The 72,089-nt window shown below is 43.2% G+C and overlaps 1 long non-coding RNA gene across 3 annotated transcripts; it reads left to right on the top strand.

Annotated features, from left to right (window-relative positions):
- Positions 1–14,467: 14,467 nt before the first annotated feature.
- LOC148120962 (uncharacterized) lies at positions 14,468–34,463 on the top strand. Of its 3 annotated transcripts, none has more exons than XR_015738682.1 (4): positions 14,468–14,626; positions 15,719–15,851; positions 17,508–17,666; positions 33,913–34,463. It is a non-coding gene; the product is annotated as an uncharacterized LOC148120962 (long non-coding RNA). The 3 variants fall into 3 exon arrangements; XR_015738683.1 differs by lacking the exon at positions 15,719–15,851 and adding an exon at positions 15,600–15,686; XR_015738684.1 differs by lacking the exon at positions 15,719–15,851.
- The last annotated feature ends 37,626 nt before the right edge of the window (positions 34,464–72,089 follow it).

The following is a 72,089-nucleotide window of genomic DNA, read 5'->3' as shown; positions in this document are numbered from 1 at the left end:
TCACTTCTATCCACTTGTGTCTTATCAGGGAGCACCCTCCTCCCTCAACCCCACGCAGCGAAGGGAGGAACTAGCAACTTCATCCTCTTACACAGTTATCAGTTTCATTCCCTGTCAAACTACAGGGAAGATCAGACCTCCCCCCAAACCTGCGAGTTCAGAAGCACACTCTCCAGGTGACTCAAATGGGGAGAATTGAGACTTGTATTCTATGAACCCACTCCCCCACTTTGGCTTCATCGGGAGACATTAAAAATCATAAAAGAGTTTTTTTGGCACCTCAAGCCAGGGTGTCTTAGTGAATAAAGGCTTAAGGAAGAAGAGTTCCAACTACACCCAACATCAGTAAGGAGAGTCTCACCACAGCTGTGGATTAAGAATAAGTAGAAAACCTTGGTTTTCTTTCCTACCAACTTTAAGATAGCATCTCTTCACAATATTCCCTTCTTGATTGATATCAGAAAAAGCCAGCAAAAAAAGCAAACAGGCTTAAATAAAATCTGAATGCTCATAACGAATTTAAATTCTAATTGAAAATTGGCCATCAGGACCAGAAACAGGGACAGCCCAACCTTTAGTGAAAGTGCCAACATTCAGATAGCAAGGCCCCTGGAATTATTTGAAGAGCTTAACAACAGCTTAAAAATGTCTTCCTAAACCACTAAGAACGCATTTGAAACAAATGAAGAGATAGTCTTTCTTTTGAATATTTATTTTAGTCTTAAAATTTTAGTGTACGCATGTGTCTGTGTATAGGTATGTATATGTGTGTGGTCAGGTACCTAGGGTGGCCAGAAGAGGACATCAGGTCCCCTGGAACTGAAGTTACAGGCGAGCTGCCTAACCTAGGCTCTGGCAACTGCACCAGGGCTTTCCTCAAGAACAGTGCATGCCCTTCAACACTGAACCATCTCCCCATCTTGAAACAAATTCTTAATAAAGAAATAAGTATTATACTGATCCAGAGTGACAATGTAGAACTTTGTGTTCAAAGATCAGAGGGCAAAAGACACAGGAATGATTCAGAGAAAGGAGGAGAAAGAATAGAAAGACTGGGAGGAAGGATAGAAACGACACAATCTGAGCGAGAGACAGAACGCAAAATGGAAACCACAGCAGCGAAGAGAGCCTCAGGTACATGTAGCTTTCTGGGTGCTTCCCAAGAACAGTGACCTACCATAGTCAGTCATGCTTTTGGTTTGAATGAGAGAGTATATTAAATATGTAGCAAGCCAAATAAAAGGACCAGCAACTACTAATAGATGGAGAGAAACAGCTGAGAGCAAAACACCATTAAATTGGGTGCTTACAGAACCAGCCAAAGCAACATTATCATATTGGATGCCTCTCACCTCCAGGATAAGCCCTGCTGAAAGAGTAACCCTTCAGATTCTGGCCAGAAGTTGTCTTTCGATGGACGAGTGCCTGCCTACTCTTCCCAGTTGCTGGCTTTCACTTCTTCTCTTTATTTTTTAAACTAGGGATACACAATGGTAACCTATATCAGAGATGGTTTACCCGGTAGCCATTCTCAAGGATGCAATGTTTTTAAAAACCTTTGCCGTTTGATGCTCACCTTTCTCCCTTTCACAGAAGCAGGGACCAACCTGACCCAGGAACCAGTCTCAGAGGACTCATGACAAATACGCTGAGTCTGAGATAGACCCCTCCCCCATCTTCGTCTCAGAGTCCATCTCCACCAAGCACAAACAACTCAAGGCAATTTACTAATAAAATTTACATCACAATAACAAATATTCTGACGTTCATGACATAATTAGACTCTCAGCATAAACAAATGAAAATTGAAACAATTCATTTATTTCTCTGATCACAATGGAATAAAGCCACAAGTCAGCAACAAAAAGACAGCGGTCACATCTGCAAATACACTGTGCGTGCCAGCCAGTGCATCTGTGACTAATACACAAGTCTAGGAGGAAAGCTGAAAACATCTCTTTAGCCAGTGCACATCAGAAAAGAGGGATGCTGTTAGCTGTGCATGGCAGTACTGACCTGAAATCTCAGGTACTCAGGAGGCTGAGCTAGGAGCATTGTAAACTTGATGTCAGACTTGGCAGCCTGGCAGATGTGTACCTGAATTAAAATTAGAGTGGACTGAGGCTCAGTTGTTAGAGTGTCGCTTGTGTGCATATGACCCTGGATTCAGTTCCCATCATGCCCCTCAGCGGAGACAAAGCTTTTCCACTGACTGTCTCAGCCTAGTTCTGAAATCTAGAACAAAACAGAAAGAATAAAATGAAGTCAGAGCAATCCAGGTCTTCGTAAGGTATGACACGGGGAGATTGATGGTAGCCTGGGATGCATAGCAATTCCAATTACATATCTATATAAACACTTACATACACATGTGTATGTCTGCCATTGGATTAAATTACCAAACCTTTAATAATTTCCAAGCAGCGAAAGAAGAAAAACTTGCAAATAACAAGAATGTTGCAGGGGCACCATAACGTATGATATGGAATAAGAAAAGACATTGTCAACTACTCTCTAGGTATAAATGTGACAGTTCTCATGAGATAGGCAAACACCTCCAAACTAGGACAACACAAGCCAAACAGCCCCTATGCCACCACTGTTAAGGAAACTGAATCCATAGCTTTAAAAATTCCCACAAAGGAATACCAAAGCCCAGATGATTTTGGTAAAAAGAAAAATATGAAATGTTACAAAGAACTACCGCCAGTTCTATATAATCTCTTCATATTAAAGAACTTAGAAAGGGATATTTTATAATTCCTTGTGAGCTATCCCTTTGATAGCTAATCAAAGATAGTCCAGAGAAGGAAATCTGTAAACCAGCAATTATTCATAAATACACCTGTAAAAATTAGTAACATAGAATCAGCAAAGAACTCAGAAATTTATAAAAAGAATTACACATCTTCACCGATGGATGCATTCCTTGCATGAAAGATTTGTCAACGTAACACACTAGAAAATCTTCAGGAATGTTGGACAGAGACTTCCAAAAGATCATCCACAAAATTAGGGCTGGCGAGTAATTGCCATGAAAGTTTGAGGATCCAAGTTCAAATCCACAGACCTACATAAGTCTGCACAAGGTGGTGCATATCTGTAACCACCCCTAGAGAGAGACAGAGGCAGAGACAGGAGAACACCCCGATGACCAGGAGCAGCTAGAGCGCCGCCAGCAGGTCAGCAGTGGAGAGAAGAGAGTCCGTCTCCAACGAGGTAGAGAGTGAGGACTGACACCCAAGTTTGTCCTCTGGGCTCTGCACACGGTCTGTGTCACACACTTGACTCTATCCATTAACACAGAAGCCTATGCACACGTGCACATTTGTATAGATATAGAAAGGTGAAAAGAATCTCTACTGAAACCAGAAAGACAAAACACTAGGGTCACATCTGTAGTGACTGAACAAGACTGAACACTTCCTTTCCACACTCAGGACCAAGGCACAGATGCATTCTCTCATCACTCCATCAACCCAGTTCTGCAAACCCTGCAGGATGATAGACAAAGGCAGGAAATAAGGGGCACAGGAATCAGAAAACAGGAAATAAAGCCATATCCAAAATCAGTCCTAGAAAATATAAGGCTATGAGATATAAATGCAGAAAAGCCAATTAATTACCTACATCCTAGGAATGAGAAAGTAGACCCAAAACTTGAAAATATAACAATTTATAGTAATTCATTACAAATGAGATATATGTTGGTCTAATGAAAGATACATAATTTGGATGCTGAAATCTAGGTTGCCATTGAGAGAAATTAAAGTATAAATTGCTCATGCATTAGAGGACTCTATATAGTAACAAAACACATTTTCCTCCCAATTTTTGTGTGGGTTGGATGTAATTGCTGCCAAATTTTCAGAAAGATTTTCTATAGAGTAGGCAAGTTTCTTTTTTTGTGTACTGTAAGTGGAATGTAAAGGAAATAGAAGTAATATATTTGAAAGTAAATATGGAGCAATAAAATATGCTTATTTGATTTAAAGACTAAATATTTGTCCTCAGCAATCAAGTCTGCATAGAGTCAGGGAAGGTACAGACTTACAGATCAATGATGATGGAAAAAAGAACACAGGAAGATAAAATAATATCTGGGACACTGCAAAACCATCTCGCAGAGGTGCAGAGACATCTTAGCAAAGGATGATGGAACAATTGGGCTCATGTAGACAAAGAAAGACAGAGAAAAGAGACAGAAAGGGACAAAGAGAAAGAAATAAAGAGACAAAAAAAGCAGATAAAGAGAAAGAGATAGTGAAAAAACATAATTTCATGATTTAAAAAGATAATTCAAAATAGACCATACCTTAGCCAGGAACCTACTACTATAGTCTTACTAAATGGCCATGAGGTCAAGCTGTCTTCTATATAATTGTGATTATGCCCATACATCAGTGCTGCCTTTAATTGTAATCAGAGAAGCTTCCCTCTGCAGTGGTTACCAGTTAATAATACAAAGACTCATAACTGGCCAAACTGCTGAGAATAAGTGAATACTGAGAGATTCTGGGGTGTCTTTATCAACTTGTTCCCAAAGGTTCAGGGAACAACATGGAAGATGGGAAAGAAAGAATGCAAGGGTCGCAGAATGGGGAGGGGAGCTGTGAGCTGCCGTCTTCTGGACATGGCGTGGATGTGGTGCTCATGAGCTCACTGAAGCTGTGGCTGTCTACAGAAGGCAAAGTCAACAGCATCAGTCAACATCAGTTAGCATCAACTGGATCCTGTAGATTGCATGAAGAAAAAGGAGGGAGTGTGAAAGGGGTGCCAAATGTGTTGAGGGTGCCTAGAAAGAGAGTGGGGGGAGCTGAGAAACGTGATCAAGATACATTATTTACAGGTATAAAACTGTCAAGGAATAAAGAAAAGATGTTCTATCTAAGGTGGGCCATGCCATGGGAGAGGGGAGATCTGTTAGGAAGGGGAAATAGAATACAGTGTTATAAAGGAAGAAGAGGAAGGATGAGACAGGAAAGATGAAAGGGGGTGGGAAAAGCCATATAGAAAACCACCACGGCAGATGCTTTCTAAAGTATATACTCACACATGTATAAAAAAAAGTTTAGATGGAGTTACCCTATAATGGAATGATAATACGTTCTCCAAATAGACACCATATTCTATCATTAAAAGTCCCAGTAACAGCAGTGGTCTATATCTTTTTGAGCTGTTGGTCGATAGGGTCCCATAGACCCTCTAAACAGTACAGACTATTATTGCCAATGAGCTCGGTTAACCCCTAGAACCTGACTGTAAGACCCTATTGCTGAAGACACCACATACTTGAGTCATATGACACGGAGAAATCTAGGTTGTTGTCCACTGGAAGTTTCAACCCTGTTGGCCAGTTTTCGTGGTGCTGGCAAGTGTTATGCACACTGCTGGAGGGGAAAAGTAATCTTTAGTCTCACTGAACTATGAACACTACTAGTGACTAGTGACAATGGCAACCTCCCTGGTGAAATAAAGGCATGGATGTTGCAGGAGTAACCACCCACTGTCTGATTCAACTTACAGTCTGCTCCATGAGCTGAAACCCAGCTGTTACACTGTCAAAAAGTCCAAGACCCCACGGTTAGACGGGGGAGACCCGACTGTTATTCTGTTGCATGGACATGGGACTAAAATTACTCCTAATAACTTACTGAAATGTCATATTGTTCATAGCAAGACCCTTTAGGGAAGCTTCTTGTTGAAGCAGATGGTAGTTACCAGAGACCCACGACTCATCAGTCTGCAGGGAACAAGAGACTTTGAAGCACTTCACCTTGCTTTTGAGACGTGACCTCTCACTATTCACGAAGATCACAATACTAGGCTGACTGGTTGGAGAGCCCTCAGAATTCCACTTGTCTCCCCCTTCCCAGCTCCCCAGCACTGGGATTACAAGCCTGTACCTCAGAGTCCTATCCCTGTGGGTTTGGTATGCTGAAGTCTGGTCCTTATGCTTATGCGGTGTTGAAGTTACCTCCTTGTGTCCATCCCAAAAACCCAGTTTTCTGCACAGCATGAATCATTCTTTGAAATTACTTTGCTTGTTTATGTTTTTAAAAAATCCATCATCTCTGTACCCTTCAGAAAAGAAGCATCATTCTATTTCCCCACAATTCTGTTTGCATTGCCGGTAATTTTCCAAAGCTAGGAACAAATAACAAGATGAAGAGATGCATGAGAAGACAGAAAGGAGACAGAGAGGTACAAACAGGCAGCTTGCAAGGGAGTTAATCCGGCTTAACCAGTTGTGGTAGCAAACACTAGGGTCTGTTTGCACTTAACTCTTCTGCCTGCAAGTGCAAGAGAGACACATAAAGGAGCAAGAGAGTGAGATCAGTTTCTGTCGGCACAGAGCTGAAGATGCAGGGAGGAAAGTCACCATGTATCAATCTATGTGTCCACTAAAGTCACAATGTAGCCACGAATAATAGGATTGCAACTAGAATTCTTCAAAGAACGAGGCTGCAATCTGCTAGGAGAGGCTGGAGCAAGACTTGACCTTCTCACGGGAGGCTTTCTGGGGAGAGTGGCATTCCTCACAGAACTTGAAGGCAGGTACAAGGAGTGTGCCTAAGGAGAGAAAGAAAAGCACCATAGAAGGAGGAGCGGCGTCTGTACATGGGAGAGTCCCAGCTCTAGTTCTGGCATCCATGAAGCAGGCTGTCTCCCTGCAGCCTCAGGATCCTAGCCGGTCATCCATCCCGATCAGTGGAGGGAGATGGCCGGCACCAGCACGCATTACCATTCTCCACACTGGGGGTCCGGATCTCTCAGGAGTAAACACTGAATGGCTTGTGACATTTTATCTGTCTACAGAAGACGTTTAATGTGTGTGACACTAATATTTGTACGTCAGCCAGAGGACAGTCTTTAACACCAGCCTTGTCCCTTCGTTCTTTGAATGAAGTGTGGGAAGTCAGCATTTTGGGTCTGTTTTCTTTGCTTCTGTAAGAACTTTTCCACTGTCTGAGAAAGCATTTTCTGTTTGTTTTATTTCCTTTCCATGGCAGAGTCCTTTAACTTTAGCTGAGTGGTCATGGAAAGTCTGCAGACCTGAGTATGGGATGTTAGCCTTCAGAAAGTAGAGAGTCGAAGCTGAATACTCTTCTCTTTCATAGTAACAAGCATCCCTCTCTCTGCTCTCCAAACACAATGCTGGTCCAACCTTTATGCATTGGGTCTGTTATTCTCCATGCTTGGAATGACTTCTCCTTCTGCAGACCTGTCTTTAAAAATCTACTTAAATTTCATCTGCTTTGGGAAATCGCATACCTCTTAGGATTATTTTGATTGCAAATGACAGAAACCCTCATTCTAAGTAGCTTATATTTAAAGAGGAATTTCATGGCCTTATGTGGCCGATTAGTCTTGGGAGAACTTGGCTTTGAGAGCAATTGTGTTAAGGACACACCAATGTCAGGAGAGCCAGGTGGGGACTTGTTTTGTTTTATTTATATTTTGTTTCTTCTTTCACACAAATTCCATTCCCTATAATCTAGAGACATATGTACAACTTCTCGTAAAACCCCAGAGGGTTTTACACATTCTCATTGGCTTGCTTTACATTTTGTAACCAGCATTGAATTTGTTTCTTTCCTCAGAGAATAAAAGGTTCTGATGTGGGAGACCATGGTCCCATGATGATCCTGCTGCATGGTCCTTATTGAGTATTTCTTCATATCAGATGTTCCTGGTTTTTTTTTTCTGTTTATTTATTTTTACTTTAGAGACACAATTTCACACTATAGCCTAGGAAGTCCTCCAACTTCACACCCAAATACGTAGCAATCCTTCTGCCTCCACCTCTTAAGTGTTGTTTAGATCACAAGTGTGAACTGCCATGTTCAACTCTGGTTCTGGATTTGTTCAGTCCTAGATAACCTTAGAAGATGGTGCCTTAAATCAGGCTAGAAATTCACTCTAACAGATGAAACAGAGCTGGGAACAAGAGTGTGATGCCAGGGATGCCAGGCTGTGGCAGGCCTCTATGTAAAGATGCCAATCAGTAAAGATGCATTTGGTGATGCTTTTCTCCTCTCCACGAATCACATGGGGGCACAGGAAATTATAGTTTAAGGAAATGAGCTCCGGCCCACAGCCAAGAAACAGGATAGCAGTTTGTCATGTAAAATTGTAAGGAAAATAACATCGCTAACACAATTATTATATGTGCCTGGCTTTGTGAAGCATTCACTGTGTACACCGGGATCAAGTCGTGTCTTTTCACTCCAAGAAGGTACAGTGGAGTCTGTAGTGGTTCTCTACCTCCGAACGCTACAACCCTTTAATATAGTTCCTTCTGTTGTGGGGACCCCCAACTATAAAATCATATAATTGCGGCTTCATACCTCTAATTTTGCTACTGTTAGCCATAGTAATGTGACTCACCCCAAAGGGTCAAGACCCACAGGTTAAGAACCACTGCTCTAGACCATTGAGAGATGGCCGAAAGAACTTAGGTTTGAAATGTGACTTTAAACCTATGTCTGGATTAGTTGGGTATATGGGTTAAGGATACTCCAGAAAGAATACATGGGCTGGGCAAATGTTCTAAGAAAGAAGGATCGAGGAAACATGACCTATTTGAGGACATCACAGAACACAGAAGTAGAATGTGAAGAAACAGTCTGGCCAATGGAAAAATGGCTATGAGTGTGTGTCCAGACAGGGTTCATTTGAGGGAGCAGGCTCAGTCTTATATGGGAGTGGCGCCATCGTGGGGTCTGGAGCATGGACTAGATAAGGAGGGAAAAGGAAAAGGCAGCTGAGCATCTGGATTCATCTCAGCTTGCTGACCTACACATACACTGAGAAAGCAGCCTCAAGATCCTGCCTCTGCACCTCTCCTCCGTGCCTAACTCCCCCTACTCACTGACACTAAAGTAAGCCTCTCTTACCTTAGCTGCCTCTCCTAAAGTCTATGCGACCCAAGAACTGGCAAGCCACTAACACAGACACGGTGTAAAACAAAACCACAGGGGCTAACCTTGGGTTTTAGACAAGCTTTAGGGCCTGGTAAGGCTGATTTTTTTATCTTTACTAATAAGAAACAGTTTTGAACATGGAAAAGGCACCTCTGGGTTTCACTATTTATCCAGAAAAGAAGTCAGCAAAGAGACTGATTCAGGATCCGTCATGCAGAGCCACTGAGATGGTTGTGATGATAAAGCAGAGGCAGAGAGAAGCAGATCTGAGGGCTATCTATGCATTCAACCCCACAGGCTAGCATTCAGCCGTGGGTTGGTTACAGGTGGGTGGAGCAGAAAAGATAGTGAGGTGTTGGGATAAATGTCAAGGCAGTGGTGCTACCTTAGCAGAAAGCAAAAATCAAAGAGAAGAAATTAGAGAGGTGAACATTCCAAGAAACAGAGGGACACCAAAAGAACTGGAGAGGCAGGGGTTTAACTAAAAAGGAGTGATGTCCACGTGCAGAGGTCTGAACAGAGAGTCAGCAGGAACCACTGTGAGCATGAACAGGGAGACAAGCAGAAAATACAGAGTGGGGACCAGGTAGCTTGGTGTCAAGAACAAGATTTGTTTATTCCTAGACCAACAGCCAGGAAGAATTTCTGGGCCTTTGAATGAGAAATGGTGTGTGTGTGTGTGTGTGTGTGTGTGTGTGTGTGTGTGTGTGAAAGCAAGTATAAATTAAGCTGTCACTTTGGTGTGAGAGCAGATAAAAGGTGGAGTCAGGCACATTGAGGGGGTGGAGATGAGACTGCAGGATGGAGATCATAAGGAGCCTGAGCCAGATGTTCCCAGATGTTTCCAGATGGAAGGATCTCTAACAATATCATTTAAAGTGGGTAAAGGGGGACAGATAATGACATGCAAGGCTAGAGAAGGGTGAATGGCTGTCATCTTAAACATTATGCAGCCTATGAGGAATTAGATGGCTCCGCCTCCCTTAGGAGATTTACAGTCTAGGAAGGGCGAAACTTTGCTTCATTTCAGAAGCTCTGATGAGCGACAAAAGATGAGGGGGAGAAAGCGTGGAATTTCAGAAGATGGAAGTGTAATTCTCTTTGAGGGACTCACAGTAAACCTCAGAGAGAGAGAGAGAGAGAGAGAGAGAGAGAGAGAGAGAGAGAGAGAGAGAAATAGAAAATAGAAATGAGTAGAAATTGAGAGAACACGTGTTAGGGTACAAGCCCAAACTCTTGTATCTCTCGAAGAATCTGGCCATGAGATCTGCTGACCTTTCCACTCTAGCACATCTGGTCCCCTGGGTGGCTTTGTTTCTCTCTGCTGGCAGCCATCAGAGCTAAGCATCGCCTGCAAATCTCTCAAGCAGCCCCATTGCCCTCTTAGGAGTAGTTAATGAAGGCACTAATAAGATTGGCCTAACCTCTGGTCTTAGAGAGCCCTGGTGGGCACCCTGGCCTCCCGCCGTCTCTGATGCCACTCACTGCTGCCTTTTGTCAGCTTCGCTGTTATGTCCTCGGACAGTTTTCAATTCTGATGACAACACTCACATCCGATCCAATTTTGGTGAATACCACCGGCTGTCCGCCCCCCCCTCCCAAATTCTGTCATAGTTTCCTGGGATGCCATCAGATAACACAGGCTGCATTATGTATTATAATTATAATAATTATAATTCTACCCGAAAGCTGGTCAAGGATCTCTTAATGCTCCATTCTCACCGCTCGAAATAGCTCCATTTATAACAATGGCTGTGGGGTTGGTGGCTTTGACAAGAAGCTGTAATTAACCATGGTTTTCCTAGAATCCTAGGAAGGAGACATTTCAGAGTAGGAAGAGGAGCAGGAGGTCACCTGATGACTCTTCTAACTGCCACACATTAAAAAAAAATTGTGCTATGTTCTCATTGGTCTATGAGACATGCTGAGAGCCAGTTACCATAACCATTCTGGAGTTGAGGAGACTGTCTTTCAGAGAAGCCACCTGATTCCCCAGTATGACAAACCCAATAAAACAGCATGTGTGACCAAAAGTCACTCTTCTGGGTCTTAGGTGGCTTCTCTTTGCCGTGCTGATAGAAGGAATAGGAATGTTCCCACGGAGGCATCAGTGTCAGCTTAAAGGAAGAGAGCAATCATTGACGCATCCCAGAGTAGTCAGACTTGTGAAGGATGCAGCCAGAGCCAGGAGGGGAGGTATACACTAGGCTGCAGGCTGTGATGTCAAACACTGGCTAGACTACTGAGCCAGGAGGGGAGGTACAACTAGGCTATAGGCGGTAATGTCAAATACTGCCTAGACTACTGCTCAGAAGCTCGGGATATGTCCAGGTTGAACTGGAGCTATGACCTTCTGGCCCCAACACTTACTTTAACACTTCAAGTTCCTATTTCTTCCAGCTCTCAATTGTCCCCTTTGGTTGGGGATTGAACCCAGGGACTCACACAGGGCAGGCAAGTGCTCTAACATGGAGTTATACCCCCAGCCCTCCTCAAGCTCTATATTTTAATATTCTATTTTTTTGTGAAAATGCTTGATATTTTTCTTTTGACATTTCTTCATCAAGTACTCAGATACCAAGGAGTTTCTATGTATATTGGAAAGTTACAACTATGTCAGGCACTAAGACATATATCTACCCATTATGATAATTCATGCATATGTAAAACAAGACAAAGTCAAAACTACTACTGAATTTAGAGAAGGGGGAATTTTTTTTCTCCCTAATGTGACTCAGGGAGACTTTCTGAAAACTATCAGGCATCTTCTAGACACTAAAAATGTGTGGCTTTTAGCAGGTGGCAGCATTCAGTCGCTGGTCTCTGGAGTAAAGCACCTGAAGAACAGAGAATGGATGGAGAGTATGAGACCCTAGTATTGTTGTTAAATCCAATCCCTTCTTACTTATTTTATAATTTTTATGCTTACAATTCATTACCAGAAAATAATTTAAAATATTAGAACATAGTATTTATACCTATAACATGTGAAGTATAATCTATTTTTATAAACATACCTATGTAGTTATATTCTCAAAAAATATTTCTAGTAGAAGTTGATATCAGAATATCAGAAGTATACAGAAAGCAACCACTGGACAGAAAATGATGCTTGTGGGTTTTGTTAGTTTGTTTTTTGAGACAGCGTTTCTCTGTGTAACAATTCTAGCTGTCCTGGAACTAGTACTTGTGCTGGCCTCAAGATCACAGAGATCCTCCTGCCTCTGCCTCCTGAGTGCTGGGATTAAAGGTGTGTGCCACCACCACCACGTGCCCTTGTGTTATTATCTAATGGTCACTAAGGCATAGGTACTCTGTATGGTTTCAATTCGTTGTTGTCTGTGCTTTCCAGTTTCCATAATTCTGCTCCTCTTGGCATTGTTTTTTTCTGCTTTTAGTACTTTCCTAAGCCGTGCTTAGATTGCCCATTGAGCCTTTCTCTCACATATGTACATGTAAGTGGCTGGAAGAATGACTCAGCAGTTAATAGTGATCCTGACCTTCTGGGGGATGTGGGCGCAGTTCCAAGCGCACACAACAGGCGGCTCCCAAACACCTGTTACTCTAGCTCCAGGGTATATGATGCCCTTCTTCTGGTCTCTTTCAGCAACTGCACATGCACACATACAAATGCACATACAAATAAATAAATAATAAAAGAAATCAATTCATGCTTGATTTTATACATATCCCTGTTGGCTATATTTTCAGATATAACTCACAAATTTTGATACCATTTCATTTCATTTTATTCAATGGGTTTTTAAAATTTTCTTAAGGCAATTGTTTGGACTCCTGGGTTCTCTTCGCATGCTGCTTAAGGTGGTGTAGCTGCCTCTGTTGATAAGTTCAAATTGAAGTGGACTGTAGTTATTTCAATTTGTCTGAACTTGCCAAGGCTTGTTTTATGGCCCAGGATTTGGCCTCTTTTGTTCATGTTTTGGGGGTCTTGAACAGAATGTGAACTCTGCTGCTGTTGGATGGAGCATTTGGCAAATATTGACTAGATCCTACTGACGGATGCTGCTGTTGGGCAATTCTATATCCTTATTGACTTTCTGTCTTGTTGTTCTATCAGCTGTTGAGAAAGACCATAAAAGTTTTCAGCGTAATTGTAGATTTATCTATTTCTCCTTTCCTTTCCGTTTTCGTCCCAGGCGTTTGGCCACTTTGTGGTTTGGATACATCTGCAATGAATTCAAATACTTTTATCAATGTGTGTTGTCTCTTTGGTGCCTGGGTGGATTAACACTGTAATCAGTGCATGTTGTCCCTGCCTTTGTCTGGTAACTCCGTCATGAATGCATGCTTTATCTGATATTAATAGAGACTCCTCCTTGCAGCTCAGTACTGCGGGGATGATGTATTTCCTACCTCTGGCTGTCTGCTCAGATCATATCAACAATGGCTTTCTTTCAGATAAGAACTCAAGATTCATGGCTTACAGAGGACTACCTCGTGACCACCATAAAATATCTTCTTAAAATTAGCATAATCAGTTTATTTTCGTTTAACATACTTATTGATGTGATGCATTTAGTTTTATTGATTTTTTTCTCTGATTAGGTTGTTTTTATTTGTTTCTATTTTCTTTGCCAAATCCTGAACTTCTTTTATAATTTCATATTGATAATCTCTAGGGTGTGCATGTAGGTGTGTGTGTATTTGGTGCTGGGATGGGACTTGACAATGTGCACTCGATAGGCAAGAGCCTAGAGTTGCCTATCTATTTCTGTGACTTACTATTATATTTATTTGGTTGTTCTCTTAGTGGTTTCTCTGGGCTCTGTTCCTATAGTGCATGTGAATGACAGAGTGCAGCCACTAAATGCAGATTTTCTTAGCTTATGTTATAAGCCTCACCTCCTTTTCTGATCTTTCTCATTCTTCCTTTAATTCTTTGCTTCATCAAAATGCCATAGACAGTAGGCCTTTCAGCAACAGTGTTCTAATTTCTAACTCCCTCAGGAAAGGAAGTGAGGCACAGGTGTTGGCAGCATGGTTGGGCCCTGATAAGGGCACTTTCCTTGGCTTGAAGATAACTGTCTCTGTCTCTCTGTCTCTCTCTCTGTCTCTCTCTGTCTCTCCCTCTGTCTCTCTCTCTGTCTCTCTCTCTCCTGCTTGGTCTGAGAGAGAAAGAGAGCGAGGCAATGCCCTGGAGTCTCTTCTTGCAAAGATACCAACCCCATCATGAAGGCATTGTTTAAATGTAATTAACTCCAAAGGCCCCATTCCTAGACACTGTGGCTTTGTGTGTTAGGGCATCAACATACATTTGGCAGGAGACTGTAAAGTCTTTACAGATTCACAGGTCACATGGTTTACTCCATGTTCCCAGGAAGTTCAGTGAAGCCGTCTGAAGAGCCAAAAGCAGTTTTTCTCTCCTTCTTTACTTGGTTATTTATTTTAGCCATCTACATTATAAAACTTCAACACCTAGTCTACAAAGGCAGTTCTTCATCCAGAAGGAGGTGCTGAGATCTGGGGTGAGGCTAAGTATAGATTTGGATTCAGTCAGAGATGAATTCCGTAGCCAACTCCCCTTTGGAACTGCCGACTTCTGTAGAGTTAGCATTGTAAACTATGATACCTATTGCCATAAAATCTACACCGTTTTATCTGCCAGCAGCTCAGAGCTAATTAGACACTAATTGAAAGAATTTCTCAATGCCTCATTTCACTGTGTAGGCATGGGCCATGTAAGTGTTATTTTGTGTGTGAGATCCTGAGGGTGGGAACCACACATTTGAAGCCATGGGATATGTCTTAAGCTCTAAGCAGTGGTCAGAAGAATGGTTTCAGGGATTACAGAGCCCCGCATTTCCTAGCTGAGGGTGTGTGTCCCCACTCATGCACTGGAGAACACAGGGCACTATGAAGAAAGAGTGCTTGTCGTTCAGGGAACGCCATCATGAACACTACAGAATGGAAGGCAGTTTTAGAGAAAGGCAGTCATAAATGTTGTGATGGTTACTTTTGATCGTCAGTTCGATGAGTTTTAATATTGCCATAGAAACAAAGCTGATTGCGTGCCTATGAAGGACTATTTAGGCTAGGCTAGCCTCTGTGAATGTCTGTTAGGAACTGTCTAGGTCTCATCTTACATGCAGGCAATAAATCCTCTGGGATGGGGTCCCCGACAGCATACAAAGTCGAGGGTGAACTGAGCCACAGCAGCAGCGTTCCTCCCTCTCTGCTTCCTGACTGTGGATGTGATGCAGCCAGTCCCTTCATGCTCCTGCTACTGTGATGTCCCCACCATCACAGACTGTGCCCTCCAAATGTGAGCCACAGTAAATCTCCCATGAGTTGCTGTTGTCAGGTTTCTTGTTACAGGAGTGAGAAAAGTAGCTAATCCAGGTGAATTGTCAGCAAAATTAAAATGGGAGCCTGTGAAAGAAGAAAAAAAACGAAGAAGCCTCCATGGCAGAGACAAGTTTATTTCAGAATAAGCCCCATAGGAGGAGGCAAGAAAGCCAGCTTCTTTCGGGAAAGGGCTGAGTCTGCTTAGGACAACCATGGTAGTGTTTAAAGTAGGTTGTGCAGATATGATGTAGTGGTATTAGCAGTGCTGACTTTGGGAAATTGAAGCTATTCATCACAGGAGGGAGGGGCTGCTCAGATGGGGTGTAGCCACAGGAGAGTGGTCTCTGTCATTCCATTGTTTTCAAGGCTCCCTTGACAATGTAGGATGACATGTCTAAGACACCGAGATTTGGGTCATGAATTACATTGGACAGTTCTGCACATCTTACTTGGGTATGTGTTTTCATTTTCTTTGTATTCTTCAGGGGCTCCTAAACCAGTACCCATAGAAACATGATCTGTGGCGCTGGGCCAAGTTACAGTGTCCCACAAACTGGAATCTTAGTGCCTTCTGAAGAAAATATAATGACAGTCAAAATCTCTGGACAAAGAACCTAAGTGTGTGGCCTTCAATTTTATCTTTATTTATTTAATGTTATAAATTAAAGCACTCTGGCCATTTTAACATGAAGCCAGCTTGGGAAATCATTGATGTGGGAGAAGAAATTTAAGAAAGAGGGACTAATCAGATAGTGCAGTGCAGGCAAATAAATCAGCCAGCAGGTTGTGAACTTGGGATTGGCCTGGAATATACAGGAAGACTGGTGCAGAGAGAAAGGGGGGTGAGAGGAAATGTGAAAGGCTGAGAAGGGAGGAATGGAGGAGGGAGAGAGGGGAGGGGGGGAAAGAAGAAAATGAAAGGAGATGGGAGGGGGAAGCAGGAGAAGAAGTGAAGAAGTGGGGAGAAGGGAGGTGGGAGGGGATGGGAACCGGATTAAAAAAAGGTGAGAGGGAGGGAAAGACAAGGGGGTGGGGAAGAAGGGAGGAGAGCAGAGGAGAAAAGGAGAAGGGAGGGTAGAGGAGGAGCTGGGAGGGGAGGGGATGGGGAGGAAGAAGGTTAGGAAAACAAGGGCAGTCTTTTTTTTATACTACCTCCAGCTGCAGCTGCATGGCAGGAATGAGCACCCTGGGGTCCCAGAGTCTGTGGGGGCAGAAGCTTCTAAGCAGATCTCTGGATGTATGTGATGTGTCTATCGTTAAGATCTCCCACCATCACATATGTAACTGTGATATGTAATATGTATGGTCAATTCCCCATACTCTAAATCTGAATAACCCATTTGGGGGACTTGAACTCGCATCCTTTGGAAGAGCAGCCCGTGCTCTTAACCACGTTTACAGCCCCCTGCTCTATTTTCTTTCATTTCATAATTATTTTATATAGTCATGGAGCAGAGCGCATAACTAAGGTAACACCGTTGCACCAGAGGTCTTATGCACATGTAATGGCTGCACCTTCAGCAAGAACAAAGAATGATGTAGTGTGGGAAGTCTCCACGGCTTGCTCGGCATTCACTTCAGTCTATGAACAGAGGCCATCAAGTGTCCAGGACAACACAAATTTCAGTGAGATTATGGTGCCTACAGGGTTATGAGTTCATATCGTGCATGCTACACAGATCTGTGTACTGGAGAAAGTGAGAGGGGATAGGAAGCTCATCTTTCGAGAGAAAGTGAGATAAATATCTAGTCAATCTAACTTCACTGTGGAAGGTGAACAATCCAGGGCCGAATCTGTGTGACCCACAAATTGTTCTCATTTCCTCTCTGTTGCTGTGATAAAGCCCTCTTACCGAAAGCACCTTAGGGAAGGAAAGGAGCTATTCAGCTTGCACTTCCAGACCCCAGATCGTCAGTTTCAGCGAGGGAAGTTAGGCAGGAATCAGTTAGGCCTGCTTGCTGTTCTACACAATGCCACCTCTGACCCAGGAGCACACATCATGGCTAAGAAGTACAGCAGGAGCCATGGAGGATGCTTACTGGCTTGTTCACAGATTCATGCTTGGCTAGCTTTTTTTTTTTTTTTTTTTTTTTTTTTTTTTTTTTTTTTTACACAGCCTAGTGTCTTATTATCTGGGTCTTATTATCTGGGGAATGGTTCCACCCACAATGGGCTGGGTTTTTTACATCAATGAATAATCAAAAGAATCCCATAGGACATAACCATAGGCCGATTTGATCGAGACAGTCCTTCAATGCAGACTTCCTCCTCAGGTCACTCTGGGCTCCGTATGTCAGGTTGACCTAAATCGAACTAGAACACCAAGGAGCATTCAGCAGATATTTTGTGCTGTGTTTATGCCAAAGAATAAATATAGAATGTCCAGGAGGGCAGAAGATATGGACTCTACCATCAACTTGCTTCTGAAGCAGGTAAGATTCATGTGGCTCTAGGAAGACATACAATGCTGGCTACTGGGGATTTTAATTGGGGGAAGGCTTGTTCATATATGGATGAGAATGTGTGTGTGTGTGTGTTGGTGTGTGCACACGCATGCACACACACACAGGTTAACATGCCTGTGTGCAAATTTGTGAAGGACAGAGGAAACTCTGTGTATTGTTTCTCAGTGCTGCATTTTTTTAAGATCAAGTATGATTGAGTGTTGGCTAGCTAGCCCCTGGAATTCACCCATGTTAGCCTCCCCAGCACTGGGGTAATAAACACACACCACCCACCATTCCTGCCTTCTAGTTTTTTTTTTCTCACATGGGTTCACACAGAAGTCTGTAAATCAAACTCAGGTCCTCATACTTCTGTACAGCAAGCAAGCTACCAACCGAACCACTTCCCCACCCCAGCTCTTGGGGTTTCTGTTGGTATGCCAGACCTTGTTGACTACCCAAGGAAGGCCTTGACCCCTCTAAAGAATGGATGAGGAAAGGGAGTGGGGAAGGGAGTGGGGAAGGGTGTGGAAGAAGGGGAAGGAGGGGGAACTGGAGTAATGTAAAATGAAAAGTACATTTTTTGATAAAAAAAATGAAAAAAGAAAAAAGTACAAGCAGAAAAATGAAAGAGCGCATTTGGAGGCTGTAGGACAGTGTAGCGAAGGATTTAAAAGTTAGGGCAAGGAGGAAAAGGGAATAGAAAAAGACAATCCAGGACGGGTGAGGCATGTCCCCTCACTTGCTGCGGCACCTCCTGCCTGTGGGATGAGATTCCAAACTTGTCCTACTACTTAGGACCTGAGTGCAGTGGTGACATCTGCACAGCTTGGTGTGAGAGACTCAGGCTTGGTCCCTGATAGGTACTAGAGACGCTTGGAAGGAGAAGCTGGGCCTGGGCACGTGGCTCAGTTGTTGAGGTGGTTTGCATGGGAATGATCCCCAGACACTCTTGTTTGAATGCTTGGCTCCCAGGGAACAGCAGTATTAGGAGGTACGGCCTTGTTGGAGGAGGGTCGTCACTGTAGGGGTGATCTTTGTGGTCTCAGATGCTCAAGCCTGGTGTAGTGTGATGTTTACTTCCTGCTGCCTACACACCCAGATATAGAACTCTCAGCTGCCTCTTCAGCAACATGTCTGCTTGCATGCCGCCATGCTTTCTGCCAGGATGATAATGGACTAAACCTCTGGATTGTAAGTTAACCCCAATGAAATGTTTTCCTTTATAAGATTGGCTGTGGCCATGGTTTCTTCTTCACAGCAAGAGAAACCCTAATTAAGGTAGTAGAAAAGAGTGCATGCCATACAACCATGAGGGCCTGGGTTCAAATCCTAGCACTCAAATAAAAAAATGGTACATCACTGTGGGTGTCAGTAATCCCAAAACTGTATAGGGATGAGACAGGAGGATTGCTCTGCTCTTTAACTGTCATCCTAGCTCCAGGTTCAGTGAGAGACCCTATCTTCAGTGAATAAGGCAGAGAGGGACTGAGTAGGACACTAGATGTCTTTCTCTAGTCTTCAGGTACATACATGGGCATAAACATCTTCACAAATGTGTATGTTCATTTCACATATCAACTGTAAACATTACACACACACATGCATGCACACCACATGCACACCAGGTAAAGAAAGAAAGGAACTAGAAGACTATCTGTCCAAACAGAGACTCCCAGGGTCTCTGTAAAAATAAAATATTTATGGAAATATAGGTGATGTGCCTGGTCCACAGTCTGCCCATAATAAATGTTTGTTGGATCTGAATGTGACCATCTCTAGAGATATCAACAAACACAGGACTGTCTGTGAGCATCCTTGAAAATTGCTGCCCTGCAAGGCATGTGTCTAAACCAGGATCCATTACCAGAGAAATCCAGTGTGAACTCTGGTGTAGTCCTTGGTCCTCTGAACTTGAAGACAGCTCCTATCCTCTTTTCACTTCCTTTGTGCACACTGGAATCTTGCTCATTTATAAGAGAGTTTCCCAGGTGCTCCATGATCTAATGTGTGGCTTCCCCCTTATAATTACTGCATCTTTCCTGTTTTAAAAGATATGTCCTCAAAAAGCCTTCTAACACGGACAACACATAAAAACACACTTATGTCCATATAAACTGAAGATGGCTCATCGCTGCTCCCTTGTTTACTAAAGTCCATCTCCTTCCTGGTGTTTGGTACTACAAGTTTCTCCATAGAACACCATGGAGTGTGCATGCAAAGTCTACAAGAGAGAAAAGGTGTTTGGAATGAAGGCAGGGATGGTGAAGATGATCATGGTGACGTGGTAATGGTGGCAGGGATGAAGATGACCCTGGTGATGTTGATAATAATGATGATGATTATGGTTGTGATAATGATGGTGATGGTGATGATGTTGGTCATGATGACAGTGATGATATTGATGGTGATGGTGGTGGTGATGATAAAGTGATGGGGAGATTCAGGTAACAAGGGTAGGTGGAGAAGGACAGGAAAGAGAAGAGAGCAGGACTTACAGACAGGAGCATGACGAGAATAGAAGCATAGAGCTATGTGAAGGACTTCAAAGAAAAAGAGAAAACATCCTACATGCAGATTGCTCTGGCATGTGGGAATGTAAATGGCCTCCCCTTTGGGATCAATTATAACAGATGTTACGACCAGATTGAATGTGGATGTTTGACAAATTAGGGATCAGAAATCGCAATCTTATGGCCCTCCACATGTCAGCATCTGAGTACTGTACCAACTGTCATTGTGTCCATAATAACGTTGCAGAATCCACCACATGTGGACTGCAAATTGCGACAGAACATATAGATTTGAAATACCAAATCTCGAATGCTCCTTAAGGATATGAAATCTGCTTCCTTATATCTGTTCCAGTCTTTACCACAATGCTGCAGAATCTGAAATCAAAGCTTCACATGCACTATGTTGTGGTTGTTTGTTTGCCTTTTTGTAGGAAGGACTTTTTAGGTAACCAAGGTTGACCTTGAACTTGTAATCCTCAGTTCTCCACTTTGAGGGTGATGGTATCACAGGACTCTGGCTTTGGTTGCCACAGGATTTTCCTTACAGCCTATTTCCAATTCTTGAATAAATCCCCCTTCCTTCCTTCCTTCCTTCCTTCCTTCCTTCCTTCCTTCCTTCCTTCCTTCCTTCGCTCCCATCTGTTTAGACTACTTTTCAAGATGAATTGATACAGTGATTAGGCAACTCTGTATGGAGACTCTGCCAAAAAGTAAAGTACAACTTATGGTCCAGGTATTGCATGGTAGCTAGACAGTCGTGTCAGGTTTACAGGTCATCTTCTCTGCTCTCTCACCTGCTGCAACCTGTAAAGTCAAGGAGCTAAACTACAGGATTTTGATACTGTCCCAAACAATGAGCCCTGAGTCCCACTTCTGCCTTGGGAGAAGAAAGTCATAAACTATTCCCGAAGTCATAAGACTACTATTTAGCCAAAGTTTCTGGTAAAGAACAAGACATGTCTTTGTCCCTTCCCTTAAGAGTTAATCCAAATGGCTCTGACAGTCCCCTGGGTAGGAAAGAGACCCTTATCTAGGGAGTTTAAGAAATAAAGCCTCCATAAAAATGCCTATCAGCACAGTGTCTGACAATATTCACTGTTACCCTGTGAGATTACTGAGTTCTATGGTGGGTGGTCCCTCTGACCTCATCCAGTCTCCTCCCTTGAGAGTGCCTAAGTTAACTCTGTGTGTCTCTCCTGAATTCTTCTGAGAGAGATCACAGGGATAGGGAACAGAGGGGAGTCCCGGACTAGACCCTGGTCACAGTATGCTCCTTTGATTGCACTGTTACTGGGCACTTAGGCTCATAAGCCTGCTGCCTGCCTCAGCTTCCCTGCATTACAAAGAAGTTAGGGAGCACAAAATGGAAAAGGAAAATAGATTTATTCGACTGTGTTATATTTTATAGAAAACTATGCACAAAGGCCAGAACATATGTAAAGTTATCTGAGACAGGCTAATCTTTCCTGTGGAGCAGGGAATCTGGGACCTCTCTCTGCTCTGCACTGAAATCTAGGCTGAAGAAAATGCTGCCTTAAAGATTTCTAATTTTTTTGCATTTGCTATTTTTAGCTTCTTTGTCAAAAATCAGGTGTTCAAAAGAGTGTGAATTAATATCCGGATATTCGATTCAGTTCCACTGGTTCTCCTGTCTGTTTTTATGCCAATACCAGGCTGTTTTCAGTACTGTAGCTCTGTAGTAGAGTTTGAAGTCAAGAATTGCGATGCCTTCTAAAGTTCTTTTATTATACAGGATTGTTTTGGCTATCCTGGGTTTTTTGCTTTTCCATATGAAGGACTGTTCTTTCAAGGTCTGTGAAGAATTTTGCTGAGATTTTGATGGGCATTGCATTGCATCTGTAGATTGCTTTTGGTAAACTTGCCATTTTTACTATGTTAATTCTACCTACCCAAGAGTATGGGAGATCTTTCCACTTTCTGGTGTTTTCTTCAATTTCTTTCTTCAAAGATTAAAGTTCTTGTCATACAAGTCTTCCACTTGTTTGGTTAGAGTTACTCCAAGATAGCTTACGGTATTTGTGGCTATTGTGAAAGGTGATGTTTCTCTGATTTCTTTCTTGGCCCTTTTATCACCTGTGTACAGATGATACTGTACTGCCTTTTTTGTTGTTGTTGTTGTTGTTGTTAATCTGGTATCCTGCTACGCTACAAAAGCACAGAAAATATATTTAACAAGATTTCTCATTTTTAATGAGAAAAGATTTTTGGGGGATTTCTGGGCCCAGCAAAGCACTTTATCCCTTGGCCTGGTCTTTAACAGGTAAAGAGTCATATCTTTTTGTCTTTTCTTTGGACATCAGCTTAAGCTCAGATTCCTGTGAGTGCTTGCTAAACGTACTAAACTTGCAAATGAAACGGAGCAGGCAGTCAGTGAGATGAAGAGAAGGGCAGAAGTGACTCAGTTTGTACTATTTCTATATCGAGGCCATGGTTGTCTCACTACTGGCTGTATATCCAAAAGAAATGAAGTCACCGTGTCCAGGAGTCATCTACATTCTCGTGCTCATTACAGCACTATTCATGTTCGTCAAGACCTGGACACAGTCAAGTTGTCTATCAACCCATGATCAGATAAAGAAAATGTGGTACATGCGCACAGTAGGATACTCTTCGGCCATATAAGAAGTGAAATCCTGTCATCTCATGGGAAATGTACTGTGTTTTCCACCAAGGGGTTCAATAAGACACAGCTCCATTTAAAAGAATAGCAAAGAAGCCACTTGACAGGAATTAAAATTCTGCCAGAATTAGTGTCTCTTGAAACCCAAATATATACTCAAGGTTACATTCAAAACTTCGTTCTGCTTATCAGTTGTGTTGCTTCCAAGTAGCCAATTGCGTAGGCTTATAAGGCCAAGCTCTGAGCATGCAGTGTGAGCAAAGGCTCCTTGGTGTTAGGCGAGGGGGACCCTACATATGTCAATGCAGACAATGATCTGCCAAGAGACAAGAATGAAAACTCGGTTCAAACTGACTTCATCAGCTTGGATCAGACTTCAGGGAGTCTAAAGCTGGTTCACTGTCAGCATATTTAAAACACAGTACAATTTGGGAAAAAGCCTCCTGGTTTCTAGGGAACCATCATTTCGATTCCAGGTACACAATAAAGCTTATGGTGCGGCTACCTAGAAACTTTTTTACATGTGACCGCAAGTGAGTTTCATAGTTAATGGGTCTAGGATCTAATGTGGCCTCTGATCAAGATAGCATAGGGGCGGCAGTACATAAAATACACTAATGCTTCCCCTAAGGATAGGCTTTATCAACTCTGGAAACTAAAGACAAAGTCTATAGAGGGAGAGTCTAGGATAATCGTTCTGGGGAATTTGGGTGAAGTCTGTCAAAGGTGGGTAAGATTTGCTGTCAGGGACAGTAAGAAAGTCACGAGTTAGTTAATAACATCCATTCTCAGCTTTCTGGATGGAAGGCAGGCATTTTATTTTATCTCCCCCAATGAAGAGACACCCCTGCGTGCTTAACATTCCTGTTTTTCCTGGATGCCTGTAGGTGCAAGGACAAACTTGCTCCCAATGGTTAGGTGGGAATAAAAACAAAAAAGGAAACCTCGTTGGGTATGATTGCTTGCTGAATTGATATAACTAGGCACCTGTGCATAGAAGTAAAACTTTTTTTGCTCTGTTGGAATACCTGGGAATACTGGGACGTGCTGTCTTTTTCTCCAGACCCCAGGTCTATTTTCTAGCTATATGCAACAACTTATGTGGATGAATGGAACCGAATCTCAGTAAGTGAACTGCGCCAGAGACAGAAAGACAAGTGCCATCTCATCTCAGTCTTGTGTGGGATCTAAAAACATTGGGCTCTATAAGTTGAAAGGCCAGAGGCCAGGGGCAGAGTGGAATGAAATGAACAGGGGAAGCTGATCAGTGGGTACTAAGTCACAGTCAAACAGGGGCAGGAAGGTGTCGCGTGTAACTGCCCAGCATTGTGACTACAGACAACTGTTCCACACTGTGCACTTACAAAAGCTCGAAGGAAGGGATGTAGAAGGTTCACCAGCAAGAAATGAGGTTTGGGGAGAGAAACAGACTGACCTTCTACTGTGATGTGAATATGACACAGCATATATGTGTATTAAACATTACGTAGAACCAATTATTATACATGACTTCTTTCTATTTATAACAATATTTCAAAACGATGATTACTAATATTTTTCTTTCCCTTTGTTTAGATGACATATGACTGCCCCCCTACCCCAATCACTCCCACCGAAGTGACAATGGACATTTTCAATGCCCTTCCTCTATCCTCTAGAGTTCCGGTAGAACCAGGACTATCTCATTCATAAACTTCCGTATATATCGGGTGCAGATTCTCTTCTGTTCCTGCTGGCTATGAGAAGCTTATTTAGTGAGTGCATACCGAACTTATGAAAAGACCTCCTGAGCCGAGAGATGCCTTAGTAGTTAGCATGGTAGATGGTTCATTCAGCAGTATCTTCTCAATGAATCAACGGTGTAATCAGTGAATCTCTTTCAGGCATAGATGCTGAGCATTGTGCTCGGTGCTTGGGATAAGCCAGCCTACAGAGAAGACAATCGCCTGTTCTCACTAAACTTGCATGCCTGCATGCATAAGTGTTCATGGGTATAGGGGGAGAGAACGAAAGAGGTAATGCACAGATACATGATGGGATGGATAATTAGGGCGCTCTCTTGCCAGCCTGAGGGAGACCTAGAAGCCTGGTGAAGCTTACTTCTGGGCATGCTTATGAGGCTGCTGCCACTAGTGTGAGGTCAGCAAGTCAAGTGAGGAGCATCAATTCTGGTTTTGAGTAACACTCCCCATTGGTCTGAGGGCCAGGATGGAAGGAAAAAGCAGGGTCAAGGAGAAATTATTTGTGGTAGATAATCTCAGTGCCAGTTTGATGAGGTTTAGAATCATCACGGAAACAAACATAGGGGCATGCGTGGGAGAGTTTCTAGACTGAGTTAATTGAGGTGAAAGGACTCACTCGGTGTGTCGATAGCAGCATTCCGTGGGCTGAGGTCCTGAACTGAAGGAAAAGGAGAAAACGAACTGAGTTCCTAAATTCATCTCTCTGCTTCCTGACTGGCTGCCCCATTTCCTGCCGGCATGCCTTCTATACCATGAAAGACTGTACCTCCCAGTGTGCGTCAAAATAAACTCTTCTCTCCTTTAGTTTGTTTTGTTAGATATTTTGCCACAGCAAAAGAAAAGTAACTACTCCTCCCTGTACACTCCCCAACCTTCTTTTGCCATGAGCTTGTGTTTGATCTTGTTTCAGCCCTGGCTATCAAGACTAGGTTCTTTGGCTATCAGACTTGTGCAGGAAGCTCCCGGAAGTGGGGGTAATGGGAGGGTCTCAGGCTGTTGGATGTACGGAAGACATCATGGGCGTTTTGCTCTGAGGCTTTCACTCATGGTACTAAGCTGCTGTTGAACTCCTTGGCTCTCCAGCTTGTTGACAGACACCGTGGAACTGTCATGTCTTGGTGACACAATGAGCAAGTAAAGAGATCCCGCGTATAAATATGCAATGTATCAGCTCTGTTTCCCTGAAGAGCCTCAACAAACACATACAGCATGTGAGAAACTGATAATTACAAGAGAATAAGGGATATTAGGGCCAGGACACTGTACGGCAGCATATGAATAGGAAGCTCTGGGTACTTTCTCTTGAGCTATCATCAAGATAAGACATCAAGTATTGGTAGGAATGAAGAGCGTGATTGTGTTCATTTCTAGGGGAAAGCATGACAGCCACAGAGTGCTTCCAGCAGATGATAAGGTGAGAGGCTTGACCATGATGCTCATAGACAGGAAAGTGGACAGGGGGCTGAAGCAGAGGGAACAAGGTGGCCCTGAATTTCATCTACAGAGAAACACCCTGCTTCTGCATCGGGAGGATTGCAATGGTTCAGAAACAGAAATGGGCAGGCATGTCAGGAGGCTCCTGCAGTGAACACAGTGACTCACACAGAGGGACATGGGGACAGGGTTAATACAGTTTTGAGTGCAGACTAAAGCTGGGGGAAGACTCCCTGCTAATGAGATACAGAGAGCAAGCATAAGGAGGGGTGATGAGGCTGACCCAAGAATTTGGTTCAAACTTACAGGATGGACTCCAGTTAAAGGAAGTTGAAAGGATAAGGTGAATTTTGGTAGAGATTCAGCATCTGTCCTCTGAAAGCATTTTTTATCAGTTGGTCGCTTATTTTCCAATTATCTTGGCATCATATTTCTCAGAGCAGATTTGATAATTTTTTTTTGTATTTCTTTGCTCTTTTTTTTTCAGAGATCAGTTACTGGTTAGTTTTGTCTAACTAGAATCATGTGGGCAGAGAGTCTCACTGAGGGATTGTCCGCATTCACTTGGCCTGTGGGCACATGTGTGAGTGGCTAAGTGAATGAATTGATGTGAAAAAAACCTCAGCCTATAGTGGGTGACATCATTCCCTAGGCAGGGGAATCCTGGACTGTGTAAGGATGGGGAACATACATGATAGATGGACATTTTAATAGTGAAAAAACTGTCTCCCCACGTCAAATGATTTAATAAAGAAAACAATCCATCATAGATGTGCCAGTCCTTTGGGTTTTAGTTCATTCCAGACATAGTTAAGTTGACAACTAAGAATAACCGTCACATCCAGGATATTTTGTCCCAGCAGCAGAAATGATACCAGGACACTATACTCCCGTGGTAATTTTTGATCCCTCTGTTCCATTAATGTTGTGTCTCTTCTTTAGCTAATATTCTGTTGGCTTGATGGCTGCTGTTTTACAGTAAGCCCAGGCACTGACTACTATCAGTTCTTCCCATCATCTTTCAGGACTGAATCAGCTGGTCTGAGCCATCTACCTCTCCATATAAACTTCCAGAATACTAACGGTGTCACCCTTGCTGTCTGATGATGAACTGTTTCTCCTTCATTCACTGATTTAATTCTTTGGTATTTTTTGGTCAGTTTTGTAGTTTTACCCATATATCTATTATGTATATTTTGTTAGATTTATACCTAGTTATTTCACTTTCAGAGTATCAACATAAATAGCAGTGTGTCATTGCTTTCAAGTTCTGCTGCTTTATTGATAGTGTGTGGGAAAGCTGTATTATGTATTCTGCTATCTTGGAAACTTACGCTCACTCTTATTAATTCCAGGAGATGTTGATACTTTTTGATTTAATACAGGGGCATGACATATACAAAGTTCATTTCATTTCTTCTTTCTAGTACATATACGTTATTTCCTTTCCATGTCTTTCTGAGTTGGTACGTCCAGTACGCTGTTACAAGAAATGCTAAATAAGGCATCATTACTTTACTTCCAACCTCAGCCAGGAAGATTCCAGTTCTTGAATGTCACCCATGAGGGCAGGTAGCATTTTTCAGATGCCATTGGTAGAGAATTCTTACTTATTCCTAATCTGCTAAGAGTCTTTCCATGAGTGGCTGTTATGCCTTGCGAACTCTTTCTCAGTTGCAATTGATTCAGTCATGCGATTTCTTTTCCATGTTTAGACTGTTGACATAGTGCGTTATAGTAATTCATTTTTAACTGTTATAGCAGTCTTATAGATGCGGAATAAGTCCTATTTCATCTTAGTATGTCATTATTTTGTGTATTTCTGTATTTAATTGTCTAATATTCTCTTGAGGATATTTGTACCTGTGTTCATGAATGTCTATGGCCTGTAGCTTCCTTTTCTTGTAATGCTTTCTTCACCTGGCTTTGTTCTTAGGGCAATGCTGGCCTTGTGGGTTAGATATAGAAGTACTCTTGGCTTCAACCTGGAGTAGATAATAGATAATGATTAGTGTTTTCATAGGGACTAATATTTCTGGTATCAGTAAATAATTAAGAGGCTAAGGATGTAGATCAATGGTAGATCACTTGGCGAGCTTGCCAAATATTCTGGCTTCCATTAACAGCAACTTAAAAGTCCAAACAGCTCTTCTATTGCATTCGCTCATCCACTCTTCACAGCCCTTCCTTTTGTTTTGTGTGGATGAACCACGTACCAGTTCCTGGGTGTACACAGTCAAGCATAGATTTCCCTAACTTGGTTTGTTTGAACAAGTCTTTACTTTTCGTGGGTAGAGTTCTCAGTCAGTGGAATAATCTGTCTTACTCAGAACCTCATTTATGTTAGTGTTCTCTCCTTTGCTAGCACAGCTACTCAGAATATAATTACATAATTTTTGCCTCTGTTCATTTACATGCAAGGTATTTAAATTCCTCCCTCTGGGCCCTCTCAATGTTTGTCCTTGTTTTTGATTATCTGAAATTGGATTATATGTAGATTACTTTTGGGGTTAGTTCAGTCAGGCTGATATTGTTTGGGCTCCTAAATCTGGGGTATGGTATCCAGCATTAAATTGCGGTGGATATTAATTATTTTTAACTGCTAGTTCTGCTTATTTGTTCCCTCTACTTTGAATTCCTATTAGTCATACATAATAGCTATTCTAGAACTCTCATCGTTCTTGGATGGTCTGTTCTTTTGAAAACCATGGTCTTTAGTCTTTGTTTTTGAATGCTTCTCAGAACTCCAATTTTTCTGCTCACTTTATTCATCCATCTTTGCAAGATTTCAAGCTGTTCCCATAATGCCCTTAGTGTGTTAGCCACGATGGCCCTAAGTTCCTGACCGAGCAATCCTAGCAACCCCAGCATATCTGGCTCTTGTTTTGAAGTTTGAATTATTCTTTGCAAACTGATTTTTGTTTTGTTTTTGCCTTTTGCTTCATTTATTTTTATTTGTTTAGAATCTTGGTACAGTGCAGATAAAGAGGGGTCTGTGATGTGGTGAGAATAGGAAGGTGTGAGGCCAGAAGATGCTGCTCAAATCCCTATGGTGGTCAGGATTCATTGTTGTTTGGGCCTGCACTCCTAGACTCTGAGTATCCCTGGTACTCCTCAGCAATCCCCCTTCTTTTAGGCAGGACAAGGTAGCAAAAGCTGGCCTGAGCTGTGTATTTCCCTCCGCCTAGCTTGGCTGGCCTCTGGAAAGATAGTTTAGAGAATTTCTCCACAGAGCAGACCTTGATGGGAAGGCAAGCCACATGTGTGTTGCAAAGTGACCACATTCTAACCATCTGCCCTGCCCCTGAGCTCTGGCTGATTTTTCCCTCAGCATTCCCTCGGAGCACCCGTGCAACTATTACAGGTACAGTTCCCTCCAGTGGCCCTGTGACTGCGTGCCCCCACAGAGGCTGACTCTCACACTTGCCCACTCTGGTGCTCCAGCAATCTCTTACTCATACTGGCCGTGGAGGCATGCGCGGTGTGCTTCTGAGGGCAGCTGTTTGTCCTTTGATCTTACTTCTCTGATTAATCTAGGAAGAGTTATTGAGCTTTTAATCTGCCCGTATTTTGGTTGTTATAGAATAAAGATGTGTAAGGTAGGGAGACTGAAGGGAGTGACTTCCACACACAATTTCAGGAACAGAAGGATGACCTCATCCCCAGCTTGGGGCTGGCAAAGCAGAGAAGGTATGCTGAAGGAGGAGACATTGGGTCACGGTGCTGAGCAGCCGCTGTGGACTCTGCTTTTGCTCTGCCCTGTTGATTCATCTCAGATGCTGAGGTTGCGTCTCTGCTCGGGCCATCACGATACAGTCATCTCTTCAGACATCCTGACCCAAGGAATCTCCTTCTTGATTCCGGAGAGGGATAGAAAGTTAATCAATGGCTCATTAATTTTGCTAGTAATGTGAAGTTAATACAATTCAATCCTTCTGGGCTATGGAGGAGCTGTTGTCTAATTAAGAGAGAAATTTCTCCCACCGGTTTAAAAGGCACAGACACCGCCATCTATTAGCAGGACATGGCCATTTTAGCTTAGCGAACACTGAAATGCGATCATGGAAGCACACTGCTTACTGGAACTGGCTTTGTCTTCAAACCCCAAGGTCACCTGGTTTCTCCATGTTTCATTTCTCTAGAGGACACCAGTTGGGTATAGGGTAGGGGCAGTGGTAAGAGAACAATATGGTGGCATGTTTTTTTCTCCCTGCCATTGTTTCTACCTAGTGTAAAAAGCCTGAAGAAGGGCCCCTGGCTTGAAGATTTGGAAAGTCATTAATAGACAAGATGCTAAGTCTCTTCAAACTGAGAAACAGGAGCTTCCCCCTGAAGCCTTGTGCAGCCAGAGGGGGAGATTTCACACTGTTCTGACAACTGGTCAGACCACCTTTCAGGAGAGACTGTATCTAAAACAATGATGGAGCAGGACCACATGGACCATGTCCTGTATTGCTCAGCCACACATGTCTCTTGCCGTCTATTAAAACATAAACTTATGTCAGGAGCCCAGGGATGGACCTGGGATAACTGACCTCTTTCTTCATCATCTCAAAGTGGCCACATTAAATACATCTTCTTTCTCTGGTTTTCACTATGATTAGTCTCTTTATTTGGCCCACTAAGGGTGGATGAACCAGCCTGGTTCATTGGCTGCTAGGGCACAGGCTCTGACCTTAGCAATTCTAGCAGAAACCCTCTTGGGTCTGTGTGGGCATCTTTTCCCATCTTTCACTCTTGCTGCATCCCTGAGCCCTTAATGGAACAAAGCTTCCCTGAAGCTACAAAGTTCCCAAACTTCACGAAGTTGAAGCAAACATACCAACCTGAACAAGATCTCAAGGTTGGGAACCTGAGCAAGAAAATCTAACTGGCAGCCGTCAGTCAGTGTCTAGCCTGGTCCACTCAGTGGTAGCCACAAGAGCAGACCAGTCTCATGTCACACATGCATGGCTTCTAGGCTTTCCTCATGAATGGCTACTGTGAAGGTCTCTGAGGGACAGGATGATGAAAAGGTAACAACGTTTCCACAAAGTGACAGAGTGACCTACGGTTCTGGCAGGAAATTGCATCTCTCTCTCTCTCTCTCTCTCTCTCTCTCTCTCTCTCTCTCTCTCTCTCTCTCTCGAATTCTCAGCTCAGGTAAGAGCCATCATAAAGACAGGGCCATACCTACAGGTGGGGTGCAAATTAATCCCACAGCGCTCCATGGTAGCAACTTATCACCCACCTCCTCACATTTGTTATGGGTATTTAATTTCTCTTTGGCTGCTTTTACTTTTTGTATTTTTTTCCCTTCTGGAAGCAGATGTGCCCTCTGCAAATGAGGTTTGATACAGCATTGTCTTTGGTTTGTCTCCAGATGTGGCCAATTTAACGTCTCAGTCATAGGATGGCAAACAAATGCTTTCCAGGGAGAAATTAAATGATGGCATTTAAGCCTTAATTGCTGCCTAGAATCATATCCTTTTTAATACTTGATTCAAGTAAATGGATTCGTAGTTCTCCAAGTTTAACTTAAAACAGTCGTGGAACTAAAGAGACAATAATTTGCCTCCATAGCATTTCTTAAAGTGAAAATAAATGTGGTTGTGCAGTCTTTTTATATTCAAAAAGTGTGACTGCTAGATATTTAGTCCTAGCGTGGTTTATATCTCCTCTCCCACATAACTACTGATGTGCAAAATCTACTTCTTAATGAAACATGAAAATCCTGAACACATCTGCCATGCTATATCCCCCACAACTACACAGCAAAAGAAACTTGAATTAGTGAGGCACAAAATTAGCCTGGTTTTTCTTTGTGGGCTCTGATGCCTGAAAAATCCTCCTTGAATTGTAATTCCCTTTATTTAAAGAGGGTGCTTGCCAAAGTCTCTATTACGCTATGTGAGGTTTTTGTAAGTCCACGCTAAAAGACGTGTCTGATGAGCATCTGGGCTCCCTGAAGTTGCAAAGAGCTGCTGACTACAGGAAGTAAGAGTTGAGGCCATGCAGTCAGTGGTAGAGGTCCCAAAAACAAAGAGTCAGCTGTTGAATGAAGTGGCCGAGATGTTCCTGCATGTGGACTGCAATCCCTATGCTGACTTCCCCATCCATTGATCGATTCATCCATTGATCCATCCATCCTCCCATTCACTCACACATCTATCCACTCATCCTCCCATCTATCAATCACCCATCCATCCTTCTATTCAGTCACCAATCTCCCATCCAGGCATCCTCCAACCCACCCACACGTCCATCCATCTGTCCGTCTATCAACCTATCTACCCCATACTCAGAATCTGACACTTTTATGGCTTCGAGGAATCAGCACAAAACAAGAATCAGGGGCCGTAATACCACGGAGATTACAACCAAAGGCCCCCTGGTCAGTCATTTTTAATATGGCATGAAGTAGTAGCTTATTAAAAAGTCATACATTTTTGCGATTGAGAAATTTTAGATGGTTACGTGTGAGCAGACTGCTAAGCCTGGTCCAGCAGTTGCCTAAGTAGGACTTGGAGACAAGGACAATAGGAAAGAAAAAAGGAACACAAAGAAGGAACTATCATTAAAGAAGGCAGATACCTAGAGAAGGATACAGAAATGTACTTCATAAAGTGACGCCATCTTCTTGTTCCAGACCTTTCTAGATTCTTTGTTTCCTACCTTTGTTCATGACACATAGCAAAAATACTTTGAGAACTCTTGAAACATCAAGACTCTCATTAAACTATATAGTACTTTGTGAACTTCTGTAGCCCAGGGTGAGCTCTAGCTGGATATGTAGCTGAAGATGAACCTTGAACTCTTGGCCCTTCTACCTCCACTTCCCAATTGCTGAGATTCATGTCTACACCTCTGCCATGTCTACATCTCTGCATTTGGGCAGTGCAGGAGATAATCTGCAGGGCTTTGTGTGCTCCACTAAGCACTCTGTAAACTGAGCTATATCCCTGACCCTTGTTATAGTCTTAATGACTAACAGGAACAAGAACCATAGTTAGTGATTAATGAGCCTGTATCAGGTCCCCTGCTGTGTTTTACGTGTGTACTATCTCACTATAATCCTTAAATCCTCATCTAGCAAATTATTGAAGTTTAGGTCAGGGAAGTAATCTGAGAAAAGGAACAAAGTAAACAATTGGTATTTAGAAAATTCTGGAGTCCCAAGTCAACAGATAAGCACTCAAATTTAGATATCTCCACAGAGCGAACTTTGCTTCTACCAGAAAGGTAACCAAGAGGTGGAGAGCAAGCACCCCCGACAACCTTTGGGCCAAGGCAAGGGGTCATGGCTGTTTCTCATCGACTGAGTTTCAGCTCAGTCTCTACTCAGTGGCTACTTTGAGGAAGGTGCAAAAAGAGAACAAAGAAAGTGTGTGGGAAGAAGGGGCCAGAACAGTTAACCATTCCTGGAAACTGTGCATATACACCAGGGTTTCAGACCCAAGGACCTTCCAGGTTGCATTTGGTCAAAGAGGCACATATTTCTTAGCCAAGAAACTGGGTGGACCAAACGGAAAACAGACGTAAGAATGCTTACATACAATTGAAAGACTAAATTTCTTGAAGTGACCAAGGCACATCTCACGTAACCACAAATGCCAGAGTCCTTCTTTGGTGATTGTTACACATGGCTGAAGTTAGATTCAGTGTTTGTTTTTCTTTCTCTTTTAGCTTTAGCAATGTTTTTATTATTTATTTTTCAAGGCTAGGGATAGGACATAAGCCTCTTATGTGCTATATCTCTGCTCTACCCTGTGGTCCGCCTAAGTCCTTTTTGGAGCTGTAGACTTCTGACTCTGGCTACATAACTGTGTGCTCACCAGCGACATCTGGACCACGGGCTGAACAAACTCTGGCGGCACTCTTCTCTTCTCACCAAACAGTTCCATCATCTTCTGTTTTTACAGGTTGTGACTTGCAGACTCCTTCCCTTGCCAGCCCTCAGTCTTCCTGTCCACAAAGGCCAACAGCCCCTCCAACTGGTCACCAGAAGCAAACGTAGCCTTAGGATGTGATCTGACAGACACCGAGTGAAGCAGGGTACTCTGAATCTTGGCAAGCATCCAACAACCACCATCCACCACCAGTATCATCCTTAGAAGTCAGATTCACGTGCAAGCTAGAATTCAGCAGACAGATGTAAATAGGTGTGCACTGTGGTCTTCAGGGTTTCTTCCTTGGTTCTGAATGGCATAAATCCAGGAAAATGCAAGCTGTATTTGCTATGAAGCATCTCCTAGTTATGAGCTGGTGAGTCCTTTCCAACAGGTTCTGGTCAACTCTGCTGAGAAAATAATCGCATAACTGGTAGATGCAGGAGCTGCCAATTTTAACCTGGGTCAAAATAATTCCTCGATAGGAGGAATTATTTGGTTGGTTTGTGCTGTGTCTTCTGAAACTGTGTCCAGTGTTTTCTGCCACTAAGGAGCAGAAATGAAATCAAGCGTGTAGCCCCATGTGACAGTTTCCTGTGCTTTTGTGTTTCACCCAGAATCAGACTCATTCTGAAACTCCCTTCTCCTTTCTAGGACTCATAAGAAGGTTGGAAAGTTCAGCAAAATTCTTGCCATACCACCTGGCCCATCCCATATCCGTGAATCCAACATAGACAGTAAAGGGAGCCCTGAAGTCATATGCTAGAAAGAAGGTTCCTGTCACGTCTGAAAAGCTAACAGGTTCATTGTCATTCTGGGGAGCGTGATAACAAAATCAGAAGGCACAGCCCTAGATAGGATACGGAGTTTCAATGACGTTGTCATCTCAGCATCACACAATTGTTTAACCATCATTTCCTCCTGAGACTAGAGTTTAACTAATGGTAGTCAACAACTCAGACCGGACTTAAACCTCACAGTGTCTCTTAAAGTCTCCTCTGCCGCTACCTCCTCTCTTGTATCACCGCAAGCCTGAGAGGGATAATTTCTCCCAGAATGGCAACGAAGCAATTGAAACCCAGAAATGATAATTGTAATTTACAAAGCCTTATAGTAACAGCGGTAAGAAGATTAGGGCGGCTCACAAGAAAAGAATAATTACCTGAGTGTAGAGCAATGCAAAGTCAGAGAAGCTATGAGCCCAGCCTGATGGCACGGACCTGCTAATCCAGCGTACGGGAGGTGGAGGGAGGAAAATTAGGAGTGTAAGGATTTATTAAGGTCCATAGTGACTACATGTGGGATACATGTAACCTTATCTTGAATAAACCTAACTTAGGGATGTAGAGATGGCCCAGTGGGTAGGAGCAAATGCTGTTCTTGTAGAGGACCCAAGTTCAGTTCTCAGGACCTATGCTAGAAGGCAGGTCACAACCACCTGGAACTTGAGTTCCCGTGATGTAACCCATGTAACCCTCCTCTGAACTCTTCAGGCACCTACACACACACACACACACACACACACACACACACACACACACACACACACCATAATTAAAAATAAAATCTTGTAAAGAACTAATTAGCCAACCAAATGAATAAATCTGTATGTAAAACTGGGATATAAAGAATATCTTATTATGGCAGGAACCTTGTTACTGTTTCTGCCTTGACAGTCTATTAATTAGTCCGAGGAAGCATAGACTCATTTTTGCTACTACTATTTTCTTAGAATATGAACCCCAGCAGAAAGGGGACCTCCTGAACCCCAGAGCTGGCATCATTTTCAGCAAACAGGAGATGACTTTATTGGGTGAGAGATACATATATCACAAATGTCTCTGAATTACTTACATGAACTATATCAAGGAGAGCAGTTAAATAAATTTAGAACCACAAACTTCTAAAGCTAGAACTGAATTCACATCTTTTGGGAGGAACTGGCTTCATAAATGGTCCTAGGTCCTAGTCCCCATTTCATATAAGGGAGGCATGGAGGCAGGTGATGTCCAGGGCTTTGGTCACACTAGCATTTCTATCTAATCATCTGTCTTAGGGGTTTCTATTGCTGTGATTAACGCCATGCAATCAACAACTCGAGGAGAAAAGGGTTTATTTCAGTTTTCAACTCTTAGCTCAGATTCCAATGCTAAGGGAAGTCAGGGCAGGAGCTCAAGCGGGGCAGGAACCTGGAGGCCAAAGCTGATGCAGAAGCCACGGAGGGGTGTTGCTTACTGGCTTGCTTCCTATGGCTTGATAAGACTGCTTTCCTTTTTTTTTCATAATTTTTAAAATTTATTTTAGATACCAACCACAGTTTCCCCTCCCTCCTCTCCTCCTGCTCCCTCCGCTCTAGACACCCCCCCCCCACTCCTCTGTCTCTACTTAGATGGGGTAAGGCCTCCCATGGGAATCAACAAAGCAAGGCACATCAAACTGAGGCAGGACCAAGCTCCTCCCCCTTGCATCAAGGATGAACAAGGCTTCCCACCATAGGGATTCGGCTCCAAAGAGCCAGCTCCTGCATCAGGAACAGGTTCTGGTTCCACTGCTAGGGGCCCCACAAAGGACCAAGCTACACAATTGTCACCCAGATGCAGAGGGCCTGGGATGGTCCCATGCTGGCTCCCTAGCTGTCAGTCCAGAGTCCATGAACTCCCACAAGCTCATCAGCCTGCTTTATTGTAGAACCTGGGATCACCAGGCCAGGGATAAACCCTCCCACAATTGGCTGAAGCCTACCCCCACCAATCACTGGTTAAGAAAATCCCTTCCAGGCTTGCTTGCCGCCTGATCACATGGAGGTATTTTATCAATTAAGGTTTATTCTTCTTAGATGATTCCAGTTTGTAACAAACTGACATTAAAAAAAAAAATACAACCAGTGCACAATCCCACCTACCCTGACTAGGAAGCAGGAGCTGAACAGTTTTGACTCCTGGTCTTGTGTTAGGATCTCAAAATACATATCAAAATTACTTCCGATTAAATAATATCTCAAGTGCCTTTCCCTGAATTCATCCAAGTTTGGAGAACCATCTTGTATTAGAACTTCATGGACTATCAAAAATGAATGAAAATCATAAAACATCACTCTACAATTCTCAAGGAAGAACGCGATAAAAAATAACATCCAAAAAAACATTTCCTATCAATTTTAATCTTGGCAACACCATTATAGAAATAGCTGGACCCTAAAACTGCACTAAGTGGCTTTGCTTGTCAGGCTCCGTGTTAATCACTGACCTGCACAAGCCTGTCCGATGCTGTGAAGAAGCCTGCGATGTCGGCCTTTTGTTATCTTCATTTTACAGACAAGAAAATCAAAGCACAGAAGTAGTTAGCTCCATGTTCAAGAGATAATTAAAATGTAAGTCCGAAGTGGAAGGAAGGTCTAACTCACAATTGATGTCTAGCCTTCTTGCTTTTATTTTTAAAGATTTATTTACATGTGTGTGTGTGTGTGTGTGAGTGTATGCCAAATATGTGTGGATGTTCAGGAGGCCGGAAGAGAGCATGGAATTCTAGAGTTATGGGTGATCATGGGCTGCCTGATACATGTGCTGGGATGGACCTGGGGTCCTCTGGAAGGGTCCTCTTACCCACTACACCATCACTTCAGGCCCTTCTAGCGTGAGAGCAACCTGATTACAGAGTAAGAGTAAGTAACAGAGTATCTGCTATGCGTGTGTCCATACATACATGTATGTGTTGAAAAAGGAGCGGATAGAAGACCCTCCTACATCATGTATGTACTTGCTTGTATATGTGAGTATGTATGTGTGTGTATGTGTGTGTTTATGTGAGCTTGTGTATATGTATTGTGACTTTGTATGTGTCTGTGTGTGAGTGTGTGTATGTATATGTATAGGTGTATGTGTGTATGTGTCTCTCTGTGTGATTGTGTCTGTATCTGTGTGTGAATGTGCAAGCATATGTGTATGTTTGTGAGCATATGGATGAGTATGTGTGTGAGGTGAGTGTGGGTACGGCTGAGTGGGTGTGCTGTGGGTGAGTGTGGAAGTGTACATGTATATGAGTGCGCGTGTGTGGGATGAGTGTATATGTGTATATATGGTGTGTATGTGTGTGCTCTAGTGGAACAGGAGGCTGTAAGGGACAAAGAGCTACAGAAAAAGGATAAAATAAGAATCCCTGAGGAGTTTCACCAGTATCATAACAATGCAGTGCACAGTCTTATGGTGTTGTTATCAGAGAAGTAAATTGATAATATAATGAACTTTTTTGTTTAGCTCTGATTCTGTTGAATAATAAGTTCCTCTTTTGAACAATTTAAAAAATCCTGACCAATACAGGGGCACCGTGCCCTTTAGAGGAAACAGTTCCAATGCTGTAGGTCATCCACTGAAGACAGCTGGGTCGACCCTTGCCCGGAGAGCACACATGTGATTCAGGATCAAAAACTCCTATCCCATGTACAAGCTGACCTGGGGCACCCCCAGTTCCTCTTTACCTCTGCTGTGTTCCACATCCATGCTTATAAAGGTACAGCTGCAGGTCAGAAATTCACCAAGCCTATGAGAAAAGGGAACAAACTCAAGCACATGACAAACCACTGTCATAATTCAGAGTTAGGATGCCAACCATGTTAGAAGACAGTGTTCTGTCAGGGCATTATTTAGGGGGGACTCTATCTTTAGGACAAAGGGCATTGCGAAGAAGCCTCAGCAATTTTCAATTATCACACTGAGAATGAGAGCAGGACTGGCCACGCGTGTCTGATATAATTACAAATAGATTGTAGGCTAGAGCAAAGCATTCTATTAGGAACCATGAGTTTCGTCAGAGGAGAAATGGGGTGTAAATATGAAATCAGAGAAGTTAAATAAAAGCCGAGGCCTTCCAACGTGACTTAGCAGGAACATTTGAGAGTCGATATGTCTGCTCTCCCCCTCCGCTGTCTCGGTGATTTCTGAGCTTTGACTACTGGCTACAGCGCACCAGTATAATACCAGGGTGTGCCCAGAAACATCTACGCCACACTGTGACCTCTGGATATAACGTCCTAATTTGAGGTTTGGGATAGGAATTAGATTAATGGAAGAGGGCCTTAGACTTTTTTGTCCATTCAGAAAGTAAAGAAGTGATGGTCACAGTGTCAGGTCACAGATACTCAGGAACCAGGGTGAAGAGACTTAACGGACAGAGCATTGTAAGTAGAACTCCAAGGACCAGAAAACCAAACAAAGTAAAAACACTCAAATGGGCCAAACGTATATATTTATAATAAAATCAAACAATAAAGTAGAGAAAAAAATGCATTGGTCAGTACCGGCAGCTGATAGAGAACAGTTGAAAACTGGTAAATGGAGGGAAAGAATTCAACAACTGTATTTTTGCCCATATATAATATATACTATGTAATGTAATATGTAAGCAGCTCACAATAGCTGCTGGATGGAAGATTCTGAAGATCACTTTTCAGACAGAGCAGATGACAAACACATGAAAACTAAATACACGGAGCAGCCGCCGCACGCACTCCGATGAAACTGAGGCTTTAATCCTGAGGGTCCAGAGAAAGGGCAAAAGGAGGATGCACAGTAAAAGCAAAGAATGAAAGGCGTAAGAAATGTTGCTGAAAGTAGTTCATCCATAGACATCACAGGACAGAAGGAAAGGAGGGGGGACACTACGGATGAAGGACACAAAACACACAGCCGTCAGTTTCACTTGCTCGTCTTTCATTGTGTGCACTTTGTATAATTCGTGACAGACAGAAGGCAAGAGGAAGCATGGGAGTTTTCCTGTGACCAGATCACTCCCTCTACTGCATTTTCTTACTAAGCCATGCCCACATTCCTGCTCGTTCTGGTGACAATGGCAAGTCCACATGTGTGTCCATTCCTGTGTGATTCCCAGCTGCCTTCTCTCTGACACAGCAAGAGGATGTGTCTGTATTCCACAGGTGACTGCCTTTAGCAGCTCAAAGAGCACTTGGCCCATCCTTCCTCTTCAGGTATTTGCTGACTGCATAAATGAATAAATGACCAGGCCAATGAAAATGGTGCTGAGCACAGAGTCTGACTGAGAGCCAGTGGTTGTAAACACTAGTGATTGTCATCTGGGTTGCTATTGTTTCTCCAGTGGTAGAGCCCCAGGCTAGATGAGCAACACCCAGCTAAGAGAAGATTTAAGAGGAAATTGTCAGCCACTCTCTAAACTCAAGACCGAACCAGGAACTGGATGAACATTAGGCCTGAGGCAGAGCCCCTGTCTGCCCACGCTAGACATGACTGAGGACCCCTGAAAGTTCAGTTATTGAAAACTACACGGAGCGGGTGCCACACTGTATCTGCTGTGTGTGACTTTCTCAAGTTCCAGGCTTCCCTGGTAAATGGAGAAAGGCCCTGTGACAAGCACGGAGCCCATTCTTCCTTTCCAGTACATGCTGGGATTGGGAGATCCCCTTCTAGTTCTTAGTGAATGGGGGGAGGAGTTGTAAATGCTCTGAGTTCTGCTAATGAAGACCCAGTCAGTAGCACCAACTGCACTTGAACATGAGCTTGCTCCAAAAGCCTGGAGAGCCTGTGGCATTATGGGTTGACCTAGAGTTCCATAATGACTGTCATTTCACCAAAGTTCACCCCTTTGTGTGGAAAAAAAAATGCAACACATGTGATCTCTTCTCCCCTCCCCCTCCAGGCTGCTGATAAAGGGACTGAAAATGATCTCTAGCCCACCTGTGATGATTGGTCTTGATTGAACACTTGACAGGATCAAGGGTTAGCTGGGACTGGTGAGAAGCACCTGGGCTAGAGATGACTGATTGACAGGACGGACAACTGAGAGGTTATGGAACCTTTATGAGGTGGAGCCTAGCTGGAAGACATGGGTCACTGGGGTGGAGGGGTGGATTGCAGAGAGAACCCTTTGGCCTTAATCCTGACTGCAAACCTGATGTAGCCAGTTATCCTATTCCCATTCCCCAACACCATGGTGGCCCTGCCACACTGGACTGTTTCCCCTCCTACCGTGAGCCAAAAGATCATTCCTCCCTTTAGCGATTTTTTCCAGAGTGCTGAGAAAAGTCTGTGATCTGGTATTTGCTAAGAAGTTTCGGCTTTCTTTCCTTCACTTTTTGTCTTGGAAATGAGGAACGGTTTGCAAAGATCTTATAAAACATTCAAGGTGGTTGTTCCTAAATTTTTGAGATTGTATTTTCCTTTGGGACTCCAATGATAAATGTAGACCTTTCTCAGAAACAAATTTGAATATAAATAACAAGCTCCTGTGGCTATCTCCAGGGTATCCATAGAATTCTGGGAGCTTGCACAGAGGCATTCGTATAGCAATAATCATTATGGCTATAGAGCTATGACGGAGGTATGAGTGTATGTTTGCTATATCTACAGATATACACATGTGTGTGCAGGTGTGCATGCCTTTCACACAGAGAAGCCAGAGTGTAGGGCGCCAAGGCGCCACAACCCTGCCGTCATTTCCTGCCTCCCAAGGCGCTTGGCATGCTTTCCCGAATGGCGCAAACCAGCCGCCAATCGTGAGCTGATGCGTAAGATCAGGAGCGGCCAGAGCCATTCAGACTCGGACACGTCTCAGGCTTTGTTCTGCACTGCTTAAGCAGTGCACGCCAGGGTCCGGGGTCCTTCGCCATCAACCTCAAGTTGTGCGCTCCCAATAAAAGTACGTTCTGAGAAGAATCCTGTTGTGGTCGTCTCTTCAGCTGGCGGACGCGGCGTGCCATGCCAGAGGAGGACACCAGGTGCTCTCCCCTATCATTCTTTACCTTATTTCCTGAGATAGGATTTCTCGTTGAACCTGGAGCGAGACCAGTAGTCAGCAAGTCCTAGTGATCCTCCTGCCTCCGTCCCTCACAGTGCTGGAGTTTCAGTCTATATTGCTACACCTGTATTTTGATGGGAGTGTCAGGGGTCGAGCCCAGATCCTATGATTACACAGCAAGCGCTCTTCTCCACTGCTTTATCTCCCCACCTTCTGTGACTGTGTCTTGTATTTATAGTCAGTGTTCATTGAAAACAAGCCGTATGAAAAGTAAATAAATAACTGGAAGAGTCACCACTACTTCATGTAAAGGAGAGCTTGTAATTGTGCATCTATGTGTTTCCTAGCGTATCAGTATGCTACTCTGGCTAAACATTAATTACTAAAGATGTTAAGGGTGGATGTGATCTAGTACACTGTATTCATTCAGGAAATTACCAAAGAACACATGAACAAGGGAGAAAAAAAAAAGACAAGCCAGTTTTGAGAAACCTGAAACACATTGTAAGCATTTGCTGAGGGAAAACTGTCTCTGTGACCATGGAATCCACTCTACAAATCTGCCTGAAAATAGAGTTTAGGAAAAGAAAAAAAATAATTGTCAAAGGCCAACAAGATGGCTTAGTTGGTAAAGGCACTTGCTGCCAAGCCTGACCGTCTGGGTTCAATTCTCCAGGACCCAAGTGGCGTAAGGAAAGGATCGATTCCTGCATTGTCCTCTGATCTCCATATGCATGGTGTAACATACATACCACCCTCACACACGAATACAGTAAAATAAAGATTCATAAATTAAATCTAAAGTCTTTTATGGGTACATAAATACATGACAGAAAATCATAGCACAGTTGCAAGATTCACTAAGGTACTAACTTCTGGACTGCAACAAAGAGGACAGAAATTGCTGGAAGATATGGAGAGGTTTGAATGCAAGGCTCTCAACACCGAAAAGGAAGCCTAGGACAGACATGAAGCAGCATCACACACCGACCATCTGCCTGGTTGGTGGAATGAGTACCATGCTAGAGTCTCTCAGTATCTGCGTTCATACATCAGAGCAAAGTACTGAAAACGGGGAAATTACATACTGGCCAGCTCATGAAACCACCAAGGGAATTGAGGAAAAGGTGCAAATGCTTTCCAAACTGAAGATATCATGGAGCATTTGTCGACTGTGCGCATTCAGATATAATTTAATCTCATTTCACTCAACCCCAAAGGGTGAGAAGGCACGGGTGGCATGCATGCTTTTGTAACAACCTGTCACAGACCCCACATTTTCAGGGCCTTTTTAGTCCTCTTTCAAACAACAACAAAACCTCTTATTTGATTTTTAATTATGTGCATATCTGTCTGGGGATGTGTGTGCTCACAGAGGCCAGGAGATGGCAGGCATTGTACGGCCGGAACTGGAGCTTCAGGCAGGTGTGGTTACAGGGAACTGAACTCAGGTCCTGTACGTGTATGGTGAGTGCTCTAACCACTGAACAATCTTTCTAGTTCCCTCTTTTCATAGAGTCACCACATTCCCCTCAGACTCTTGGGGGGTTTGAAGAAGCCCTTTGGGAAGCCTTGGGCTGGAGGTAGTGTTGCAAAGAAGCACCCTACTCTACCCACACTAGTAGCCTCTTCTTTCATTTCTCCCTTCCTTCCTTCCTTCCTTCCTTCCTTCCTTCCTTCCTTCCTTCCTTCCTTCCTTCCCCCTCCTCCTCCTCCTTCTTCTTCTTCTTCTTCATCCTTTCTCTCTCTCTCTCTCTCTCTCTCTCTCTCTCTCTCTCTCTCTCTCTTTCTTTTTTCTCTCTTTCTCTGCATTTGCTGCCATGACACTTGTGTTGAAGTCAGATGATAACTTACGAGAGTTGCTTTTCTCTTTCCACCATGTGGGCCCTGGGTATTGAACTTGGGTCTTCTCTCTTAGCGCAAGCGCGTTCTCTCCGCCCCCCCCCCCACTGAGCCATACTGCTGCCCCTTTGTCAGCAAAACGGATCAAAGATTGATGGCTGACTATTAAGATCTCACCAGAATTTAGTGAGGGAAGCTTGTTGTTTTTGTTATGACTTTTCATCTCTGCTCCTGTGACCAAGAGCCCTTTTCTGACACACAGGGTGGGTAGGTGCAATTTATATGACCATTGCAGACACTTCCACTTGGATGAGGAGGCCATAGCCAGACCTGGGAATTCTGCCATATTGTATGGGAGTCATGCAAGCTCTACCTCAAACTCAACCAGGCTTGAATGATCACTCCACAGGAAGCTCCTGACTTCTGCTAAGCTCAGGACTAGGCATATTACGTGTAAATTAGAAACTTCCAGAAGCTCCTCTGCTTGGCTAGGAGACTGAATTTTCCTGAGACAATGGAATTGAAAGGCATAGATGTGTTGAGCCACTGCAGAAGTCAACATTGGGCTTCTGTAGAAATCAGAATGGAGCCAGCACAGAATCGCTAGACACCAATGGTGTAGACACCAATGGTAAAAACGGTGGTCTGAATAATGTTACTTAAACCCTTGGATCTTATGGTGCCTTGACTATTCAGGAGCATCAGTCAATTCCTTTATTGCTTGGAATACACAGAGGAGCCCCCTTTTTATTTCAAATTAAAATACACAGGAATCAACTATCTCTCCTTTACTCCTAGCAATGGGAAACTCCTGTCATGTGTAAGTTCCACCCTTGGACTGTCTCTTAGAAGCTATGTCTGTGACCCAGAAGGTTGTCTGTTGCAGACACAACACTCCATTCCCTCTCAGGACTAAGCCTCATCCTCCCCTAAGGTGACAGAACCCTGTCATCCCTCTCCCTCTTCCTCACCCTAGCACATCTAAACCGTAAACGCTTTTATTCGCAAAAGAATTTTGTGTTTTTGTGTACATATGTGTGTAAGGAAGAACATGTGAATGTATGCATGCAGAGGTTTGAGGTAGAGTGTTCCTTGGAAACAGGGTCTCTCATTGGTTTGACATTGACTTAATTGGTCAGGTCTTTCACGGAGTCCCAGAGGTGCTCTTGGCTCCACCTCCTCAGCACCGGTATTGCAAGCATTTTTTTAAAAACCTGATTCTGGAGGATCTTACTCAATTCCTCATGCTTGTGTGGCAAACATTTTCTTGACTGAGCCATCTCCCCTCCCACCCCCACAAAGCAGAGCTTAATCTGGATATGTCAAAATGACTAGTTTTGCTCTTTTGGAGTAATTGTTAGAATTGCAATTTAATCATCTTTCAGGACTTGTACTCAAGTTGATACAGATTTTTATGTGAACCCTTGAATGACGGGAGTGATGGATTCATTCCATTTACCCAAGAAGGGCACAGGCTCACATATCCTGAAGACAGTTGCAAAGCTGAATTCCTTCATTTTTCATCAAATGGGAACAGCTGCTGAGAGCTCACAGACATCTAGGGCAGGACAAGAAAAACCTCACAAAAGAACTGTCTTCAGGCAGGAAGTGTGTGAGCCAGGAGCCTTGAAAAATCACCTCAGAGAATAATAAAGCTGGTAAATTCTGAAAAGGGAGGCTGAGTTCCCGAAAAGAGGCAAGCCCAGGACCTCAGCGATGACAACAGATATTATCCTCCAGGTGTCCGCATTCATTCAGGTTTTTGTCAGTTTCACACACGGCATGAGATGAACTATCAGGCAAGTCCTTAGGCTACAGTGCACTGGCTGCATTTGGGAGAAGGAAAATTAACTCAAACCTCTCGTTGTGTGACATGCTTTTTCTGGGAAGATGCAACACACACAGGCACATGCACACACGCACACACACACATACACACACACACACCTACTCACCTCAGATAAGTGATTCATGACAAATCAAAGTAATGATTTCACAATGTCCACCATGGAGAATCAGTGAGCTTCTACTAAGGTTACTAACAGAAGTGTGGGTCAGGGGTCATTACAAGAACAGGAATGACTTAAGAGCAGTTGCCTCATGGGAAAGCCCACCTCAGCAAAGCAGACAGCTCAAGAAGGTGGCTCTCCACACAACTTGCAGGCAGCTGAACAGCTCCAAGAAGCTGTGGCTCTTCTCAGAAGCTCTGCCCATCAGTGTGTCCTCTATCAGCCATTTGCTCCATCTGCAAAACTCGGGAGGAGGCTCCTAGAATCTTCTAACTTCATGCTTTCCCAGGCGTGTGCATTTCGTGTACCTCCCGAGTGTCTCAATCTTCCCCGCCACCCTTTACAGAATGTTTCAGTTCGGAGGAAGCTGCCAAACTATGCAATGTGTTCCAAGATATTGGGAGGGAAAACCCAACAAGAATTGGAATTGATAGGTGACTTCCTAGTGTGGGTTATGGCTGAGATCTGGCCAAAAAGTTTAACTCTGTCCTTTCTAAACTCCTCACTTAAAATCTATAGAACATCAGATTTTATGAGTCAATGACAGTTCTGTTAGAGTCAAGTTGCTCAAATAGTCACCCACATCTATACATAATTAAATATTTATTATATATTATATAAAATTAAAATGTATATACATACATATATCATTTATCAAACACTTGAACACTGTGGTTGAGGTGCCGCGTGGGAGGTGCCACACATGCTATACAGGCAGAAGGTGTGAAGGTGGGTGGGAAGTAGAGGATGCTTGTGCTCAAGAAGGGTACAGACTCCAAGGAAGTTCCTCCGCCATATGTTTTACCATGCTAAATAACAATAAATACAGTACTGTGTTCTAATTTATTCTTTCTAGTAGAGTCACTGTGAATGTCTTTGTCCGCGGAATCTAGGAGGCTGCACTGGTCTGAAGCATTAGAAAATTTTACGTATAGGTAAAGGGTGGAGAAGAAACACTGACCCCCCCGATGCCATTGCCCCATATTTCCTTTATGGTTTTTTAGTTACAACCCATCCTTGAATCTTTCTCCTAATGCTTTGCCTTTTGCAAAGCTTTCTTTAAGTCTCCCCCACAGACACCATCCTTCTCATGAGCTCTGGAAACACATTACTGAAATATTTTGGGGGTCACATAGTATTCAACTGTGTCTAAAGGCTTGTCTTATCTTCTGTGAAAGTAAACATTTTATATATGAACCACTCCCCAGGGCATCCTAAAGTGAGAGATCCAAGTACATCAAATGAACGTCTCTTCGTTCTAGCTTTCCATGGCCAACCAAGTCTACTTCAGAGTCTCAGTGCTCACCATTCAACCCTGTCACCATTATTATTTGAAAATAGGCCTTTAGGAATAAGTGTGGAGAATGGAATTTCATAATAAGAAGTAACTAGGACCAACCAAATTAGTTGATATCACATGAGCTGGTCTCCCATAAAGTACAATCCAGTTCAGAGAAGAACATTTTAAGCCAAAGAAGGAGCAGCTATTGAAAGCTATAACTCACCAATGATCCTACCTGAAAATTTAAGGAATTCTGATAATGCGGCCTGTATAGGGACATGAAAGAGTTGTCAGCCATGGTTGGGAATGTATAGACTCCAGGGCCTTACAGAGTACATACAGGGGACTCTGTCAACTGTCAGAGTGATGCACAGAGGAGGAGGAAGGAGGACTAAGCCTTAACGACCCTTCAAAGGGTTCTGATTCTACTGCATGTACTGGCTTTGTGGGAGCCTAGTCTATTTGGATGCTCACCTTCCTAGACCTGGATGGAGGAGTGAGGACCTTGGACTTCCCACAGGGCAGGGAACCCTGACTGCTCTTTGGATTGGGGAGGGGGAGGGAGGAAGAGGGAGGGAAATGGGAGAAGGGGAGAAGGTGGAAATTTTTAATAAAAAAAAGTTACTAGCAAGCAAAATTTGGAAATAGGAGTATGCCAAATGTGTCTGCTTTTGACAACATGACATTTGATTTCAACCATAAAAACAAATGAACTGAACACACTTGGTGTCTCCTTAGCTTTCATTGTCAAACTTGACACATTCCAGTGTCATGTGAGAGGAAAGCCTAGGATTAAGAATTGCCTTGCTTTTCTCCACAACCTGTGGACACTAGGAGAGACTTACATAGATCTAATTTCCATGGGAAGTAGAAAAAGACAAGATCTCCTGAACAAATTGAGAGCATGGGGACCTTGAGGGAGGAGAGAGGCAGGGAGGGGAGCAGAGAAAAATGTAGACCTCAATAAAAATCAATTAGAAAAAGAAGAATTTCCTTGCCTTGCCCAAATTCAATGTGACGGTTTTTGTCTTATCTTGTTGTATTCTATTGCGTTGTATTTCGTTGTTTTTTTTTTTTTCTTAGAAGCTTGTCCTTTTCGAATGAGATACAGAAGGGAGTGCATCTGGATGGGAGGGGACACGGGGAGGAACTTGGAGGAGTAGAGGGAGGGGAAACTGTATGAAAAATACATTTTCAATAAAAGAAGGAAAAAGAAAACAAATAATTGCGCAGGTCAGATTAACCCGTGGGCGTGACTACAGGGGCCTTTTCTGATTATTAATTAATCCGGGAGGACCCAGACACCGTGGGCAGCTCCATCCACAGGGAGGCTCAACCTAGGTTGCAAAAGAAAGCTGGCTGTGCATGGGTCAACAACTCCTCCACGGCTTTGACTTTGCGTTTTTGCTCACATTTCTGCCCTGACATCCCACAGTGCTGGACTGTGACCAGGAAGTGTAAACCAACTAAACCCTTTCCTCTCCTACGTTGCTTTTGGTCAGAGTGTTTTATCCCAGCAACAGGAATGAAACTGGAACACCCAGTTATTTATAATCCATCAGGAATCCCCTCCCCCCAGCCAGAGGCAGACCTGCCTTGAGCATTTTCCCTTAGGTAGAAGCACGTTTTTAATGGTGGCGACAGCCACGTTGAATACCCACAACAGTCCTCAAAGGAAACAGCTTACGTGACAATTCCAGTTTATTTTGCTTGACTTGGTCTCTGACAGAATTAGCACATATGAACTGGCACAGGGAACGGGAGAGAGAGGAATGCAACGGGGTCTGTTTAGATCCAGTTCGAAAGAGAAGAGCATCCAGAGACGTGCTCATTGGGTTGTCTCTGGCTCATCTGAGTTCGCTCTAGATGGGAGGTTAGATCTCAGGCAGGCCCTCGCAGATGGCTGCATGCTGTCATCTAGTTTTCCTTTTGTGATAACACCAAGGCCAAAAGGAACTTGGAAAGGAAAGGGTTTATTTCCTCTTACACTTTCAGGTAATGATCTATAACTGAGGGATCTCGTGCCAGGAACCTGGAGCCTAGCCCATGGAGCAATGTTCATTACTAGCTTGTGTTGTAGACTATTAGTTGAAGATAATGTTATATCTGTTTATGCTGTGGATTATTTGCTTAATGATGCAAAGATGTGTTGCATTCCTTTATGTTACATTTGTTTACCTCTGTAAAGCTGTGTTTCTTTGCCTGTCAAACACCTGATTCGTCTAATAAAGGGCGGCCGGCGCAGTCAATAGCAAGGCAGGGGAAAGGATAAGAGGGGCCGGAAGGCAGAGAGAATAAACAGGAGAAATCTGGGAGGAGAGAAGGAGGGGCAAGAACAAGGCGATCTCTTAGAACACTCCTGTGTGCCTGTTCCGAAAGTCTCTAAGAAAGGGCAGGCACCCTGGCCAGACCTCCAGAAACAGAAATTCTGGAGTTCTGCCCGTTCTCTTCTCATGCCCACCCAGGCTGGGATCCAGTTACAGAACCCCAAAGCCATGATTCAGAGTTCTATTCTGGGGCTGGAGAGATGGTTTAGAGGTTAAGCACACAGGCTGCTCTTCCAGAGGTCCTGAACTCAATTCCTAGCAACCACATGGTGGCTCAAATCATCTGTAATGAAAGCTGGTGCCCTCTTCTGTCATGTAGGCAGAACAGTGTATACATAGCAAATAAATGAATCTTTAAAAAGTATTTTAAAAGAATGTTCTGTTCTATTGCTGCACATGTTGAACCATCTGAAGCTATCTTCATAATATACTGACTGTTGAGTGTGGAAACAGGCAGGCACATACATTTCCTATTGATTTTTCAACAAAGAGGCTAAGGCAGTTTGCTTGGGAAAGGACAAGATTTTCAACAAACAGCACCATAAAAATTTGTTAGCCTTATGCAAAAAAAAAAAAAAAAACAAACCTGATAATATGACTTCAGGAGGGAAAATGAAAGGAACCGTATCTTTGTCACCTTGAGTTTGGGGAACATAGTAGCATGAATAAAGAAGAAATAAATCAATAAATCAATACACTAAATTATATCAAAACCTGGATTTCAAATTTAAAAAGACATGCCAAGAAAATGCTAACGTGATCTCCTGATTGGGAAAAAATACTTGCTAAAAGACAATAGAAGGGCATGGAGAGATGGCTCAGCCATAAAAGACTAGATACACATAAGAGCATTTTCTGTTTTCTTACAGAGGACCAGAGTTATGCTTCTACTGCCGAAGCTGGGTGGTGCACAACTCTCTATAACCCCAACTCCAGAGGGTTCAACTCCCTCTTCTGGGCTCTGCAGGCAACTGCACTCATGTGCAAATGCTGATACACAGGCACACACACACACACACACACACACACTCACTCACAAGAGAGTAAGACAGTGTAAGAGTGGAAACCCTTACACACACTTCACTAACCATAATGGAAAGCAGGTTGGTCTTGTCCTACATAATCACAAACATAGAGAAGAAACATTTCACTTCTCTGTTCTTACCCACACAAGATGAAAACCTGATTCCCTTCACATCTGTGTACAAATACACATAACAGATTTTTTTTTGAGAGAGGGTCTCACTGTATATCCCTGATCAACTTGCTAGATAGAGCAGACATGGCTCAAATTCATGGTGATTCATCTGCCATTGCCTCCTGAGAGCTGAGAGTAAATGTGTGTGCAACCAACTGGCCCCATAATAGCTTTTGCTTGTTACAAGACCCAGATTACAAGGGAGTCACACCTTCAAGGACAAAGAAGACATATATACATTGTAAATACATGAACACTTGCACAATACATGTCACTATCATTCTGATAGTCTTTATAGAGTATGGAAGGTTGAGTCCAGAAGGAGATTTTCATGCTGATGGCTTAGCACAAAAATGGCATGAATCTTTGCTTTAAAGACTTTTTTCAATTTTTATTCATGTGCGTATATATCTGTGTGAATATATATACACTTGTGTCTAAGTGTCCGTGGAGACCAGAAGAGGGCATTTTGAATCCCCTGGAGATGGAGTTACATGTGTTTGTGATATAGGATGCTGCAAACCAAACCCAGGTCACCTGTAAGAGAAGCAAGCACTCTTCACTGTTGAACCACCTCAAAAGACCCAAGAAATGAATTTTTGGTACTTTCAACAACATAGATGATTATCAACTTTTTTTGTCAAATAAAGGAATCCAGAAATGCCTTTCTTCAAAGAGTATATACTTTAAAATTGAAGAATCAAGCAAATATCCTACAACAGAAAGCAAATCAATGACTGCCTTGGACAGGGTAACAGAGATTGGTAGATGAGTGAAGACTGGACTGAGGAGGCCATGTTCATTGGACATGCTCTTTGTCTTGATTCATGAAGTGTAGGCTGATAAATGTATTAAAACTCCATGTATGACCCATATTGAACACACATGGTTTATCACTGCTAAAGTTTATTAAAATTTCAGCCAATATAGGTAAAAAGACAAATCTGTTTGAAAGATGTATTCCACGGTACAAAAGAGGACGATACTAAGTAAAGCAGAATACATGATTAACTCAACCATATGAGCACAGGGAGAAATTGGCATTGTTCATTTAAATGTCCTCTCATCATGTAGTCTATTTCTCTCAACACATTAAATATTTGCATTTCTTTCCATTGAATTAATGTCTGTCTAACACCATAAAAATATACAAAACTTAAACTCTGGAATCTCATTTTGTTTTGGTATTTTTTCCTTAGTGTCTGACATCTGTACTTAACTAGTGTTTGCTGAAAGAATGAATGGATGTAGCACCAAGATTAAAAGCCTGACAAAAATTAAGAAAGGGCTTCTCCTGGTTTATCCCATCAATAAAATATTAAGTTGTTACTTTTAACAAAGTACAAAGAACATTTGCACATAAAGATTTCCCTCATTTAGTCTTCGGTTTAATCCTCCTGAGAATTGCACAGATTGAAGGGACATTATCTTCTTTTATGAATGAATCTGGAATTCAAGAGGTCACATCATGTGGATAGTCAAGTGATCGAGTCCTGTGAACTCAAAGTCTGGTCATTAAGGCTAAAGGCTTGCATAGATGATATTTTAATTTTAGGTATGTGTATATGCGTCTTTGTGTGGGTTTGTACATGTGTGTGCAGTGCCCTTGGAGGCCAGAAGAGTGCATAGAATTCTCTGGAACTGGAGTTACAGCTGATTGTGAGACACTTGGTGTGGGTGCTGGGACTCAAATTGGGGTCCTCTACAAAAACAGTAGGTGCTCTTAACTGCTAAGCTCAGGGTGCTTAACTTCAGTCCCAGGGTGCTATTTTATACCTCTTCATCATCTTATTCCTAAGTACTGCATGCATCTCAGAAATACATGCAGTTTGTTATTTGCTGGCTTATCTAAGTCTGGTCCTTTGTTTCACCCTCAGAGATTTGACTTAATAGGTCTAGAATGCTGGCTATCTATTCCATTCTAACTTTGTGTCACAGGTTTACCCGTCTTAGGCTACAGAATTGTTTTACCTCTGACCATCCTCACTCCAAAACACACATCACTTTTTCCAAAAAAAAAGTACTTGAACATATTTCTACACAGCATTCAGGGTGTCCCCAAACCTCTACCTTATTTGAAAGAGGAACTTCCCCAATAAAGAATCAAATGACTACAATCCATGCCTAGGGCCATGAAAAGAAGCAATGATCAGTGTGCATCTAGAGCTAGTAACAAGAAAGTAGGAAAATATGAGGAAATTATGACAAAAAGCCATTGGAGACAATTTGGTGAGACTCCTACCGTAAGCCTTAAAATAAATAATACATATCCAAGATAGGAAACCCTGATTACATACTGATTTAAAACGAAGGAGTAAGCCAATAAATAAATACAGAAGGTGGGACTCTTCTTTACAAGAGGTTGACAATAAAACTAGAAACTTTTAAAACTATGGTGCTAATAATTGAATTAAGAAAAGCTGAGCAAGGATGGTAAACTGAGGGAGAGAAGAAAGTTTCACAAGGAGAACTGGATATTGACATAACCTTGGGGTATTGCCCCGCAAATTCTCATTAATTAAGGGGTGAAAATAGAAATGTTCACACACACACACACACACACACACACACACACACACACACACACACTCAAAGTCCTTCTTTATATATAGCCCACTTTAACTTTAAGAATGTAGCAGCCACTATAATCGGGTCCAGGGATCCTGGAACTTGCTGCTTCTTTATTCTCTGGAGCCACCCTTTCCATGCTGGTGAACTCACTCTTTGGAAAGAGGCTTCCCTTTGGGAGGCCATCCTGGCTGACTTCTCCTTGGAGAGCACTCCCTCATGCCTGTGGCCCACATTTCTCTCCTGTCGCTCAGGTCTCACGACCATGTCCCCCGGGAGAGCAAGGACTCCCTGGCGTCTTTGGTGGCCCCAGTTCTTTGCACACTAAAGGCACGCGACAAAACTGATGACAGATGGCTGGGTGAATGCCCTTCATTAAGAGAAATGTTGACACCAAACATTGCATACATCTTAGTAGAGGATAAAACAGAAGCGCAAGCCAGGTGGTGGTGGTGCACGCCTTTAATCCCAGCACTTGGGAGGCAGAGGCAGGCAGATCTCTGTGAGTTCGGGGCCAGCCTGATCTGCAAGAGCTAGTTTCAGGATAGACTCCAAAGCTACAGAGAAACCTGGTCTTGTTAAAACCCTACACGCACACACACACACACACACACACACACACACACACACACAAACACAGCCCCCCCAAAAAACCCAGAAGCTCAATTACATTTCTTCTATAACTTTTTATTTAGTGTGTACCATAAAAAAGTATTTTATATGCACACCCAATACAGATGCTAACAGACCTCTTAAAATTTGTTGTCTTCTGGCAGACAAATAATTACTTTTCCTTTTTTAATGCCTAAGAAACGAGACTCCAAACAAGATTCGAGTTCTGCTGGGTTAGCACAGATTGTCTTTGTGCACATACCCTCATATTTGAAGTGTGCATTAAATGATGACAACTGCAGAGCTGTGGCAGAGGTGAATTACTCTGCAGAAGAAAGTGAGGATCCAGGCTGAGAGGCGGTTCCTGGGGGCAGCATGGATCAGGGGGCCACCCATAGGAAAAGATGAAAGGGAACAGGAGAGACCTTGAGACAGAGAGGATGGAAGGGGTTGCTGGTGAGAAGACGTCTGGTTTACCGTGGATGCCAAGGAAACTCCTGATGACTGAACTCAAACAAGGTTCCATATTAAACCACCTTCATCTTTGCCACACAACCTTTAGTAAAATACATATATTTGATAGTGAATGGAATTGGGGATTGGGGCAAGAAAGACACTTGCTAAACCACATGCTGGGGAGGAAGGAGAGGCTACACCAGGGAGCCTGCACCCTCAGCAGAGGGCTTGCACAGTCAGCGAGTGGGGACAGATGGGACTGACATGATTCTGCCTCTGTAGCCAGCATCCAGTCTGAATGGTCAGGATGACTGTTCTGAAGACACCTGATAATATGATGGAACACACAAGAAAGCATTCTGGTAATCCAGCCATTCAATCAGAAATCTGCACAAATTAATCTGAGAAAAACAGGCATTTTCCAATGCTGTTTGGGAGAGCTAGTCTATTTTGTTATATGAAATATTATAACGAGAAGTACTGGGTCTCATTATTGATGGTTGTGAGCCACCATGTGGGTACTGGGAATTGAACTCAGGACCTCTGGAAGAGCAGCCAGTGCTCTTAACCTCTGAGCCATTTTCCAAGCCACAATGAGGGGGTACTGGGCTGGGTCATACTACATGCTTTTTGTTTTGCTTTTGACTTGTTTTGTTTTGTGGCTGTTATTTAATTAGATCTCTCTATTATGGCTCTTCTGGCTGTTATACACACATGCTAACCACATGATGACTAAGGAGCTTTGGTGTGTTGTGCATTGGGGTTCTTCCCTCCAAGATTCTGAGATCTTGAATCATAAATTAACGTACAGTCAATAATGAAATACCGTGTTTTAGGAGAATACTCTGGAACCCTAAATTATCCCAACATTGATTCTGAAACGAACCGAATAAAATCTAAGATGCACACAATAGCTAAGAGCTTTCTCTTAGAGCAATGATTTGGGAGTCAGAATTCTAGAAAACTTCAGTGCTAGCCAAGGGTTCAGACCCGAGACATTATTAAACCCATGCTCAGACTTGACACACATTCTGGACAAAGGCTTTAAAGGGGGAGAAAGCATCTTCTGGGAAGATGCTGAGTCCTCTGCTTAGGGGAAGGAAAGTGGACAGGCTTTATCCAGGGATAAGGGAAGGAGGGAAACGCAGAAGGAGGAAGGAGGGGAAAAGAACTGCAAGGATTTCTGAAAAATCCATAAAGAATCATACTATTTTTTATTTATCTAAAATTATATATGTAATTTTAGGTAAGTCTATGTGTACAAACATACACACACACACATACACGCATATATTCAATGAGATATTCCTACTTGGGCTGGCAATGTTTTCCCAAAGAACCTTAGATGACTACTGAACAAAAACCCCATTACCAGGCATAAGTAGCCCCCCCTTTGAGTTGTTGGTCAAGGCAGTCCAAGAGACTTCCAAAGCAATACAGGCTATTACTGTTGACTTGGGTTGATGGTTGACTGAGGATCTGAGCTAGATCTGACCTGAGGGCCTCCTCTCTGAGGACTAGCTTTCATAGTACCAGAAGGGGCTGTGTAAGATGCCAAGGGAGCAACCGGCCGTCATACCCAGCTGTGATAGCTATGAGCTACTTCAGCAAACCGAAGGGGTAATGGTGGCATTTATATCTTGGTGCTAGCTAACAGCTGTCTAGCTGGACTTAAGGCTTACTCAACAGGAGGGAAATAATGCCTGGTACTGGAAATCCTGCTAAGTACCTGGGGCTATTGAGGTCATGAAGTTTAGAGGAGAATTTCCTATGACCACTTTAGCAAGCCAGCATAATTCCCAACTGCATGCTAAATATTTACGCATATACCCACAGAGAAATGCGCGTCCTGCCCCTTGTCAAAGAAACAAGCGGATCGAGAATAGAACAGACAGTCACAACTGGCTATCCCTGAGAAAACTCCTGATGGTGGGGTGCCCAGTCCTAGCGGATATATCTACAACACAGCTTCTGCACCGAAGGCTCAGAGGATATCACAGTAAAGGGAGAAGACTCTATGAACCAGAGGGCCAGGAAGCCTGCTGTGAGAGAGTGTGTGATCCTAGCAGTGATGGGGGACCTTTAACCATGAGATCTCAGAACATGTTCAGTGGGTGGTGGAGTGTGTGGGCACCAGTGTTCTAGCCTGCAAGAGTCTGAAATGCAGAACTTAGAACACCATACAGCAGATAACAGAATACCACGAGTCGAGGCTTGAGATTCGGAATACACTGGTACTCTAAATTACCCGAAGGTTATAATCTGAAAGGTACCCAAAGACAATCTGAGGTGCAGCTACAAGAGCTACGGATGACTATGATTTTCCGAGTGTGCATGTACGGAATAGCAGTCCCCGGAGACACGCCTCTGGTTGCTTATTCAATACCAAGTGGTCAGCCCTGGAACCAGGTACATAGAAGACACATGACATGTACTCAGAATACTCTCTCTGTATATTTAACAATTCCAGAAAAGAAGCCATGCATTTCAGGGAGATCATGAGAAGGGGTGGGGGAGGAAAGGGAGTGATGGAAATCCGGCAACTAAATTTTAGAAAAGGTAAAGCAGGAAGTATATTATCCTCTAAACTCCGGCAGAAATGATTTCAGGTTATCATCTGGACTGCTGTCTGTATTTCCACACTAAGAACCCATATTTATTTGTTTGCCTCTGATAGAATTAGAAGTCTCGATTGCTCTCTTCCAAAGTTCTAACCAATTAACGGGCAGGATTCCATGCAAGCAGAATCCAATTAACATATCTAATACATTCATCAACTATTAATTTAATTAGAGCATTCCGCAAATTGCCATCATGTACCCAAAGCTGGCTGAGTGCCTCGAATACTTCAGGGAAGTCACGTTTGCCACAGACTTGCTTTGGATCTTTAGAGATGTAAAATTACAAGCAGGAGAAAACCTTTCAAAACCGGTTTATGCACTCTCAAGTTACCTGGAGCTGCTGATGCTCTCTTAAGAGATTCAGGCCATGGGCTGGCTTCTGCTGTGTTCTCAATTATTCTTCCCATGGTTGTTCATGTGTTTTATGTTTCTCTAGAGTCTCAGGTTCTATTCTCTCTCTCTCTCTCTCTCTCTCTCTCTCTCTCTCTCTCTCTCTCTCTCTCTCTCGTAGGGTAAGTGGTAGGGGCTACCTGTGAGGTCAGAGATGAGCACCAGTTGACTCCTCCACTCTCTGACCACCTTTACTTTTTGAAGCAAGTTCTTTCACCAGACCTGAAGCTTATGTTTGTGTTAGGCTGGCTGGCCACCAAGCTTCAGAGATTGGACTATCTCTATTCTCCTTGCAAGGCTGGGGTGCCAGATACACCCCACCATGTCTATTTTTCCTGGGCGTTGGATATGCAAATTTAGGTTCCTACACTTGTGAAGTAGGAACTTTTCCCATGGGGCCATTTCTCCAGCCCAAACTCACATCCATCTAAACCAGACTTGGTTCTGTTATCCATGTTAGACACAGTAGGGTTTAAAATGACATAGGTGACTATATAAAGGCCCTTCCTAGTAAGAAGTTGAGGCTGGTACAATCCCACTCTCTCACCTTCTGCTCATCACAGATAACATAGTCTTCTGCTCACATGGCAAGACCACTCTTTCGTTTCTTTCCTCTCCTCTTTTAAAACCATCAGACTGACTTTGGGGAACGGAGAGTTGCCTTGTCAGTCAATAGTGTTTGCTGTTCTCGTAGAGAACTGGGGTTTAATTCCTAGCACCCACATGAAGGCTCACAACCATCCACAACTATGGTTCCAGGTGATCTGGTACCCTCTTCTGGCTTCTGTGGGCATTGCATGCACGTGGGGCACATACATACATGGTGGCAATCACCTGCACACATACACTAAAAATAAATAACATCTTGAGGAACATTTTTCTTAAAAAAAAAAAAGATTGAACTGTACCAAAAACTGGATATTGAGTTCCTCGCCCGGATGTCGCACCTTGCTCCTCCCACTCCTTCCTCGGTCTTTATTCGCTGCTAAATCTAGAAAATGGTTAAACTTTCACTGATAATTTGGCACAAACTTCACAAATATAGTTAGAAACAAGAAGAAATTAGCGTATTGTCCCAGCTCCTAACGAGCAGCATGCACTGTAATTAAACCCTTCCTTTTCTTCAGCAGCCGGCCCCCTCCTACCTCCCTCTTCCCTCTAATTCCCATTTCCCCAGGGACGCCCTCCTCCTGCAAACTTAAATGTGGCAATTACTTTATCCAGAGGAAGCCAGCAGCTCACTCATGGCTCCAGTTGTTACACCCTGCCCTCTCTCAACTCTGCCTCCGAGAGGATGTTAATTACTGCTGACAGACTCCACGGGTAAAAGGACCTGGTGTGCTGAGCCCTGGGATGGCAAGATTGGCTCAAATGAGCTCCGTGGGTTCTCTGCAAGCCTCACACTGCAGGAGGAATCTGATTGACTTCAAGACAAGGGAAAACATGCAGAAAGGTGATCTGGCAAGAAGGGAAAGATCCACTTGGGATGCCCAGAGGCCCAGAGACTTTGGCTAGTCCAAGTTCTACAAGATGGTGTTGGTAATTATTCTTCATATCACAGGTGCTGAAATTAAATGATAATGAATGTAGGCGCTCCAATCAAGTGTCGAGCCCAAGACAATCATGGAGTGAGTTCTCCCCAAGTTCCATCTGTTTACAGCTTCAAACACAGAGAGGGGAGACTTTCTTATTAGCAATCCCTGTTGTGTTGTGGTTTGAATGAGAAATTTCACCACAGGCTCATGAGCCCGTGGCTCTGCCTTGGGACTCACAGAAACTTTAAGAGGTGGAACTTTGCTACAAGTATGCCACAAGGCGGGGATTTTTGAAGGTTTATAACCTGACCTTACTTCCTGTTCTCGCTCTTTGCTTGCGGCGTGTGCATGAAATGTGACCAGCCAGCTTCCAGCCTCACACTCCGGCGGCAAACCCTCTTCACTGGCATGGACTCTGTCCCCTTGAAGCTGCAAGCCACAATAATCCCTTTCTTTCCTAAGTGGCTTTTTGTGAGAGAATTTTGCCACGGCCACAGAGAAGTAATGAACACAAGCTTGGGTAAAAGAGCGCTGCCTAAAAACACTAGTTCTACCGCAGTGGCTCCCTAACATTGCCACGAGAGGGAGGAAATGCAGTATACTTAGATCGTAGCTCAGGGTCAGCCCAGCTTTTCCAATCTCAGCTAATTTTTCCAGTCCTTTACTATGTCAGAAACTAGGGCCATTCTTAAACCTGATGTGCGCATTCAATTAGATACTGCAGTGCTTCTTTTGAAAAGTCATGTGGAAATCCAGCCAACATTTTACAACCAGAAAAAAATAAAGGAAATAATAGTGTGAAAAATGTACCAGGCCAGAGAGATGGTTCAGCCAGTGCAGGTTCTTGTTGCCACATCAGATGGCCTGAGTTTGATTCCCACCCCCCCCCCCCCCCAGGATCTATAAGGCAGAAGGAGAAACATCCCTCAGCACTAGGGAGGCTGAGAAAAGGGGGATCTCAAAGTTGAGCCCACCCAGACTGCATAATGAAATCTAATCTCACAACAGACAAGCAAAAAAAAAAAAATGTTTCCTTTCTGTTACGAATGCGCACAGCCAGACTTGCAGAAGTCTGAAGGCTCAGCCACCTACCCAAATCCTGGCAATGCATTTCTTTTGAATTCTTTGCTGTTCCCGGAGAGCCTCACAGTGACCTTTCTCTGCCATCCTCACTCCGACATTCGTATCCTTGTTTTGCTCCCGTGTATTTTGCCCAATGCTTGGTGCGTCCTGCTTTGCGTCCCCACAATCCTAGGTATGGATCAAATGGGAAACGAGATGACCAGCGAGGACGTGGGCAGGCAGAAAGCTGGTGCGACAAGACTCTGGTTCCTGCTCACTTTATTCCTTGCCTGGTCCCCCAAAATATCCCCTATTCCCAAGGTTGGGCAATTAGAAAAAGCCCCTATTTCCTTAGGGTCTTGAAGATGATTGCTGCTGGCTAGAGAGGGAGTCATTATTCTTGTCTCTGGCAAGAGGAATCGGTGGCTTTTCCCTTGACTTATGACTGTGGTGCCTGGTAACTTATCAAGGTCAATGCTAACCTCTAGGCTCCCTCAGTCCCAGTTCACAAGTTCCCTTTCTCCTGTTCCCATCTAACCCAGGAAATCTTTCCCCTGTTGCTTCCCCTTGCTTTCCCAGGAGACAGCCTTAGCGGTTGGAATGAACTTTACCTTTTCCCCATAGCATGGCTATTTTGGTTTCTTTACTGCACCCATTTTCATTCCGTTCTTAGGTAATTTTTGTATTTTATTTTTTAATTCATATTTTTATTTTGTTTTCTGTGTACATATGTTTGGGTACCATGAACATGCCATGGTGTACATGTGAAGGTCAGAAGACAACTTGCAGGAGTCAGGTCTCTCCTTCCACCATAGGGATTGATCTCAAGGAATAAGATTGGTGGCAAGCACCTTTTCCTATAAAGCCATCTTGCTGGCCCAATCTTTAAAAGTCTAAGTATTTTCCCTAATAACTTCTGTAGCATATTATTTGCTTTTCTCACTTCTATGAGAAGATATAAAACAAAGCAACATAACGAAGGAAGTATGTATTTTGGTTCCTACGCTGCACACTATACTGTAGTCGGGAAAGAGAAAGACAAGAATGCTGAAACTTGGAATGCCTCTTCTTTTGACTTAGCCTGGCACCTCTGCAAGACAATGATGCTGCCCACATGCAGGGTGGGTCTTCCCAGCATAGTGACACGCTCTAGACACTCCTTCACAAACATGCCCAGAGATTTGCCACCTTGGTGACTCTAGATTCTATCACGTTGACAATATTAACCATCACAGGCCCTGTTTTGTTTTAACACACACACACACACACACACACACACACACACACATTGTTTGAATATTTCCCCAAATATTATTTATTCACTTAGTTTATTGTCATATGTTTGTTTGACATAGTACTGGGTCTCACAAGTACATTGCCACACAAGTAATTAATGTAGTTCGTACAATTTTTTTTAACAGAACTTTATCAATGAGCTTATTAGGAGAAACGCAGAGCCTGGGTAATGAGTGATACAGAAGGTTAGAACTTAGAAATCTGTATCATCTTAACAAATGGCAATGAACGTTTAGAGGAGCCGCAGGCCACAGGGAAAGGACTTTGTGTTTCTATAGTAACTAATTTCAGATGATGAGTACAAGCTCCTCCACAGTAGCTTGGGCACGTCTCATGTTCACATTCAGTTCTGACTCCAGAGCTGTGATTCTCTGTCACCAACCATCCCTAATTATAAAGGAATGGCTTCAACGAGCAAAGAAATAGCGATGACCCCGTAGGATAACCTCAGTGATTGCAGCGCTGAGGAATTCAGAAGGTACGGACATCAGAGTGGTCTGAGTCGCTGCAAAAGCCTGGAAGGTGCTTTTCTTTTTTTTTCTCTTCTTTTCTTTTTCTTTTTCTTCTTCTTCTTTTTTTTTTCTGTGACCAAATAGTCGACAAGAAGCAATAAGAAGGAAACAGAATTTATTAGCTCATGGATTGAGGCTACTGCCCATCGTGGTGGGGAAAGACATGGTGACAGGCAGATCTACTGAAACAGAAGGGTAAACTAATATTTTTTTTTTATTTTATTTTATTTATTTATTTATTTATTTATTTATTTATTTATTTATTTTGCCTGTTGGTGGTGCAGGAATCAGGGCTGAAACAGGGAACAGAAACAAATCAGGAAGCAGGATGAAACAAGAAGCAAGGATTCAACAGAAATTGGGACTGACACAGGAAGCAGACACTAGACAGGATACAGAGCTGGTGCAGAAAGTAGAGGAAGGACAGCAGGAGGGTTGGGCTGTGAAGCTCGAGGTCCAGCCCCAGAGATCCACTCCCTCCGATTGCGCTCCATATCCTAAAGATCAAAGACTCCTTCCAACTAGGCTTCACTTTCTAAAGGTTCCATAACCATGCCCCCAGTTAGCGACCAAGTATTTAAACACATGAGACCATAGGAAACTTTTTACATATGAACCAGAGCAGATGGTGAGCATGACACTGGACTGGGTTACATAGTCACAGGAAGAAGAAAGGAAGAACATAGCCAATGGAGACTACTGACAGATGTAACATGGACACTGGATTGTATTACAGCGGGACATCACGTGACTGTTCAAGTACGAAAGACTTAAACCCAATCAAAGACAGCTGCAACCAACGTGGCTCCCCAAGATGGTGCCTGATTGTACCTTTTTCCCCATTAAAATGACACCTCCTTTCCACACCATTATCTTTGCCAGAGCTGCCCTCTCCCATCATGCAGCTGATACCATATCACTCATGAAGAATACCATATTAGGAACAAAAGGGGAGATAAAATTTATTCCTGGAGACTTCTGATCCATCCCTGAGGTTTCCTGTGTCCTCTGCTTTTATCATAAATAATCTTACCTCTATTAAAATTTGCTCATTATACAAACTGCCCAAGCCCAGGCTATAACCATTGAGAAACCCACCCTTCCTGAGTATTCTTGCTATGCAATAAAACTTGCTCCTCATTCCTTACTCTGTCTCATTTTTAAAAAATCTTTCTTTGAGAATGCTAGGAACCTGGGAACATTAGGTGAGGACCTCAGATCACTGGTGTAGTGATATTTCATTTGCATTTTAATAAATAAAATTTGCCTGAAGATCAGAGAGTAAAACAGCCACCCTGGTCAACCTTACAGACCAGCCAGTGGTGACACACACCTTTAATCCCAGTAGCCACACTAAACCACACTAAATCCCAGCTTGCCACAGAAACCAGGCGGTAGTGGTGTACACCCTTAATCCCAGCACTAGAGAGAAATATATGATGGGAGGAGACAGATCTTAGTCAGTCTCGTTCTGAGGATTCCTGGAGGCAGAATCACCATTTTTTGGACTGAGGCAGAGATAAGAGCCAGTGGCTGGCTGCCTTGGTTTTCTGATCTTCAGATTGAACCCCAATATCTGTCTTTGGGTTTTATTACTCATGCTACACACTGGGGATAAATAATGACTCCCTCCTTCCCCAGAGTACCAAGTCCTGAGAGCAGTGACTACTGTGACCTGTGAAATATCCTCATCCATCTTTCAGTAAGTACAGCAGCAGGTACTGATAGCCCTCCTGCAAGCATTGAATCCATAACATAAAGTCTTCCTCAGGCACTGGACACCCATACGTGCTTCCACACACTTCGAACCTTAACTTTATGTGTCAAAGAGTCTGGAACCCCTAGAATCTAGGACCGGTTCTGGGAGAACCAGCAACTTTCTATGTGAACACATCGCTGCACTGGGACTCTCAAGAGATGGGCAGAACTCCCATTATATGGCAAGGGCTGCCTATAAGCTGTTTAATGATCCGTTAAATGTCCATCATCACAGGCATGTCTAACTGGGATCTGAAATCCTTATAAGAAAGGCAATCTTATACAGGAAGACATTTTCCTTCTGGGTTCAGATGTCCCTGGGTAAGACCTTTCAATGGTGTGTGTGTGTGTGTGTGTGTGTGTGTTTGTGTGTGTGTGTGTGTGTGTGCGTGTGTGCATATGTGTGTGTGTGCTCATGTGCATGCACATGCGTGCATATTCACATAAGTGACAGGTTGAAGTTGAGCATAACACTCAGTCACTCTCTACGTAATATTTTTGAGAAAGTTCTCTTTCATTGAGCTCGCTGATTTGCCTGAGCTAACTAGACAGGAAGCCGCAGGGATCCTCCTGTTCCTTTCCTCTCCCCGGTACCAGGATGTCAAGCGCACACTGATACACATGACCTTTTCATGTGGGAGCTGGGGATGCAAACTCGGGTCCTTGTGCTTTCCCAGAGAACACTTGACAAGTCAAGTCATCTCCCAGCGCAGCAGTGCTTGTTAAGCGACCAGATTCCATCCATCCATTCTCAATTCTATAGAGAAGTCCGCTTCTCTTCAGCCTGTCATACTTCCCTCTCGACTCCGAGTAAGGTGTCTCTGATTATCACTTGTTCCTGGCACAGAGTCCACCTAGTAAAAGCCAGCACGGCCTTTCCTAGAGATCCAGTATTGATTTCGATGTGGTGATTTCACCATGCTTAGGCATTCGTCTTCTGCTTCAGCCTGGGTATCTTCTTGACTTTTTTTGTAGAAACTTGGTTCAAAGGATTCAGTCTTAGTTATCATGAGCAACTGATTGCTGCCGAAAAGGAAGTGTCACTGTGATAACTGTAGAGGAAGAGGGGCTTGTCTTTAATAAAAACACGGACTCTGACCCACCTCTGAACAGTTACAGACATAATTGACACCGAGCTGTTTACATAAGTTTTAGTTAAGGATTTTGTCTTGTGTAGCTCTTTCCTACAAATTGAAACATTTCCCCTGGACTGAAATATTCACTGCTGAAGTGAGGGTGGGACTCTTATAGGGTAAGAAAGCTAATGAACCTTGCAGAGCTTTGGACACTATACAAGTCACAAGATTCACAAGCCTATCCTCCCAGTTAGTCTCTTCAGTGGAGTTGCCTGAAACTTGGGCCTGTGTTAGGAATGTATTTGTAGCATGATTTCTAATTGGCCTTAACAATAAATACCCAGAGTCAGATGTTAGAGGGTGAAAGCTGAACGACCAGAGAAGTAGAGCGGCCAGCCACTTATTCTTACCTCTACGAAACCATAGACCGAAAGGGATATCCTGTTTTTACAAGTCCTCAGACTGAATGCTTCAAAACTTCCATTTTTTCCTGCCTTATATTCCTCCCTCTGCCCAACCATATCCCTTCTTGTCTCCAACTCCCTAGAGTTGGGATTAAAGGCATATGACCCCCAAGTACTGGGATTAAAGATGTGAGCCACCACTGCCTGACTCTCTTTCTCTTTGAGACTACATCAATCTAGTGTAGCCCAAGGTGGCCTTGAATTCGCAGAGATCCATCAGCCTCTGCCTCCCTAGTGCTGGGATTAAAGGTGTGTGACCACTGCCTCACCTCTATTCTAACTAGTGGCTCACTACACACTTTGATCTTCAGGAAAGCTTTATTTGTTAGATCACAAACAAAATGTCACCACACTAAATAGGATGAGCAGGCATTTGCTCATCTCTCCCCAGGAGAAATTATATAGCACACACATAAATTCATGGCCTGACTTATTTACATTAACAAGATCAACCTATCTTATCAACCTGATCTGCACAGTCATGTTAAAATTTTGTAGTTGTCTTCAGTTTTTTTTCATTATATATTATTTTAAAAAAATAATTAGATGCTTCTATTATTTTAAGATATTATGTATTATACCTTCTTCCTTTAAGTACCACCATAACTCAAGTTTCCTGACTGGACCATTACCAGCTCCATTGTGAGCATCCAGGACACAGAAGCATTGTGAAAGCTTCTCTCAATATGCCATCACTCTTGGGTTAGGTGGGGAAAACAGAGCCCACCCCTTGCCTTAGTCAAAATATTTCAATGTTTGCTTTCTCGGCACAGCCCAATCCCAGTTTTTTTGTCTTTTGTTTGTTTGTAGCATCCTGGAAGTCTGCGCATTTTCCTTTGTTCCTATAATGTTTTGTCCTGGGATGTCCGTGCTGTCTCTTCTCCTTGAAATATCAATGTAAATATTACCTCCTCAGGGAAAAATTTCTTGGCTATACAGGATGTTGTGTTTCAATTTCCCTCAACCTAAAAATCATATCCTGGAAGGAAGTACCTTGAGACACAGGGTGTTCTAAAGGCAAACTTGATGAGATTCAGGGAGTAAACAACTCGAAAGTCTCAGGAAGTCCCTAAAATTGACCAGGGGCATAAGTTATCTCCTCTACAACAACCTAAGTTATAGAAGCAGTAACAACTTCTGGGGAGGAGGCTTGACTAGCTAATCTGCTTAAAGGAGACCCTTAAACCAGCCAAGCTATCTCCAAGCTGTACAGAGATCTCCATGATTGTAGCTTCTATGAGTTATTACCCATGTTGAGGTAGACCTGCAATGACATAGCTGCCTCTGAGTCATCCACTTTCCAACAAGTAATCACTCACCGATGCTCCTGTCAGTAACTCCAATAAACTAATTGGCGCACCAAGTTAGACTTTGGTTATATAGTTATTTTGATCTGTAACTGTTAAGTTTCAAACCCAGGACAAATGGATGAGGTGCCTTTAAAAGTGGGGGCTTTCAAGTACTCCCAGAATCTCTCAGCCCCTACCTGTTACAGGATATGGCTTGTACATCTCACCCTATGCCCTGAACTCTCCAGCCCAGGGTCTAGGCTGCCCTTTCACTAGAGGCTCTTCTCTAAATAAGGCAGACATGTTAGTTGCCCTCCCCTGCTGGACATTTGACCTCCCAACTGCTGCCCCTGGTTCCCTTCTCTCTCCTTTCCTTTCCCCTCCCTATATCCCCATGTAACTTACCTGAGTCTGGTCGCGTCCACTCAGGATTCTCTCAGGTTTGTCTGCCTCTGGCTATGCTCTCCTTTCATCTACAAGACATTTTCGCTTCCACCATCCCTACAAGCGGCCATGCCCTTCTCTTTCTTTCTTTCTTTTTTTCTTTTTTTCTTTCTTTCTTTCTTTCTTTCTTTCTTTCTTTCTTTCTTTCTTTCTTTCTTTCTGTCAGTTCTTTTTCAGCTCCCTCTGTGGGATAAACAACACATGGCATCTTGTTTCATCCTGCATCCTCCTCTTCCCCAGGCAGCACCAGCCATGACATCCTACCAGTTCCTTCCCTGCTGTCAGCAAATTCTGACTGCATTTTGTTTATTTTTGTTTGTTTAGACCTGTCTCCTGGAACATACCTTAGCAAAGAGAAAAAAATCTTCACAGTTTTATCAACTCTAAGCACTGACTAGCTGACGACGTGCCAAGGCACGTTTAAAATCATGCTTAAAAGTTCCCTGAATTGAGAGGTACAATCTCACTTTCAGATTTGAAATTTTAGTGAAAATTTGACAATTACTGAAAGCAGCTGAAACGCTGTTTTCTGACGCTTCAAGAGAAAGTTGGAAGCAACTGCCCCGTTTCTGCCCATTGCTAGGAGTCCCAACACAACATGGAAGAAATCACACTTCTCTAGACCCGGTAAGCTGGAGAGGCAGCCCAGATGAGCTTTGATAACCAGTCCATGCTGATATCTCTTCAGTTAATCCAGCCCAGCATCTAGACACATGAACAGAGAATCCAGCCTGCAAGGGGATCCTGTAGCTCGGTCCCAGAGCAGTCCAGTGGCAATGTCTGGGGAGTAGTTATTAATCAGACCCATATAGTAGAAAGAACAGGCCCCGATGCTTCTGTCTGAGATCCTGAGCCCCCAAGTTGATAGACGTGAAGTAACTGCTTTATATCACTACTAAGAACAATGCCTGGTGATAAAATAGCAGTTTATGGAACACATGCTTGAATCAGATGATTAAGACCATCTGCTGAAACAGATCTGAGGACCTGGGTTCTAGTCCCAAATAAGCCCTAATGTGCCATCTCACTGGAAGAAGACCTTTCCAACTGAGTTTCGCTTCCTCATGTGTACCAGGATGTACTTCCTCATGTGTACTAGGATGTGCAGGTAAGAACAAGAGTCTCAGCAACCACAGGAAGCTCAGTAGTCAGAAGCAGAGGTTCTTCCTGCCTGCATTAGTTGTTTGTCTCATTGCTGTGACAGAATGCCACCCAAGACACAATTTAAAGGAGCAAGGGTTTGTTCTGCCTCACAGCTCGAGGGAATCGCAGCAAAGAAGGCATGGTGGCAGCAGCAGGAGGTCAGTGGTCAAAGGGCATTCACAGTTAGGAAGAGAGAGTTAACCTGAAGTTGGGCTAGACTATAAAACTTCACTGTATCTTCCCGCTTCTATGACTTTCTTCTTCCTTGGAGACTCCACCTCCTAACGGTTCCGTAGCCTTTTCAAACAGTGCTTCCATTTGGGAATGAAGTGTTCAAATGCAGAAGTCTTTGGAGGACATTTCCCATTGAAACCCCCAACAAAGCACACATTCTGCAGAGCTCTGGGAACGTGGAATTCAGGAAGCTGCACAGAAGACTATGTTCCTTGCTCTCCGACTCACAGGAAATAATCTGTCTTTGGTCCCACAGACTTACCAGCTAGAAGACACACTGCAAGGACGGGAGGACAGCTGACAAGGGAAGAGCTTCTGTGAGTTTATTTCGCAGTGAAACCATTTTCATTAATTTTATTTTTAATCCACTGAGATGGTGAAATTTCTGCAGAAGAAATGCAGATGAATATTTTTACAGAATCAAATCAAGAATTTTCGGGAGGGAGCTAGGACTGTAACAGTAGTGCCGTAGGGAGATGGATCTGCCCTCTGATCGGAAGACTAGCTTAACTGTACAAACCAGCACTCTGGCCTCCTATTCTGAAGATCTGTAAGAGCCACACTTGGCCACAAATACAAGACCTGCTGCCCCCTATTTCATATAGTCTGCAGACATCACCAGTTCACCACAGAACCATTTCTTTAATACACATGCCAGGCCCTGCAATCCTCTTCCTGGCACAACCCTAAGATGGAGGGAGGGGCTCTGTGCACAGGGTTGGTAGGAATGAGTATACAATTTAACACAAATATTATAGAAAATGGCATTCCCTCAAAACATAAATCTAGAAATAGACCATCCTATGACCTTAGATTCCACTCTGAAGTATTCAGAGTATGTTCAGCTGTTCTTACAAGTACCTGCTCCATACTGAAATCAGAAAGCTAGAGGGACAGTTCCCCATAGTTCGCTGCAGTGCCTTCTATGACAGCCAAGACATGGAAGAATCAATTCATTAATGCATAAATGCAGAAGAAGCATGTGATTTAGACAGACAATAGAATTCTATTATTCCATAAAAAGCGAAAATCCTATCATTTCCAGCAACTTGGCTGAGCCTGGAGGGCTTTATGCTAAGTAACAGGAGCCAGACTCAGAATGCCAAGTATCTCCTGTTCTCATTCATCTGTACGATCTAAAATGGTGTGTCTCATAGTAAATGAGAGTGGGGCAAAGGTTACCCGAAGCTACGGAGGGAAAAGGGTGAGGAGGTAGATGGGTACACATTTGCCATCCAACAGATCTTATGAGCTCCAATGTTCTAGCACCTAACAGGATGAGCACAGCTAATCATCTATGTTTTGTATTTTAATACGGATGGAAGAGAGATTTTGAATAATCTTACCTTGAAGAAATAACTACTGTTTATTATGATGAATACACAAATTGCGTGATTGAGCATTCAACAGTGTATGCTTGACTAGGAACACATGCTGTACTTGACAATTGTGTGCAAATATCCATGTCAACTTAAAGCAAAGCTTGGATCACGAAGATGGCTCAGGGGTTGAAAGTTCTTGCTGTCAAGCCTGAAGACCCGAGTTTAAGCTCCTGGACCCACAAGGTGATTGTAGTTTTATTCAGAATATATATATATATATATATATACATATATATATATATATATATATATATATATATATATATCAGAGGAATGGAAAGAAAGTAACCCACCCAGATGTGAGCTTCACAGCTTCTCATGGCACTACACATAGTTGGAATTTGCTCCGTTCTGAAGTGATGGCTTCCTAGACAGACAACTCTTTTTAATTTAGCCTCTGCCTTCTACTGAGTTCAGCCTCAGCGTTTTAAACATGAGGTTGGTGCTGTAAATTTCTGAACTGTTCAGGGTGAATCTTGTCCTTCATCTGGACACCATTTCAGACCCTTGCAGACAAGGATCTTATCTACACTTATTCTTCCTTTGAGCCTGAGTAATGCTGCTAGGTTTTTAGATTTCTGTAGAAATTACCAGAATGACTGGGGAGGTTCCACAGGGAGAAGTCCAGACAAGGACAAGGACTGCCTCTTCAGCAAGGGAAAGAGCTGTGTCCTCTGACCCCAGAGAAGAATCAGAATGAAATGCATGGTTGTTACTGCTTCTGGTTCCATCGCTTCTCCTGACGGGACATGGTGAATGAAATTAGCAGTCCAAATTTAGAGCAGGTAGAAAGAATTCCTTTACCATACCAGTGCCCTGCCACCCTGGGTATATTATTGAAGCAAATGAAAGTCCTCATTTGGAAGAGGTTTAGGGGCTTCTATGAATAAGAACAGCATGTGCAGGTCACAGCAGGGATCACAATTACAGGGCCAATTAGTTCCCACTGGTGTCAGAGTGCCACCAAGCACACACAGAGGTCAGAGAGCAAACCGTCTACAGAATAGAACAGTGGCATCCAATTTTCTCCATGTTGTGGCTTTATATGATTTTCCTTCAGTAATTCCTCGAAGGGTCTGAGGGGGATACAGTTCACCTGGTATGGTGTGAGGCACTTCAAGGCTAACTTCTAGATCTGGGTTAGAAGTGGAAACAGCTCCAAAGAAATCCACAGGACAATTCAATGCCCTAAACCCTCCAAATAGCTTCTCAAGTGTGGTGCATTGGTAGGAACAACGCACGATTATTCTGGTCCTGTGTTACATCAACTTGATGACTTTGAAGAGGTCACCTGCCTTCCTAGTCTTCAACTGTTTCTAATACAGAGCAACCAACACTATGCTCTTCCAGCCTACTTAACACGTCACTCTAGATGCCGAGGCTCCACAGCACAGGGGAGCAGCTCACGCCCCACATCAATTATTTGCAGGCAGCAAACAGAGTTTTGCTTCAGTGACCTGGAAGAGAATTAGACACCCATGCATTTATCTTTGGAATCCAAGCATCTTCAGCAGTGGTGGTCATCTCCTAATGGCATGCCTAAGGTCACTGGTACTAAGAACTCTTTTTAGTCTTGGCAAGTTACTTCTGAAGAATCCTAAACAGCTCGCTGTTCAAGACCCAAAACAAGAAAGGCCCACCAGCCTTAAGCTTCCTTATCTGCATGTGAACTTTCTCCTGTTTGACAGTTTGGATATCCAGCTACCCTGAAAGTGTAACTGAAGGACATGGTGTGCCTATGATTACAGACAAGGACCAGAGGTATGCATTTAGCTTCTTGTATATTCCTTGTATCCTTATTCCAATGATATATGCACACACACATACACACACAACACTCACATACACACTCACACACATACACAAATGCCTATCACAGAATCGGAAACTATTTCCTTTCCTAGCCGTGGAGGAAAGGGAAGAATTGATTGCCTTATGGTTAATTAGATTTTTTTGGAAAAAATACAGAGCATATCAGAATAAGAGATGGGCAAGCTGATCCATAATTTATCATGCATACAAGTAGATAAGCTCTTATCTATATTTTCTTAATCATAATGGAACAAAAGGCAAAGAACAATTAACAAATGGTATTTTTCTAATACCAGCAGTTTCCCATATGGCATATGGGTGCTCTATTTCTGACTAAAGAATATGGGAACATATTTGAATTCCACCAGGAAGGTCTTTCCTCTATTTGAGACACATTGTTCTACTTCTGGGTTCTTTGTCTCCCAAAACTTTTTTTCTCGTCTCTCAAGTCCCTAAACATATTCTGATGTAGCCCGTATGTGAACTCTTTCTTGATTCACTTGGTCATTGAAACTCCCTCAAAGAAAAAAAAAAACCTATAATAACAGGGTTCCCCTGCTCACCTATGTCCCCTTCCCTCTCCACCCCCACTTTTCTGGACAGGCTGAGGGTTCTTCAATCATTCCACGGGCCTATAGTCAAATGTGTTTCTTGGTGTCTTCCTTTCATTCCCATTGTACATTTAGAAACCTGTGATATAGAAGTACAAAGACCTCAGAGCACTGCCTGAAACTCACACAGGAAAGAACAGAACAAAGGAGAACGTCTAAACATTCTTAAAGCTACCATGGTTCAGATGAGAAGAAACAAATCAAAGACATACAGTCAAGTGTCTCCTGTGCTGCTGCAGAGCTGGAATTGGCATAGAGGGCCTAGAAGGTGCGTGGGAATGGGCCAGGCAGTGGTGGCACACGCCTTTAAATCCAGCTCTTGGGAGGCAGAGGCAGGCAGATCTCTGTGAGTTCGAGGCCAGCCTGGTCTACAAGAGCTAGTTCCAGAATAGGCCCATGTATCAAAAAAAAAAAAAAAGAAAAAAGAAAGAAAAGAAAAAGAGAGAAACAATGGAGGGAGGCATAGAGAGAGGGAATTCAGGGAAGCATAGAGAGAGCCAATGGAGCGTAGACAGGACAGGTG

Source organism: Myodes glareolus, chromosome 9 (genome assembly GCF_982192425.1).
Source record: "Myodes glareolus chromosome 9, mMyoGla1.1, whole genome shotgun sequence".
In the NCBI taxonomy this organism is placed as follows: domain Eukaryota; kingdom Metazoa; phylum Chordata; class Mammalia; order Rodentia; family Cricetidae; genus Myodes; species Myodes glareolus.
Note: the sequence above shows the minus strand (reverse complement) of the source record. Positions and strands in the feature narration are given on the sequence as shown.